The sequence below is a fragment of the Barbus barbus genome (genome assembly GCF_936440315.1).
Source record: "Barbus barbus genome assembly, chromosome: 33".
Taxonomy (NCBI): domain Eukaryota; kingdom Metazoa; phylum Chordata; class Actinopteri; order Cypriniformes; family Cyprinidae; genus Barbus; species Barbus barbus.
Genome location: NC_136761.1, coordinates 26518836 through 26590924, shown reverse-complemented (window position 1 = coordinate 26590924; position 72089 = coordinate 26518836). Strand labels below are relative to the sequence as shown.

Genomic DNA, 72089 nt, shown 5'->3' with positions numbered 1-72089 from the left:
AAAATTGCTTCTTTTTCTGTTTTGAAATGTAATTTATTTCTGTGATGCAGCGTTGAATTTTCAGCATAATTACTCCAGTCTTCAGTGTCACATGATCCTTCAGAAATCATTCTAATATGCTGATTTACTGCTCAAGAAACACGCTGCAAACAGTTGTGCTGCGTAATATTTTTGAGGAAACTGTTACTTTCAAGGTTCTTTGACAAATAGGAAAAAACAGCATTAATTTAAAACATAAATCTTTTGTAACACTGTAGTGTCACTACTGATCAGTTTAATCTATCCTTCCTGAATAAAAGTATTCATTTCTTTCAAATAAAAAAATAAATCTTACCAACCCCAATCTTTTGAATGTGTAACAGTTTAAGACCTCATTTGTAGTTTCATTGTTATTGAGGAAGTCTGACTTAACTAGAGCTTGAATCTTTGAAATAAGGCAATACCTTTTGTTGTGCAACCTGAATGATGAATTTCTGCAAATGATGAATACTAAACTCAAAATACAGGTCAAGGAGAGACCTGATGTAGGAGTTTACATCAAGGATCTTTCTGGATACGTGGTAAACAATGCTGACGATATGGACCGGATTATGACCCTTGGACACAAAAACCGTGAGTATATTTGAATTATTTTATTAAGTGAAATCGATTAGGGCATGCAAAGTTAGATCATTAAAGTCTTTAAAATGCATCTTGTTTTGTCATGCACATGGATGACTGCTTTATTTCTAATCTAATATTTTAATAAATCTAATAATAATATAGAAAATGTGTTGATCAGAGCAAGAATATTACTTAAGCATTGGTTTTGGTGCTCTCTAGAGAAGACGCTCTAAAGATTTTTAAAAAGCCTCTAAAGCCAACATTTGTGCTTGTGTTTATTTGCCCTTGCCCAGGTTCTGTGGGTGCGACTAACATGAACGAGCACAGCTCTCGTTCTCATGCTATCTTCACCATAACTATTGAGTGCAGTGAGAAAGGTGTAGATGGAAATCAGCATGTGCGCATGGGAAAGCTACACTTGGTGGATCTTGCGGTAAGCAGCCCATGTCACGTGGATAAACTTTACAGTCTTGGTTTTCTTTCCAATACTGACAGGGATGTTTTGTTGCTCAGGGCTCTGAAAGACAGGGAAAAACGGGAGCCACAGGTCAACGTCTTAAAGAGGCTACAAAAATCAACCTGTCTCTGTCCACCCTGGGAAATGTTATCTCTGCACTAGTGGATGGGAAAAGCACCCACGTACCCTACAGGAACTCAAAACTCACCCGACTCTTACAGGACTCTCTAGGAGGAAACTCCAAAACCATGATGGTATGATAGTCAGTGTGTAAACTCATACAAGCCCTGGCTTATATAGTATACCAATTGTTGATTAAATTGCTAGTAATTATTAAAATTCTGCAGAAATCAATCAGATTTCAGTGAAAGTAGTGCACTGTATAATTCTGTTTTATCGCTCTCTTATTTTGCAGTGTGCAAACATCGGCCCAGCAGATTACAACTACGATGAAACCATAAGTACGCTCCGTTACGCCAACCGTGCCAAAAACATCAAGAATAAGGCCAGGATTAATGAGGACCCCAAGGATGCACTGCTGCGTCAGTTTCAGAAGGAAATTGAAGATCTCAAGAAAAAACTGGAAGAAGGTATCAGTTTCAGCTGTGTCATGTCTCTGTCAGGGTTGCTCTTCAGGATGTGACTCATTGGCTTTGGTCTAAACCCTAGAAATGCTGCATTGACTACATAGGGATCTTCCCACTCAACGCTCTCAGTGGATTCTAATAGAGTTTTGTTACCGTGTTGCTAAGTTAAAATGATGTCTTAAAGGGGTCATATGATGCTGCTAAAAATAACATTATTTTGTGTCTTTGATGTAATGCAATGTATGTACGTGGTTTAAGGTAAAAAAAAAAACGCATTATTTTCCACATACTGTACATTATTGTTGCTACTCTCTACCTGCCATTCTGAAACGTGTCGACTTTCACAAAGCTCATCGTTTTGAAAAATTAGGTGTGCTCTGATTGGCCAGCTATCCAGTGCATTATGATTGGCTGAATACCTCAAGTGTATGACGGAAATGTTATGCCCCTAACCATATTTGGAAAAACAGCGTCGACATGGCGGCAATGGCTACAAAACTACATTGAGAATAAAAGTTACGCCCTTTTTTCTTTGCCTAAACGTTTGGGTGGTGTTATGCAAATCTTCCCACACAGTGATGTAGATATGTGGGGGCGTGTTTAAATGAGGTGTTTTAGGAAGGCGTGGATGAGTCTTAAGTTTTTGCAACTTTACAGACCTTATATGTGACCATGGACCACAAAACCAGTCATAAGTGATGATTTATACATCTGAATAAATAATGTTTCCATTGATGTATGGTTTGTTAGGATCGGACAATATTTCCAGATTTGAAAATCTGGAATCTGAGGGTGCAAAAAAATCTAAATATTGAGAAAATCGCCTTTAAAGTTGTCCAAATGAAGTTCTTGGCAATGCATATTACTAATCAAAAATTAAGTTTTGATATATTTACAGTAGGAAATTTACAAAACATCTTCATGGAACATGATCTTTACTTAATATCCTAATGATTTTTGGCATAAAAGAAAAATTGATAATTTTGACCCATACAATGTATTGTTGGCTATTGCTACAAATATACCCCAGCGACTCAAGACTGCTTTTGTGCTCCAGGGTCACATATATGCATGAATTGCTTGTAACACTCCAAAGACAAAGGAAAACTTGAAGTCTCATCATATGAGCCCTTTAATATTTAAATTGAAGTGAGTGAAGTGACATACGGCCAAGTATGGTGACCCATACTCGGAATTCATGCTCTGCATTTAACCCATCCAACGTGCACACACGCACAGCAGTGAACACACACACACAGCAGTGAACACACACAAAATGTATATCTCTGTGTTTGCTCCGAGGAACCATAATTTCAATCTAACAGAAATGTAAGTAATGATTAAATGTGAGAAGCAAAGTAGCAGCAATAATGTAGTTGCAAATAATCATGTTTTCTGGAAAAAACAAAAAAAAGGTGCTACTGTTCAAAAGTTTGGGCATGGCAATATTTTTGATAATGATTTTGAAAGTAGTGTCTTAAGCTCACCAAGGCTGCATTTATTTGATGAAAAATACACTAAAAAAGCAATATTTGGAAATATTATTTAAATTTGACATTTTATAATTTTGAATAGATTTTAAAATGTAATTTATTAAGTAAAGCTGAATTTTCAGCATCATTACTCCAGTGTCACATGATCCTTCAGAAATCACTCTAACATGCTGATTTGCTGCTCAAGAAACTGGTTATTATATTTCTAATTATTATAATATATTAAGTTCTATTCTAATTATTACAGTTTAAAAAAAAAAACAGCTGTGCTGCTTTAAAATATTTTGTAACATAATAAATGTACAATAAAAGAAATAAAAGAAAAGAAAAGAAAAAGTCTTACTGACCCTGAACTTTGAACAGTAGTATATGTTTTCTGCGCTGTTTTTAATAAATCAATATTACAATGACTGACATTTATTAATTGTCATTCCACATGATTTTGCTTAAGAGTTTGACCTAAGACTGTATCTTGAAAGACAACATCATTTTTATTTATTTATTGCATCTGTTGTGCGTCTATAGTTGCCCTCTAGATTTTAGGTACAGAGCCAGAGTATTTATACATGTTTAGTACTGAGACACAATCCCATACTATGCTTTATTTGACTGCTCAGGTGAGGAGATCTCCGGCTCTGACGGCAGTGGATCAGATGACATGGATGAGGGTGAAGATGAGGTCGGAGATGGAGGCGAGAGACGGAGGAAACGAAGAGGTATGCAGTGTTAAATTTGACAGCAAATTTTAGTCATAGTCTTTTGACTAATGTCATTTAGTTTTAGTCATCTGAATTGTTTTTAGTTTTAGTCGACTAAATGTACAGTAAATTTAGTCTGCTAAAATCTAATGGGTTTAGTTACAGTGCATTTATTATGCATATCTCTAAAGTTTTCAAACTCATTATAGGTTTGAAATTAAGGTTTTATCATGATAGACTGCGATTTAACTGCAGTGACGCACAACATGCCTTTTGTTAAAATTAAATAAAACCACTTCTCATAAAGAACAAGAACATGGTCTTCTTTTTAATTAAATACCAATGGTTATATAGGCTAATTATGCATTCTTTATAACTTTTTTTTTTTTACCATATTCTTCATTCTTTCAAGCAAGGCAAGGCAAGGCAAGTTTATTTATATAGCACATTTCATACACAGTGGTAATTCAAAGTGCTTTACATAAAAGAAAGTGAAGTAGACATTAAAATCAATAAAAACATGGAAATAAAAATAATAAAAACAAAGAATTTTAAAATGATATAGAAAATGATTTAAATAAATTTAAAGAAAATGATTATACATAAAATTATTGCAGTCAGTTCGGACATATAGCACAGTGCTCATAGCACAGCAGACATATTTATTTCTATAAATAAATTTAGATTAATCTTTAGGGCTACTAAAGTTTTTCAGTCAAGAGCAGTGAGTGATTGTATGTCTTTCTTTTGTTGCTTGATTAACATCAATGACTCAGCCTAATTTAGTTGCTATTGTCTGCTATCCCTTTAAAATAGAATACACGAATTTACGTTCACTTAAGACGTAATCAAATGTGTTTACGTGAATACTCGTCAAAACTGACATTTCGACATCATTTTGTATGTATTTCTCCGTTCATGCGACGTGAAAGAGTACTCGCGAGCTGTGAGACGCGCTTTCTGTGTGTGTGTGTGTGTATGCTTCAGTGTCTGCGCTCAGAAAACCGGACCAATTTGGGTTCTCTCTTGCGTCGTCAGATTTATCCATATGCCTGCTCTTCTCTTACTCCCACATATTGACATTTTTTAATGTTTTACGCGCTTTGCAGCAAGTGTATTTTATCTTCTGTCCCGCCAGTTCATATGTTCGCATCTAACCTTCTATGCAGCAGATTCGTTCTCAATTAATCTCTTCCCAAATCGTCCCTCCCTAACATTTCGTCTCGTTTTTATTCTTACAGATTTCTTATAGATTTACGTCATAATTTTTGTCATTCAAAAAGAGTTTTCGTTCGTTATCGTCTCGTTGTCGTGAAAATTATGACACATTATTCGTCAACGAAATTAACATTGGAGGTATGAATCTCCCCTTATCGTTCCCGTTTCATGACTAGGCAGCATTAGTCAGAAAGGTCTCTTAGAAAGATGATGCAGACTGTGGTTTTGGCTTTTAGCCACAAGGTCTGCTTCAAATAATCATTTTCATTATCTGGAGCGTTTTGTGGTGTTTTGTCTTTGAGCTTATTTATGTTGTTTTATAGTAAAACATCAAGACGTTAAGTTTTCGTCCAGGATTATTTATAAAAACGTTTGGAATTTATATAGCAAGCTATATAGCATTTGATGTGCTGCGGGTACCCTGACATCATCTAGGTTTCGGTTGCCGGATATCAAAGTATCAGTGGAGGAAGAAACGATGTGGCTTTGGTTTGCTTGTCTAGACCATCAGATCAAACAAATGTAGTTTCATTGTGCATCACGAACACAAACTGTTAATGCCTGGCAATGACAATGCAAGTTAATGCAATTTTTGTCATGAGAATTATATCAGCCTCAATTTGAGCTAAGCGCTGAAGTGGAAAATGGTCACCAATTTCAGGATGGTCATGAGTATTTGATTTTCCCCCTTTTGCTTTTAATGACAGCAGTTTGAGCTTCATAAGTTCCACAAGTGTGTGTGAATCATCAAAAATTGTAGCCTTTCACTTTTCAAGATTTCAGAATCAGAAAGGGCTTTACTGGCAAGTATGTTTACACACACAAGGGATTTGTCTTAAAGGGGTCATTGGATGCAAAATTCACTTTCCAAGTTGTTTGAACATAAATGTGTGTTGGAAGTGTGTGTACACATCCATCCTATGATAAAAATCCACCCAGTGGTTTTTATTAAATCCCTATTTTAAAATCCTCTTTCTCAAATCAGGCTGTTCTGAGGTTCCTGTCAGAATGACGTAGTTGTGCACAGGCCCCTCCCACGATAGTTGATTGACAAGGCCATCTTACCTTAGACCCGCCCTGAGTGAGCTGAGAGCTGTCCGCCTTTGTCAACTCTGGTGCTGGGGAAGACCAGATGTCTCAGATTAAGTGATTGAGGCGTTTTGTTGTTGGATGTAATGATGAATATAGCGGTCATTCAAGATTCAAGATTTATATTCGTCACATACACAATTATACAGAGTATAACCAGCAGTGAAATGTAAGTCAGGTCCGCTCCAAGGACAGTGCAATTAAATGCGGCATCTAGTTGATCAAAACACTAAAACAGTAATATTATGAATATATGTTAATGTAATTTATTTCTGTGATCAAGGTTGTCAAAAAGTGTCACATGATCCTTCAGAAATCATTCTAATATGCTGATGCGCTGCTCAAGAAACATTTCTTACTATTATCAATGTTAAAACAGTATTTTATGTTGAAAATATTTTTTTAGTAGTTTTCAGGATTCTTTGATAAATAAATGGTTCAGAAAAACAGCATTTATATAATATAATATAATATATTTAATATTAATAAATGTCTTTACTGTCACTTTTGATCAATTGAAAGCATCCTTGATGAACAGAATATTCTTTCATTAAAAAAACATGGACCTCAAACTTTTGAATAGTCGTCTCAGCCCACACTTGTCTGATGCATATTAGATAAATTAAATAAAAAAAAAACTCAAATTGATCTTGAATGCTCAAGCTCCAATGTAGCATCCGATGCTAATCATAAAATCTACCCATCTTCTAATAACTTTTAATAAATGACACAAATTTAATTATTCAGCAGTCAAGCCTTTATTTTAATTAGCATAAAACAGATGTGTAATAACATGAATCAGTGGGTAGCAGCAGACTCGGTGACACAGTAGAAGCTGAATATAGGACACCTTCGCTTCTTCCGACAGGAACTCTATAAATGGTTCAGACATCACCTCTTTCAGTAAAACTGGCATCTGATTACTTCATGTTTATCATCATCTTCCTTTCTGGTGCCTCACAGTTTCTCTCTGTGTCAGCCTTAATGATCAGTGACTGCGGTCTTATTTCACACAGACCCAAACTGCAAACCTGAGTCCTCGTTAAAAGATATTTAGATATGATATGTGTTTCTGTTTTCTCTCTTCTTGTGCAATGTGCTGGCCATGTGACTTCTCTGCTCTAAATTCAAGACACAAGAGGTTGGTGTTACAGTCTCCTCAACATCAGCCCAACCTCATGTCACCTCCAGGCTATAGAAATGTACTTGGTTTTACCCTGAGATTTACTGTCCTACAAATGAGATGGTCAAACAGAACAAAAATGTAGTCTTAAAATTAGGTGTGAAAATTTAAAGGTGCAGTATACAATTTTTTTTGTCAATTTATTTCTAGAGCACATTTTAAAACAACTTGGAGTTGACCAAAGTGCTTTACATATAGACAAATATAGAGCAATATTCAAAACCAAACAGATGAGTTTTTAACTTCGCCTTAGAGAGATCAGAGAGATCTCGATGGGTTGTGTAGGAGCAACCGATTTGACCGATACGTTGGTGTCAGTCCGTGTAAAGATCTAAAAACAATTAAAAAGTCAGTTCTATAGTGGACAGGAAGCCAATGAAAAGACACTAGAATTGGGGTAATATGTTCACGTTTTCGTACACCCAACAGAAGTCTCGCCGCACAGTTTTGCACCATTCGAAGTCAAGAAATAGATTTATTCGTACATCGAGAGAGCTGCAGTAGTCAAGACAGGTACAGAAAAAAGGCATGAATTACCATTTCAAAGTCTTTGCGAGAGAACCAAGGCTTCGCTTTGGCTGAAAGCCTTAGAAGCTAGATTTTACAACCAAGTTTATCTGTTTATCAAAGTTAAGGGAACTCCCAAATAGCACACCCAGGTTTTTGACTGTACAAGGCATAACATTACTAATATGTTTGCAGATATGTAGGAGTCAAAGTGTAAGAAAGTTGCGCACATCCCACAAACCCAAATAGGGCTCAGGTGCAGGACATAAAAAATCGAATTCTAGCAAAAGAACAAACGTAATATCCGCACACTGAATTGACTGCTCCATAAAAATAAAAAAAATCTTTATTGCAACATTTCGACCATCAGGTCTTCGTTAGGCAGATATTTAGGAAACATGCCAAGTTCACATGCTTGTTTCTCTGAAGCAATGCTACAGCCAGTTATTCTACTTTGAAATGTGCGCTCCTTGTCAGAATGTCTGTTTAAACTGCCAGCTTAACCAATAGTATATCGACACGCCAGGTTGCCAGTTGGCAGAAAACTCAGCATATTGCAGCCATGGAAGCCAGTAAACGAACTGAGTCAGAGATCGCATATTCTACCTGACCTAAAAAGCCTCGGCATCCATCTAAAAAGCTCTGTGACCGGAGGAATATTAAAACACCGATACATCAGAGAAATGTAAAGCTGCTTTGACACAATCTGCTTTGTAAAAAGCGCTATATAAATATTGGTTACCTGACTTGACATCAGCTCATTAACTTGTGCTCTTTCCTGTTGCGTGTCCTCAATCTGGCAACCCATGTGAGCATCGAGTCTGAGGAGGGCGGTATGGGAGAAATAACGCTTTCCTACATTTTGAATTTGGACTTTAGTAGCTGTCAGCCGCTAGCTATTACATACTGTACAACACCTTTAATTCAATCACTGACAGTGGATATTATCAGATCTCTAATGTTTTATTTAATTGCCATTTACGTCAGATGTCTCTTTAAAACCTGAACATATACAAATTATGCAATCATCTTGTGGAAAATGATCTCCAAGCTCATTAGAGCTCAGTTTGGCATCTTATTTTCCTGGTCCTCCCTCAGTCACAGATGCTCTGAGATCATTAAAGCTTCTTGCTGATCATCAAAAATGCCAAGTTATGTGTTTTGATTTTAAAATGGCTTTTAATTAAAAAAATTAATAAATAATCAGAAGAGTTTGAGAAACAAGGGGAAGGTGAGATTCAAGTTGAGTGAGGCAGAAAATACAGGACTCTATTTTCATAGGGTTTTCTAAACTAAAATTTGTGGGGGAAAAGCAGAGGGTTTGTGAGTTGATGGAAAGCTAAGAATGAATTAAATCATTAAAATGTCAAATTTAAACACATAAGTAATTGTAACATCAGAACAAATCCAAATAAACACTCATGTCACCGGTAACCTACATCAGAGAATCGTGAACATGCAAATATGTTGTTAAATTGTTGAAATAATAACTTCAAGTGAATGATTTGGGTTGAAGGGATTGAAAAACGTTTTGGAGTCCCTGTAGTTAGTGCTTTAATGATTAAATAACATTGAGTAAAATCTCTTGACATTTATTGTAGCGATCAGCGGATGTCACATTTGTGTTACTTATATAATCTCCATTTTCTTAATGCAAAATATCATTGATTTTTGGGTGGAAGCACTGCATATCAAATAGTGTGGAAATATGTATTGTGCCTTGTGGTGTCAGTCACCAGCTTCTAGAGAAACTGTGGTGTATTTCAGTGGGGTAAGAGATCACTTCTAGCTCTGTTAGCTTGCATCTGATAGAACGTTATTTCTTCTGCTACCATGCATCTGCAGAACGCACAAGTGTTGCTATACATTTCTTCAAAGGCTTTTATCTGTTTTTATATCTGTCATGCTAAGGGAGGAAGAAGGTGTCTCCTGACAAGATGGTGGAGATGCAAGCTAAGATCGAAGAGGAGCGTAAAGCACTGGAGGCCAAACTGGACATGGAGGAGGAAGAGAGGAACAAAGCGCGTGCAGAGCTTGAGAAGAGAGAGAAGGACCTTCTCAAAGCCCAGTAAGTCACCGAATCTGTCCAGCAGATCTGTTGTCTATGTATTATCCATCTATATTGGCAATATACAATAACTGTTTGAATATAATAATGTCATGCTTTGTGTTGTTTCCTGTATCTCAGACAGGAGCATCACTTATTACTCGAGAAGCTGGCTGCTCTGGAGAAGAGGGTTATTGTTGGAGGAGTTGATTTACTGGCTAAAGCTGAGGAGCAGGAGAAGCTTCTGGAAGAATCCAACAATGAACTGGAGGAGAGGAGGATGAGAGCCGAGCAGCTCCGGATAGAACTGGAAGAAAAGGAGGTAGAGATGAGTGGATTCATGCTTGACCAATATTGTTGTATAGTTTTATTACATAGTGATTCATGTTTGCAAATGTCTCTAAACAGCAAGAGCGCTTGGACATCGAGGAGAAATACACCAGTTTACAGGAAGAAGCTCAAGGCAAGACCAAGAAACTGAAGAAAGTCTGGACCATGTTGATGGCAGCAAAATCTGAGGTGCAGTAAATTTAATGTAGCTTTCAAATAGCACAGTTCACAATTGTGTTGTCAAAAGTACAAGTATAATTTTAAAAATGTAATAACAGCTTTTTTGCAGTACCTTCAACTAGTCAACATAAAAATTTAACTTCTACATGATTCAAGTAGCATTTTCTTTATTAAACTTCTATTTGAAGAAAGTGCATGAAGTTCCATTTGGTGTGAATGTGACCTTGGAGCACAAAAGCAGTCTTAAGTCGCTGGGGGATATTTGTAGCAATAGCCAAAAATACATTGTAGAGGTCAAAATGATTGATTTTTCTTTTATGCCAAAAATCATTAGGATATTAAATAAAGATCATGTTCCATGAAGATATTTTGTCAATTTATTACCATAAATATATCAAAACTTAATTTCTGATTAGTAATATGCATTGCTGAGAACTTCATTTGGACAACTTTAAAGATGATTTTCTCAATATTTAGATTTTTTTGCACCCTCAGATTCCAGATTTTCAAATAGTTATATCTCAGCCAAATATTGTCCTATCATAACAAACCAAACATCAATGGAAAGCTTATTTATTTAGATTCAGATTATGTATAAATCTCAATTTCGAAAAAATTGACACTTAAGACTGGTTTTGTGGTCCAGGGTCACAAATGTAAAACAAATCACTTGTTAAATATCTTTGCAGAAAAGATGCATGAAATATGAAGCCACATAAACTTGCCTTAAAACATATGTTCAGAAATGATATAAGGAAAATGCAAAAAAAAAAGTCTCAAGTCAAGGTAATTTAAATTCAGAATGACTAAAAGCATAACACAAGGAGATTATAATTAACTATAAATGTTTATAAAAACAAAGAAAATAACAGCAGCCAGTCAGCAGCATCATGAAATATCAGACATACAGAAGTAGTTATTTACAGGGTTTTGTATTCCACTGCTGCTAGTGTATATACAGGTATATGCATAATTTGCAATGAACTTGATAGTTTGTTTTTAATTGGATTAATGCCATTCATGTGTTTCTTTGTTGTCGTTTCATTACTTTCGTTTGATCTTTTAATGCAAAGTTTACATAATTGAAAAACATTTGAAGGCTACATGCTAATGTTTATTTACGTATTACAAAAAAAAAAGTTAAAATAAAATGGTTACAAACATTTTTCCAATTGTACCAAAATAGTACAGAGTGCTGTTAAGTTTAACTGGTACTGGTACCGATTACTGAACTATTAGTATCGAGACTACTAGTTTATATTGGTATTCTGGTAAACAAAAATGTCTGCTGTGTTTCAGATGGCTGATCTGCAGCAAGAGCATCACAGAGAGATTGAAGGTCTGCTGGAAAACATCCGGCAGCTGAGCAGAGAGCTGCGGCTACAGATGCTCATCATTGATAACTTCATTCCTCAGGAATATCAGGTCTGGATTTATGCTCATGCACGTACACTGTCAGTCAAAACTTTAGACAAACCCTCTTACTCTTCATTGTTGGCATGTTTTAGAATAACAGTGAAGTGATCAAATGATAGCTACCGAAATACAGGAATTGCTTAGTGATCAAAACATGTTGATAAAGATCTCATAGATCAGCTTCATTAAACCGCCCTTTTTCAAGATCACAGGAAAACACTCCCATATTTGCATGTCAAATGTCTTTATCTGACATTTACATATGTGGCCCTGGACCACAAAACCTCGAGAGCTGATAAAATGTAAAGCTGTAACGTGAATGCAATGCAAGTCATTTTGGATAAAAGCGTCTGCTAAATGCATAAATGTAAATGTGAGTCGCTGGGGTATATTTGTAGCAATAGCCAAAAATACACAGTATGGGTCAAAATGATTGATTTTTCTTTTATGCCAAAAATCATTAGGATATTAAGCAAAGAGCATGTTCCATGAAGATATTTTGTAAATTTCCTACCGCAAATATATCATAACTTCCCTTTGATTAGTAATATGCATTGCTAAGGACTTAATTTGAACAACTTTAAAGGTGATTTTTCTCAATATTTTTATTATTTTTTGCACCCTCAGATTCCAGATTTTCAAATAGTTGTATCTCAGCCAAATATTGTCCTATCATAACAAACCATACATCATCTGAAAGCTGAATATTTTTTTTTTTTTTTGTGTCGTTTCACTCCAAGTATACATGTGTATTGGTGTATTTAATTCATTCCTTAAATTTTCTTTATTTGGACTTAAAAAGGACTTTAAACAAATCTTAAATTACGTTCGTTTAACCTGCAGATTTAATAACTGAAGTATTGTGTTTCTTGTTTCTCCTGCTCTAACGCAGCGCTTCAGGATGCAGCACTTGCATAAATAAGCATGGAAATCATTTTTTTGCTTTTTCCCCCTTGTCAGGATTTTATAAATCAGATATTTTTTGCTGATAATTTAAAGAGTGAAATGCTGCACCTGCACAATAAAGGAGAAAATGTCAAAACTGAGCTAGCAAATTAACTACAGAAAGTCTTAAAGAGATAATAAATTATCCATAAATTATCCTTTTGTCATCATTTACTCTCTTGATGTTATTTTCAAACTTAATTTTGTGAAAAATGGAAGATATCAAGTGTTTGTTTTTTGTCCAGTACAGTGGAAATCAGTGGTAGTGAAAGCGGTTTAAAATATTTTCTTTTTTTCTGCAGAATAAAGAAACTCGTATAGCTTTGGAGCCAGAATTAAAATTTTTGAGTGAACTTTCCCTTTAAGAATCGAATATTTCAAATGCAGTTCAGTGAAATGATGAGCTGTATTAACTAGCTCTGCTTATTTACTCTCAGAGTTTAACATGAACTTCAAAAGTCTCCAAAAGAATATTCACAATATCTGAACTTCGCTTAATATTTATCTCAGCGTTTCAGTTGCACTACTATTAAAACATGCAAACAACATCTTTTTTTGTTGTCGTGTACAGGAGATGATTGAGAACTATGTGCACTGGAATGAGGACATTGGAGAATGGCAGCTGGTGAGTCTTTAACACAGATCTCTCAGATCCGGGATGTTTGGGTGCAATGAAAATATATAATGCAGCTGATGTATTTGCTGTGTTTTTAGAAATGTGTGGCCTACACAGGCAACAACATGAGAAAACAGACACCGGTGTCGGACAAGAAAGAAAACGATGTAAGCATCCGTTCAGATCTACTGAAGCACACATGATGCATGCTGCTCATGTTTCATTTTTGTCCTCTGTCTCTCTTTTGTGATTCAGCCATTTGAAGTGGACCTGTCCCATGTTTATCTGGCCTACACTGAGGAGAGCATGAGACAGTCTCTAATGAAACTAGAAAGGCCTCGAACATCAAAGAGTGGAAAGTCCAGGCCTAAAACTGGTCGTAGGTGAGGTGTGATGCTTGGCTTTATTTTTGGACTTTCTGCTTCACACCTTTGCACACACAAATGCATCTGACTGTTACAACTAGTTAAAGAATCCTTCAGTTTAGTTTAATGATGATTTTAGATGATGTATACAGGTATATGTAACTGCTGAAATATATATGTATATATATGTGTATGTGACGTGGCATGGCATTTTCACTGTCCCACAAGATAAAAATGAATGTAATTAATATTGTCGTTATTTAAAATGCAGTAAATGGTTAAACATTTCTCTGTTCTACATATACTTGTTATTATAAAAGCTGCAGTGCTATTAGATTTTTAAAAAAAATTGAGCTAAATCTCAAAATTGTCGTATGGTGCGACTGTCCCAAGCATGGTCCAATAAATTTCAACTTTTATAAATGAAAAAGAAAAGCATAAAAATGTGAATAAATACCTCTGGCATAATTGTTCAAGTGTCTATTTTAGTAAATGGCAATCATTTTTTTCATCCATATATTTCTGAAAGTGTAGTAACTTGTCTCTGAAAACCATGTCCTCTGGTGTGACACCATATCCTGATTTTAAATTGGCCAGTTCCATAATTACCATAATTAGTTGAAGGACCCCATTCATGGCCGTGTTACTGAAGGCCCCTGTGAAGCCATGACATGTGCAGATGGTCAATTTTGTCTCAGAATTGTTTAAATATTTTAACTTTTTTGGAACCAATACAAAAGTGTTACATTTTGTTGTCCTTTGGTGTGTAAAGAATGATATTTTTTAATTAAAAACTGCATGTTAAACTACATAATCATGGCAGGTTAGCTCAGAATAGCAAGGTCATTCATTAATTGACAGAAAAAGGCTGAAACGTCCTATAGTGTGACAGAAAGATCTCTAAAGCATTTTAAATAATTAAGACTACTTTTTATTCTTTTTGATCATTTTCAGTGTTCTTAAATGCAATAATTACATTAAATTATTTTCTGATGTTTTTACAGAAAACTTGTACGGTTATAAAGTGTCATGTAAATAAGTATAAAATGTGATCATTTGTTTCGAAACAGAAAATTGAGGGAGAGAAATTAGTGGAAGAGGACATGGAGATATATATAGAATATTAACACAGAACCACGCAGAAGGGAGGAGATCCTAAGAGAGCAATGCAGACAGTAAATAGAATCAAAATCATGCCTTAAAAACAGTTGCCATATAGTTTTTAAATGAATTCACATCTTAATGAATATAGTTTGAATATCAATAATTTCTAGCTGTGCCGCACATGCAGCTTGAAGAGCTTTACTAACGTACTGATTTAATATGTTTTGTTTAAAAAACATGTTGATATTGTTTGTATCGAAGTTAAAGTTTCTTTCTCCTTTGACATGTTCAAAATTAATTTGAAATAATTTAATAGCTACCATTTCTGTCCTTTGGTGTGACACTTAAAATAACACCGATCTCAAAATATCTTAAAAAAACAGTTGAGTATTGCACTAGGGGAGATACAAATATTACTCGACTTAAAATGGTATAATTTTCCGCAGTTTTGAACAGATGACTGCAAAGTTTGTCTTGAAATTGTCCAACAAGTCAATGATTTTAATTCTAATATTAAATAAATAGCATTATATGAAAATAAGTGTCTAACAATGAAGATACATCTCTCTCATGCTGTTAATGTATTATTCAGAGGGTTTTTTCTTCATTTTTACTGTCACACCACAGTTTAAATGTAAAGAAAAGCAGTGAAAGAATTGACGAAGTTAGTGACCCTTTATATTTTCTCAAAAATCAGAATTCATGCTACATATATGCATTTTAAAAAAAAAAGGTATTTTACTGCCTATTTGTCAATTGCATATTAAAACATCTGTTTTCTATTTAAATATTGTTGTAAAATGTCATTTATTCCTGTGATGCAGCGCTGTATTTTCAGCATCATTACTCCAGTCTTCAGTGTCACATGGTCCTTCAGAAATCATGCTAATATACTGATTACATTTGCTGCTCAAGAAATATTAAATATTATTAACAAATTATAAATATAGATATATCTGTTTTCTAGTTAAATATATTGTAAAATGTAATTTTACAATATATTTAAATAGAAATATATTTGCTACTCAATAAATATTTACTGTTATTATCAATGTTGAAAATAGTTGTGCCACTTAATATTAACACGTGCATATATTTGTCTAAATGTCTATTTTCCTCCAATCTCATTGTTTTTAGGAAACGTTCCTCCAAACCAGAGGCTGCGATTGAATCCCTGCTGCAGTGAGCTTTGTGTCTGATGAAGACCACCATATTTTGTGCATTTTCAAGGCCAGTCCAGTATGTCTTAGGAAATACTGATTCTTGTGACATTAAGGCACTTTGACACAAGTGTTTGTGAAAATAAATCATGCAGGAACTCCAGAGCTGCTCCAAAGCTTTGACATACAGCACCTTTAACATAAACACTGTTACTGTATATTCTGCTTTACACTGATGGCTGTGCTGGCTGGGACGAGCAGGAGATGAGCTTGCCATCAGGGAATATGCTATTGACAAACAAATCTAATCTTAAATGTTTTATACAATTGGCAGCGTGCAATTGCTTTAGCTCAATGTACACAAACTATGCTACTTCATTTTTTTATAGTGAGAATGTGCATGTCATGTTCCCCTGGCTGTGGTGCCATTAGCTCAGTTTATCCTAATTGTAATGTATTTCCATTGTGCGCTGTAGTAAAACCATTAGTCTTATGTAATATTTTAAAAATGTTTACATTTTACTGCCCCCCCCCCCCACTCCACTTTAAATTATTAAATTATTTTACAAAGTAAAAAGTAGTTTTTTTATTAATAATGATTTCAAAAACGACAAACAAACAAAAAATCAGTTTACAATACTTTTATTCATAAATACAATAAATATATAAATATGAGCAAATACCTAAATATATTTCATAAAAAAAATTCCTAAGAGGTATGTCTAGTCATTTCACGTGTCTTTTATTCTTTGAGAGTTTAAAGTATTGTTCTCGGCTGCATTCTTTGATTTTTCTCAGAAAAACGTGCATTTTGTGTTCCTCTGAAGCTGGAACGCTGCAGCGATGATGCTGTGGAGGAAAAACACACATTACACACTATATTAGACTACATCAAACCTCTTTCATTAAGCAGTCTAAAATCAGTCGAGTAAATCTACAGTTGTAGGCATAGATGATTCGCTAAAGTTGTAAAACTGATGTTATTTAAGCTGATTTTTAAAAACTACACTGAAAAAAAACAACAAATTTTAAGGCAAGTGGTTGCAAACAATTTATTTTAGCTACATTTAAGAAATAAAAATGTTGAAAGTTATTCAACTAAATTTGTTATTTTAAATTTAGCTAAAATAAATTAATTGCAACCACTTACCTTAAAAAAAATTTAGTCAATTCAATGAATCGTTTTTTTTTTCAGCGCATATTGTGTTATTTCCTCTGTATGTGCCACTGTTCAGTCCGGAATCCTGGGAAAATCTTAATTGAATCAGTAGTCCGTTAAGTCAAGCTTAGTTAAGTCTGTCATTAGTTATGTTAAGCTTGGTTAAGTCAAGCTTAGTTAAGTCTGTCATTAGTTATGTTAAGCTTGGTTAAGTCAAGCTTAGTTAAGTCTGTCATTAGTTATGTTAAGCTTGGTTAAGTCAAGCTTAGTTAAACTTGACTTAGTTAAGTCAAGCTTAGTTAAGTCTGTCATTACTTATGTTAAGCTTGATTTAAGTAAAGCTTAGTTGAGCTGGACTTAGTTAAGTCAAGCTTAGTTAAGTCAGTCGTTTGATAGGTTCATCTTACTTAAGTCAGTCGTTTAAATTAAGCTTAAACCAGTTGTTCAGACAAGTATTGCTGTTCAATTTAGTGATACTAGTGGAGCAGAAATAACCGATAGTAGTGGAAAAATGGAAATGGCATATGATTATTTCTAAGAATCATGCTAATAATATCAGCACATTGCATTGGTTTTTTGCACAGAATGATACTCTAATAAATATAGACACAGTATAGTAATCATGTTGTTTATCATTTAATTCAACAAATGAATATTGTGAGATGACTTACCCCTGAATAATTAGCGTAGGCGAGCAGTTGTCTGTGTAGCATGGAGAACTTTAGATTTGTGTTCATCATAACCATTGCTGCTTGGCAAAGGTGTTTCTCCTGTGTAACCATATGTAATTAATGATAATGAAATCAAGTATGTTCTCTAATACTGTGATATAAAATTCAACTTACCAAGCAGCCCGCTTGTGGAAATACGTCTTTTACAAATTGGTTGGGATTCTGTGAAAGAAAGTTTGAAGTTTGTTAGAGAAAGAAAAAAAAATCACTTTTTTGGCTCTTCAGAATCAGATGAAATAAAATTGCAGTTCTTACCATCTTTGAACTTTGTTTTAGCATCCCGTCCACACTCTCAATGATATCCTCCAGGAGAATTTCTACCTTTTCACGTCGTCTTAATCCAGTAACAGCTACAATCAGCATCAAGAGCATTAAAGTCCTCATGTCGGTGGTATTGATTCCTACCGAGGTCTTCAGTTGCTGAGATGGTCTTCATAGCTTCAGCACTGATCAGTCTTCTTATAGCGCTGGCAGAGGAAGTGACATTCTACCTCGATTCTGTAGATTACACGTCAAAGAAAAAAATCCCGAAATGCTTGCACACCCCCATAATCATCACAAATAGAGATTTCAGAGAATCGCAATAATGTTGAGAATCCCCTTATAATGGAGGAAAAAAGACACGTTAGCTCACTGTGCTTGAACTCAAAGACCATTAGGCATAACTAATAAAATAATAATAATACTTAAGTGTATTGCCTATGCAGGGAATCACCCTGACTGCCGCAGACACTATTAGTCACTTGTCTTAAATTAGTAAAATACTTCAAATGTTGTAGCAACAAATTCCATTAATGCAACATGAGCATGCATTGTCTCAGATTATTGTTGTCATGCGGTTTCATCATCAGTTGATTTCTGAAGTAACTGTTTGCCACATCCCTTTGACCTTCTTTCATTTTAAGAGGATGGACAGACAGACAATATACACGTACAGTGATGAACCAGTGAAGCTTTTCTTCTCACGTCCTCTGAAGACACCACACAACCACCACAGATGCTTTATGAAGCTGTGCCACACAGCACCTTTATCTAGCTCACATTTAGCATTTTGGGAAAATAAAGTCACCTTTATTTATATAGCGCTTTTAATAATACAGATTGTGCCAAACAGTGAACAGTGGCAATGTATTATTTCTGTTGTTGTTGTTGTTGTTTATTATTACTAGACTGTTACCATATCATAAAAAAGGAAACTTTGAAAAACTCCTCCAAGCCAACCAGCAACAAAATGATCAGAATTTTTCCATCATGTGCCATATATAGACCATAGCGGTTACTGTCTGATCTTCATGTTGTTGTTTTAATTGTAATTTAAGCATTATCTGTCAATGTTGGAAATTTTTGTTGAGGACTTTTGTTCCCCCTATTTTTAGATTTAAAGGGTTGTAGTCATTTGATACAAATTAAAAGAGAGAACTAGTTCATGGCAATACTGTTATTGTTTACCGAGCGGTTGGGTTACTGCCCAGAAGGTTGGGTTCAACATTTAACCACAACCCAGCATGTGTTCTGTCCAGTATTTACCCAGCATTTTTTAGAGTGTATAAACTAATACAAATGACAAACGCTCATAATAAAAATGAAACCTGAAAATTAAAAAAACTATATTAAGAAATACTATAATAGTATAATAACACAATTTGACCCTGTAAGCAACTTGGCTGTAATAATTTTTGCATTAGTTGCACTTGCTCTGGACGTCTATGGGGTGGAGGGATGGAGGTGTGGGTAGGGTTGGATATTCTAGCTCCACCCATTAGACACAAATTACATTCCCTCCTCCTTGCTGGATGCATAGTGAGGCGGAGCTACATGTAAGCTTCACCCATTTGCTCTGCAGTGAGTATCGGCTCCACCGGCTATTGATCAGTTATTTTCTATATAATGAAAATAATTATCGGCTTGTTAGTTTTGGCCAGAATTTCAACACGAGTGCATCCGGTGACACTGAGAAACATCTGCTTGTATAAGCATATGATCCTTTTAAAGGTTTCTGTGGCAAACCCAGTGCTGTAGATGATGGTGTATCTGCAGAGGGTGCTGTCGCTCCACATGTTCAGTTTGACACCTGCTGTCTGTCACACATCCTCAGCTTCATGACACATGCCATTACTTGTGAAAATGAAAAATGAGAGTTGTCACATATCATTTTTACTTTCATTCAAGAACACTAAAGATAAGTGTAACTGAATTAACAAAGGCTTGCATTTACTAATTCAAACTTTTTTGTTTGATGAAATACATTTTCATGCTTTTATTTTAACAATTAAACTTGAGGAAAAGTACAAGTTGAGTACTTGTAGTCCACTTTAGACATTCCGCTACAAGTAACTTTGCAACTGCCATTATAGTATTAGTAGACTGTTAGGTTTGGGTTAGTAGAAAAGGTCCCACGTACATCATAACTATGTACTTACATCATAAAATAAGTACTATGTACGTATTGTGTTCATATTGTATTGCAAAACACTTTTGCTGCTTTTGAGGTGGGATACAGGTACGTTTAGGGACAGGTTTGGTGGTCTGGGTAGTTTTAAGGGTGGGTTAAAGTGTAAGGGATGGGTCAACAGTATAATTATAAATGTAATTACAGATGTAACTACATGCAGGTATTTTTTTAAATATAAGTACAATCTAAAAACATGTATGTACACAATAAGTGCACTGTACCAAATGATTAATTTATATGCAAATACATAGTTAAGGTCACTTAATATAAAGTGGGTCCGTAGTAGAATAAAGTTGACGTGCACTCGCAAAGTTACTTATAGTTAGTAGAATATCTGTTGATGGACCATTAAAAACAAAAGTTAGCTGTCTACTAACAGTTTAATGACTGGTAGCTGACAGGTTGCAAAATTACTTATAGTTAGTCATTTCACAGTTCGTCACAAACGTACAAGACACCTTTATAAGAAGTTAAAAATCTTAGAGATGTGCCTCTGTAGAGCTGGTTGGGCTTATTGTGCCTTCACGTATTTTGTAAAGAAATATAACCTAATTGCATGCATTTATTATGTTGACATGAAATGATGCTAGTGCACACAATTAAAAAAAAATAAATGTATGTGTGTGTGTGTGTGTGTGTTTATAACACACAGGTTTATAACAATGAGCTGTTTGTGATCAGTTTCAAACTATTTTTGGGATAGTTTTGCTCTAAACTGACTAGTCATATATATATACAAATGACCTGAATGAGTCTGTTTGAAAGTCAAACTGTGGTAAAGTAAGTAAAGCACCATTTGATGAAATCTGTATCTCACAACTTCAGTAGAAAATGTAGATCTTATCTGTTAAAACGAGCACAGAAAAAACTGCACACAGCATTTTTAATACAGACGATGGAGTAATAAGAAAATAAATACTTGTATTTTCTTAAAAAATAATTTATAACATTTGTTGAGTGGAAAAAATAACTCAGTGTATTTAATAAGAGTCAATGCAATCATGCTTCAGCATTTTTAGTCAGCGGTGTAGTACAGCTCTTGCTCAGATGTGGCTTTGCATTGTGATTCCTATCTCTGTTTCTAGAAATGCTCGGTGCAGTTTCCTGTGTGATCAATGTGCTCTGCTGACTTTGCTCTTGGCCTAATAACTCTTAAACATAACGCTTCATGTTTATTTATTTTGTATGAAACACCTCGTCATTTATCCCAAGCCATTATAATGACATTTAAAGGTGATTAGAATAAATGGAACTGTTTTCCAGAAATAAATCTTCCTTTCCCAAACAATAAAAATCTATAATGTATAAACAATTCAAGACCGTGCCGCCTTAAAGGGATAGTTCACCCAAAAATGTGTATTCTGTCATCATTTACTCACTCTCATGTAGTTCCAAACCTGTATGAAAGTCTTTGTTCTGGTGAACACAAAGGAAGATATTCTGAAGAATGTGGGAAACAGAGCAGTTTTGGGCCACCATTGACTTCCATTGTATTTTTTCTTCCTACTATGGAAGTCAATGGTGCCCCAAAACAGCCTGGTTACAAACTTTCATCAAAATATCTTCCTTTGTGTTCGACAGAACAAAGACATTCATACAGGTTTGGAATTACTTGAGGGTGAGTAAATGATGACACAATATTAATTTTTGGGTGCACTATCCCTTTAAGGCAGCGCTGTCTTGAAATGTTTATACATTATAGATTTTTATTGTATTCTTATTGTATTTTTACTGGCCTGTATTTCTAAAATGTCCAAATTTTGTCACTGTTTTCCTCATTAACGCTCTTTCTACACTCATACATTAAATTTAGGACAAATATTTGCAATGCATTGACCATTATCTATAGACCCCGCCTTCTCGTACGCCACAATGGGATTGGTCGATTTTGTGCAGTGCCTGCACGCTATTGGTCAAACTACTTTTCAAAAATGTTTTCGGCAAAAACATTTTAGGCAATTTAAATTATAATTATACATTATATATGCTTCAGTACTAATTTAGATCCACAAAAAAATAATAATAATAAAAATGATTGTGTGCGAAAATGGTGTTAAATGCGTCAGTCTTGCGCTGAGTTGGCAGCCATCGTTGTTTTAGACACGTGGTATCGAACCAAGTGGAATTTATTTTATATAAATATAGCTCAAACACATTTTAGAACAGCGTTTAGAGACCTTACACGATTGTCAGACGTTAGGGGGTCTTATAGTTCATGTGGAAACTAGACACGTGGTTACTTGACTACTAACTACGACACCCGTGGGCTCTTGAAGACAAACAACTTCCTTCATGATCTTCGGACCACTTGGTTAATAAGGTAAGGGCAAAGGCAAAAATGAATGATTGTTCAGAGAAAAGCTCCAGCTAATTTATCTACAGATGCCACTTGGTTTGATGTTTCTATGTTGTGACAATCAGGCATTTTTAAGTACAGTTTCAGCATCATCCAAGCATTGAGATGTTGTAGTAGTGTGTGTATAAACTGGGCATTAGTTTTCATGGCTATACAGTGCTCTCTAGTGGCACTCATGCAGAGGTGCACTGCTCAATGAAGGACAAAACAGAAAAGAAAAACTCTTAGTCTGTGCTGAAATTCTGATCATCTAAAACCTGACCGGTTCATCTTAGTAGCTTAATCAAGCCTGTTACCATGTTTATGCACATCTCTGTCATCTGTTGTAGCTTATTAATAGGGTGTGAACCACAATGTTTTCCTGAGTGCGTTTCATTTTACCTGCAATTATAGTGTAGCCTCACTGGCTCCAAATGCATTATGAGTATGATTACTGCCCACATTAATAGTTTAAGCTGATGCATAAAATCCAGAACATCATTTCAGTGAAACTCACTCACTGACGCAAGTCAATGTTCCTTCATGACCGGTCTGGGACTGACTAACACTACGCGGTACCATTACAGTCAGGCCTAAAATCACTCTCCAGCCTTTGACTTTCACTGTCCCTCAGTGCAGGAAGGATCTTCTAGACGTTTCATCTGAATCACACGTTACATAAGACTGTAGTCGTCTCTTCACAACTCTTCATCAAGCATCTGAATCAAAACCATCTGCACTAAGACACACATTCATTCCGGAAGCTCAGAATTGCTCCTGTCAGTGTTTTTATTTGATTCTCTCTTCTAGCTTGAAACCGCGTGGCCTTCGAAATGTTTTTTTCTTCAGAACTTGAAGCTTTCTCGTCATTTTATCAAATCGCTTGCGTTGCAGAATTCTTCACTTATTAGTCGCTCAGAATGAATCCTTATGCATTTACAAAGCCAGAGTCTATATATGAGTGTCATCTTCAGACATTTAATCTTAAACAGTTTTTAACAATTGTAAACATTCAGTATCCATTATATAACATTTAACTGCTGAGTTAGCTACTGCATTATCATAAATCATTTTTAAACATTAAAAACTAAAATTCACTCAGAAATTGCTAGTAAATGATTCAAGATTAAATAATTATGTTGTGTTGTGTGGGGGCTGTTTCATAAAACAATTTGACCAAATAAGCCAGGCTTATTTCAGTTAGTCTGACTTAGTCACTTGTGCTACGCAGTTTCTTGTTCTTAGATGACAGGAGTGGCACTCGCTGTTGTCTTCCGCTCCTGTAGCCCTTCTGCTCTTCTGCATATCTCGGATGTAACAAGTGGTTATTTAAGTTACTGTTGCCTTTCACCTTGAATCAGTCTGGCAGTTCTCCTCTGATCTCTGGCACTGCCACTTTTGAACTTCAGCAGATCGTTTTGACCAAGTTGCTGCCATGTGATTGGCTGGCATTTGGACACACATATATATACACACACAACGGGTAAAATAAGTATTGAACACATCACCATTTTTCCTAGTAAATATTAGTCTCGGCCCACGGACTGTTGGCTAAACGTCTGATGCATATGGCACACACAAGTGGAAACACTTCAGGAGTTTCGAAGTCGTCGAAACAAAGATGCTGTGATGCCAAACCCCCTCATGAAAGAAGAAAGCCGTCGCGTTTACAACTGTGACGACGAGCGCTTATCAGGATCAACTAAACTGGATTTTCAAAAGTATGTGAAATATTCAAAGTTTGCGGCATAGAATCTTTAAAATATGAGAGTTTTACACACCGGTCTGTTATTGTGGTGGCATTTCCACGCCCCAAAACGTGACGATGAGCAAAATGAACTGTGATTGGTTGTTTGACATGTCAGTCAAGCGGCCTCATGGGCGGGCCTTGGCCAATAAAAGCTGCCATGGATTCCAGACCTTCAGCCATCAGGAACGTCTGGCTATATGAGACTAAGCAAATATTAGTGCTGTCAAACGATTAATCGCATCCAAAATAAAAGTTTTTTTTTTTTTACATAATATATGTGGTAACACTTTATTTTAGGGTCTCTTAACTAGTTGCTTATTAGCATGCCATTTATTAGTAGTAATTAAGCACATATTAATGCCTTATTCTACATCCCTAATCCTATCCAATACCTAAATTTAACAACTACCTTACTAACTATTAATAAGCAGCAAATTAGGAATTTATTGAGAGAAAAGTCGTAGTTAATAGTGAATAAGTGTTCCCTATTCTAAAGTGTTACCATATGTGTGTATATTTATTATGTATATATAAATGCAAACACATGCATTTGGAAAAATATGTTATGTTTATATTAAATATATTTATATATATATGTCATATAACATATGAGAATATAAAGGGGAAAGGGAAGTGGTGTGTGGCCAAGTATGGTGACCCATACTCGTGACCTTTGGGTTACGAGTCCAACTCTCTAACCATTAGGCCACGAATTCCCCTATAAATATATACATGTAAATAAATTTGCAAACCATGCTTCTGAATTTGAGTGAAAAAGCACCTCTTTTTCAATTATTAGACAATGTATGAAACAAATAATTTCTTTACTATGATTTACTTTCAGTAACTGTTGATTCTTGAAGTTTGACAAAAATAGTTGAAATCTGGAAGACTTATTTTCATGTTTATTAATGTTTGTTCATGTAATGTAGGGATTCACGAACGTTTTTGTCACCAAACCCCTTTGAAATTAAATATTTACTTAAAATAATTTGGAAATAATGGAAATGAATATTTCAATAATTTAACAACACGCATGTTTACGGTTCGGTGTTGATTAATGGTCAGGGAAACAAATTAAATATTTATATTCTAATGGCTTAAGTGTTTAATTACTTTTTAAATTTATTTTAAATAAATTTGCCTTTTTTATTATTTAATTAATTATTGTGTGTGTGTGTGTGTTAAAATTGAAGAAAAAAACTTTTAAAAGTTAAAATGGAATAAGTACTTTTATGGAATAAAATTACGTTGGAATGTCCGCAATGTCCTTGAACTTCTGAAATGTGAGTCATATTTTATCATTCATGTTAAGGGTTTATTCTCTGGTAAGCTGTTTTTCTCCCTTGCGGAGAAGAAGCGCAATGGTACAAGCTGGGGTTGAAACGAACGCTTCTCGTATCACTCACCATCTCTCTTAAATGCAGAAATGCATGTCCTCCCTCAAAATTCACAAAGACGGTGTCAACCGCTGCCTCAGTGACACTCACGCTCATGCTTGTCATTGCCCGCAAAGTCTCCTGGGACTGGAGCAAATGAAGCTGGGGAAGTTCAGCTGGTACGGATGAGTCGGATTCTTCCTTTTTTAACTGAATGATCTATGGGCTTCAGACCGTTCTCACAGTGACCACAACATCATGAGTCACGAAGCCCACTGAAAACTGATGAAATGGTGGTGGCAAATCACAAGACGATTATTCTGAACAATGCAAAAAACATAAAAATCAGTATAACGTCTATTTACAGATATTTCTATAAAATATCAATTTGTTAGTAACCATAAGCAGTTATAAGTCACATTTACGAGGGCAGAGCCACACAAGGTGAATTCCACAAAATAGAGACTGTGGGCAGACATTTTAAAGTTTTTTTATCAACTGATGGTGTTAAGAGACAAGAGAAGTAGTGAAATGTAGACTCATCATGCTGATCACCTGAAATGAGTCACTCTTTTTTCTCCGATTCATGTGAAGCCCATAAACATGCAACTTTGCAAAATAACAGAAATGTGCTGACACTTGGCTATTTTTTATTTTAAAAACTTCATGTACTATATTTTAGTTCGATGGGGTTTTTTTTGTATTTTTTGGGAGATTTTGGTACAAAATTACATTTATGAAATAGTTATGACCTGTTTATTACCTGTTAACCACTTTTTGAGCATAGACCTGAAACTGAAATTTCCAACTTAAACTGTCGTACATCTTGAACGCTTTGTAGCACAGACTTTGGTTTGTTTGGTCTATTTTTTAAGAAGACTCTGGCAGATTATTTCTGAAGTAAAAAAGTAATAGAAGTTTAAGTTTATTATCATGAAAAATGCATAAAAATATCAAAATGCGGAGGGGTCAATAAGAGGGTCACAACGCAAACACATTTAACACTGATTGTGTTCTCACATGCACAACATTGTCAAGTCCTGAAAGACTATATTATAAGCTCATTTGACTATACATGATCCTGAATATTAAATAGCTACTTAGTACATAAAAGTAGAATAATATGACATGAAACTACACTCTCAGACTAAAAGGAAGAAAGCTGTCACTGGGCAGTATCCTAGGGTACAAAAGCTAAAAGGTCCATCTACAGCAATATAGTTTTGGTGCTTTTAATGAGGTGTGCACATAAATGTAAATAAACTCAGGTTACTTTTGGTATGACAAAGTCTCAGCTTTCAAATTTTGTAATTTTTAAGAAATTCAATCACTAAATGCCATTTGCGGCTCGTTAATGTGCCATGACAGATCACTGTAGTGCTTTAGTCCAAGCAGCACGTGAACCGATCGTGTTTTCCTCTTTACTAGCATGAAATAAACATGAATGAACATCAGAAGGTATCACACATCATTTTTCAAGTTTAAGTCCACTGATGTTAATCTACTCTCATGTCTGGTTTGTTTGTCGGACTAAAATGGCAGATTCAGCGTTATGATTGGTCAGATCGCCTGTCAATCAAACTCCCTACGAAGAGTCAATTACGTTGATCTTTTAATAAAATGCAATCAAAATCTGTCCTGAATAATGAAGGAACCCTAAACACAATGAAATTTTGTATTTAATTTATTATTTCTATTTAGTAATTGAATATTTTGTACATGAGTGTTCAATAAGAGTGATGACACTGTGATGAGTCATTCATTTGCACTTCAGTGTAAGCTGCTATTATTTACAGCTTGTGAAGGCGGGGCCTATATTAATTATTATATCGTCATCAATGGATTTCCCTCAGCGCAGCTACTGAAACTCACAGGCCCACCTCTTCCTGATTAGCTTTGAAATTAAGTGTGAAAGCACCCAGCTGAGCTAGTTCCTCATATGAGACAATGTATAAATATCTCTAATATGACCTTTTAGATACTAATGTAAACGGTGTCAGTACCACAAAAATGTCTACAGAAACCTCTGACACCCACACCCAGTCTGTTTGAGATAAGATTCAAGAGATATTGTACATACCCAAGTCATTATTTACTTGCACTCATTTTGTACCAAATCCTTTTTTTCTGTCAAATACAAAATGTGAAAATCTTGGCCGCTTTTTATGTTTATCTGGATCCTCTGCGGTGAATGGGTGCCGTCAGAATGAGAGTCCAAACAGCTGATAAAAGCATCACAATAATCCACACCACTCCAGTCCATCAGTTAACATCTTGTGAAGCCAAAAGCTGCATGTTTATAAGAAACAAATCCATCAAGATGGTCCACAATACTGATTTCTCCAGTGGAAGAAGTCATCTCGTCTGAATCAGAAGAGAAATCTGCACAGATCAAGCACTGTTTACAAGTGAAAACAGTCCAAAATGGCTCTAATCTATTTTGATGTGGGAGGACAACAGGAGATTTTCACTGGAGGAAGGGTTATTATAGATTATGGACTTTTTTTGGCCAGAAGTGACGGTTTAAAGTTAAAAATGTCTTAATGATGGATTTGTTTCTTACAAACATGCGGCTTTTCGCTTCACAAGATATTAACTGATGGACTGGAGTGGTGTGGATTATTGTGATGTTTTTATCAGCTGTTTGGACTCTCATTCTGACGGCACCCATTCACCGCAGAGCATCCATTAAGTGATGCAATGCTACATTTCTCCAAATCTGATGAAGAAACAAACTCATCTGCATCTTGGATGGCCTGAGGGTGAGCACATTTTCAGGTGAACTATTTCTTTCTAAGAGACTCTTGCATGTGCCAGCTTCATATTTAAACAACTTTCCATTCCTTGTATCCCTATCAGGACTGTTCCTTTGCTTTCAAGACCATGCTGTATGCATTATATAAATTAAGAATTATTTAAACAAAAAATACCAATTGAATTTCATCTTTATGTGCACAGTATTGTTATATAACAACAAAAATGAACTTTTACTATAATAAAATTAACCTTTTCATAGTTCATATACATTCCCACCCAGTTTTCCTCTGTGGGCATGCTTAATGAAACCCCAGTATTTTCCACTTTAACCAATTTAGAAACTTGGTTTACATCATGGCTATATTTTAGGTGTAAGCGTATGTGGTATTAGTTTCCTGCTTTATGGCGTATATAAGGGTTAGAGTGCAGAATGAGATCATTATCTCTAGAAAGCATCCCTGCGAACAAGAACATGAAACTGCTATGTCTTCTCGTCACACTGCTAGCTCTTAGCTATGCAAACTCAGATATGACTGTTCAAATCTTCTCTGAACTTCTTCACAGGCTTGAAAGACTTGAGGATCTTCAGTTCAATGTAAGTGAATGTAAGATTTGTGTTTTGACAGGTGATTTGGTAGCTGCTTGCCATACTGAGCGTGCTCGATTTAGTTCTTAAACAGTTTAACACCATGTCTAAAAAGAGAAATAGTTGTCGTTGCCTACTAATATGGACTAATAAGGGTTTATATGTGGCACATGTTCTCTGATATCAACTGACTTGTGTTTCAATTTCTAGGCATTCAGTAAATCAGTAGATGTCCAAACACCTACAGATATTAACAATGCAGTGAGTATTTTATGTCAATTTCTCTGTATTACAGAACATTGAAACAATTGCTTTAAATATAATAATAAATTGCATGAATGTATTCTTATGGGGATTGTTTTTTTTAACCACAGTGTGAGTGCAAGGACTTATTTGCAAAACATCTGTACGATTTTCTGAAGTCACTTAAAAGTGTACTACCCAGAAGAACATGGAAAAAATTTCTCACCGTTTTGGACAACCTGGAGTATTTCGATCTTGAAGTCAAGGTAAGACGTTTGTTTTGAATTATTTGCACTGTCCATTGGTCTGTTTAACCCCTGACCTCACCATGAATTCTTGTTAAACATTTTCATCATTTTAACATCTGTTCAATTATAGAAAGAATCCTGTGTCTTAAAGACAATGCATTTGTGCAGCATAGAATAATGCAATGCTTATGTTTTGTTTTTGATTTTTCCAGTCGAATGGCAACTGTAACTTCACAACGCATAACCTGGAAAGACTGACATCAGACCGTTTTAAGATGGTCATTCAGGATAACATTAAATTCATCCAAAACTGGAATTCACACTGCAAAACAAATGATGCACGTCACAAAAGTAACTAAACGGACGCCCTGCTATGGAGATGTGAACTATATATTTATTCAACATGTCTCTTTTTTTACTCAGTATGCATTTATTTATTTATTTTATTTATGTATTTATTTTGACCAGTCTGTGTTGGTTGTTCTCTATCCTCAAACTTGTTTGTAAAGTAAATTAATGTTATTATCTTCATCACAGGAAGAAAAATGATCACCACTAGGCTATACTTTATTTTTTAAAGTTTTGACTTGTATTGTAACAATACGAACATCATGTTACATTATGAAAATAAAGGGAATATTTTCAGAACAACTTTTTCTGTTGCCTCATTCATGTTTGATTTCATGCTGACTGTCAGAGAAAAAATCCTTTGAAAACGGAAAAGGTAATTTTTTACTTTCCGTTACGTTTCCGGACATTTCTTTAAACCTACAGCACAATGCATAAGTCAAAAATATAGGGAAAACCTTTTTCAACCACCTGTGACAAATCAATATGGGAAATTCCTTCTCATAAAAAGTACATTTGACCCTATTTTTACAGACTTTTTGCATTTCAGTCTCTTCAGTGGATACAATTATATATACTAGACATAGACATAAAACTTCATAAAGACATAAAACTTCACATTAAGTTGCAAATATAACATGCACACTCAAGTCTGTATTGTTGCGGTAGTGATGTAGTCAGTTAAACTGACACAGCTGTGTATTGTTTCTCTTCTCTTGGCTGTACTGATGGGATGTGGTGCATCTTGAAGAAGGCCGTGTATACAATATTAAGCCTGATGGATAGAAACAGACAGTCCCGCAGCTGCTGGCAGCGTCCTGACGAGATGGAGCATCCCTAACAACACAGGAGTGGAATATTCAGGAGACCAATGACGAAGAACATCCAGCTTCCAGAGTGCTTTCTTAGACCGTTATGCCAGAAATTGGACTATCTGTATATGAAGACTTCAAGATCAATCAATTCATGGGTCTTCCTGTGAATAAGGTGCACTTTTGTGTCCTATTGGTTGTCTTTATTAAAAATTAGAGGCACAAAGCCTTTCTTGAGACGAGAACTATCAGATATGTTAAACTCGTATCAAAACATAAAATTAATGTAGCATAAAAATTAGCTAGTTTTAAACAACAAATGCCTGAATCCCCCTTAAATAATGGTTTTGTCCCATTTTGTACCCTGACCTTCAAATTGACCTTCCTGACTGTCCAACATAAAAAAGAAAATCACAATGTGTGTTCACATTGTGACCAGAATAGACATAATTTGTACCATTTCTGAAGGCAAAATATATATATATTGTGACGGGGTGGAAGAATCACGCGACAAGGAGAGCTCAAATAAATACCCCGGAGGGTGGATTTATTAACAATGAAATGGTGCACAGGTCATGCAGTGCTCTCCGTGAGTGATTCCCTTTCGGTGTGAGTCGGTGCTGTGCTCGTGGCAGGGCTGGGTCGGTCACACGCTGGAATCTGAAAGAATCAGTGAGAGATATCACGTTAGTCCTCAGCTTCATGGAGACCATTTCACCATGTAGTAGTCAAATGGGCCGCAGGTGTGGCCGATCCAGCCGTGATGAGCGAGTGCAGGTGTTTCGCTTCATTCTCCAGGGCAATGCTGATGAGTCACAATATATATATTAACTAAATAAATAAATATATGCATGAAAGTATGTTCAATTTATTAAACAAATTACTTATTACTATAATTGGCATAATTTGTGCACTTTCTGAAGTCAAATAAAAAAATCTAAAATTAAATAAATGACTGAATGTATAACTTTGTAGTTTCCGTAAATATTTTGTCCTTCTGAGGCTGATTATTAATATTTTCTGCAGGCTATGCACCTCCTTACACTGACCTTCTTCACATTTGCTAAAAAATAAGCCATATTTTGTACCCTATCTGTGGAAGGCGCCTTCACAGCTTTATCTGAACTCTAATATTATGTAGACTTAAACATACAGGCACCTTATCTGGACTCTGTCCACTACCACAAAGGGAGCCATCAGCTGCACTGCAATTACTTTATTTATAAACCCCATCTGGTTAGAACTGGACCAGTCAGAGACACGGACAAGACCCAATGAAGTCACACAATTCACTACATACTCTCGTGTTGCAACACTGAGACACATTCTACAAAATTCATCACTTCCGTCACTTCCCTGTACTGTGTTTTTGTGTCATCCACACTGTAAAGAATTTGACCGTAAATTCACAGTAAATTACAGGCTACTAGTTACTGTAGTTTTTACAGTAAATAATTGTGAAATGACAGCTGTATACTGTGACTTCACAGTAGTTATTCCATACTGTGATTTAGCAGTATGCTCCTGTAGAATTACTGTATTTAGCTGTGAAGTCACAGTTAATGCCATCAGATTACTGCAATTTTGCTGTAGAATTACAGTGTAAACTGTAATAGTAATGCAACTCAGTAGCCAGTATTGTGTTTTTAATTTACTATAAAAATTTATTGTTAATTAAAATTTTTAATTTAACATTTACTTTTAATTTATTATACTGTAATTTTTTACATTTTATCTGTTAACCCATTCAATTACCTATGACAGTGGAAAGATATGTTCAATTCAAATAAACACAAAAACAATCAATTGTACATATTTATTTAGCAGTTTAATAAATTCTGTCTAAACTTTCCAGCAAAGAGGTTCAGACGGCCATGCTTCTCTCCATTGAACCAGGACACACTATAGAACATATTCAGTGATCATCTTCACTGCATGACTATCTTAACACAAAGCCAGAGTTGAGTTTGTCCATTCTTGGCGTTGGAACATTGCTTACACACTCGATTGAAATCCATTCAAAGTCAATGAGTTTCCTGATCAGTCTACAGACTTGCTGGTTGATATGAGGAAAGCTGTTAGTTTCAGGTTGGATGAAAAAGGTGTCAGTTCCCAGTCACCACATTCAGTGGGTCACTGCTGTTGCAGTACAGACCAAAAAGTTACAGAACAAGGCTGTATGGCTTTTGGCTATATGGGGGTGCTCAAATGTCTTGATTTCACATAGAACTACCGGTTTTCTCCCAATATGTTAATATACAGCCTATTAAGATAATGCTGTGAATAAGAATCTGAAAAGAAGGAAGCTTTAAATAAATATGTTAATGTGCATGAATAAATCCAACCACCCCTATAGATTTCAAGTCAAGTCAAGTTGAGCTTTATTGTCATTCCGCTACATGTGGGGACATGCAGTGGAACGAAATGTCGTGTCTCGCAGGACTACGGTGCTACATAAATACAGACATACAACAATGAAGTAAAAAAACACTATAAACCTATACACTACTAACAGATTTAACTATAAGTATACTATATATAAGTATTTACCCTATACAAACTAAAAGAATAAAGGATAAAAAATACAACTATACGAATGCTTCACATAAATATTACCCTATACAAACTAAAAAATAGAAGGCAAAAAATACAAACTGTACATGTGCAAAGAGAGACATTTGAGTCAGCAGCTGGTTGGGGAACAGTGCAGGATGATTTGTAGTGCATGAGCATGTAAACATACATATATTGCTGAGTTTTTTGTGAGATTGTGCACACGCAGCAGTGTGTGTAAGTGTCCATAGTGCACATAGTGTAAAGTGTGAGGGTCCATAGTGTAAAGTGTCCATAGTGCACATAGAGGAGAGTGTCCATAGTGTAAAGAAAAATAAGAATAAAATAAATAAAAAAATAAAGTTCCATACAGTTTTTCTTTGGTGTGGTAAGGTTTGTGGTGGGGGGTGGTCCATGTTCAGGAGGTAGGGGTTTGCATGGGGTTTCAGAGGGGGGCGGGGTGGTTTGAGTTCAGGGCTCTCACAGCCTGGGGGAAAAAGCTGTTGAGCAGTCTGGCGGAGCGGGCTCTGATGCTCCGGTACCGTCTTCCTGATGGTAGGAGCTGGAAGAGACTGTGGGAGGGATGGGTGGAGTCCTTCACGATGCTGTTGGTTTTGCTGGAGCATCGTGTAAGGAAGATGTCCAGGATGGAGGGGAGAGGGGCACCGATGATCTTTGCAGCTGTGTTCACTGTCCGCTGGAGGGTCTTGCGGTCAGCAGCACTGCAGTTCCCGTACCAGACAGTGATGCAGCTGGTCAGCAGACTCTCAATGGTGCCCCTGTAGAATGTGGTGAGGATGGGTGGAGGGAGACTTGCTCTTTTCAGCCGGCGGAGAAAGTGTAGGCGCTGTTGTGCCTTTTTGGAGAGTGACATGGTGTTGGTGGTCCAGGTGAGATCCTCTGTGATGTGCACCCCCAGGAATTTAGTGCTGCTGACTCTCTCCACAGTCGAGCTGTCGATGGTCAGTGGGGGGTGGTCAACGGAGTTTCTCCTGAAGTCCATCACAACCTCCTTTGTCTTCTCCACATTGAGGGACAGATTGTTTGTGCCACACCATTCAGCCAGCTGTGCCACTTCCTCTCTGTAGTGCGTTTCATCGTTGTTGCTGATGAGACCTACCACTGTTGTGTCATCAGCAAACTTGATGATGTGGTTGGAGCTGAACTTGGCAGTGCAGTCGTGGGTCAGCAGTGTGAAGAGCAGCGGGCTGAGCACACAGCCTTGTGGGGCACCTGTGCTCAGTGTTGTAGTGCTCGAGGTGTTGTTGCCGACACGGACTGACTGAGGTCTTCCAGTTAGAAAGTCCAGGATCCAGTTACAGAGGGAATTGTTAAGGCCCAGCAGGTTTAGCTTATTTATGAGCTGTTGTGGGATTATTGTGTTGAATGCCGAGCTGAAGTCAATGAACAGCATTCTAACATAGGAGTCTTCATTTTCTAGGTGGGTAAGAGCCAGGTGGAGGGTGGAGGAAATTGCATCGTCCGTAGAGCGGTTTGGACGGTATGCAAACTGGAGCGGGTCGAGTGTGTTGGGGAGGCTGGTTTTGATGTTATGCATGACTAGCCTCTCAAAGCACTTCATCATGATTGGAGTCAGTGCTATGGGACGGTAGTCATTGAGACAGGACATAGGTGATTTCTTTGGTACCGGTATGATTGTTGTGGATTTGAAACACGTGGGGACGACTGCCTGACTCAGCGAGGTGTTGAAGATATCTGTTAGGACATCTGTCAGCTGTGCAGCACAGTCTCTCAGAACACGGCCAGGTATGTTGTCAGGACCCGCAGCCTTGCGTGGGTTAATCCTAGATAGGGTCTTCCTTACGTCAGCTGGGGACAGACAGAGCGCCCGGTCGTTGGGAGGTGTGGGCAGTTTTTGTGCAGGTGTGTCATTCTGCATTTCAAACCGTGAATAAAAGTGGTTGAGTGCATCGGGGAGGGATGTGTCCTCATCACAGGCCTGTGGCGGGGGCTTGTAGTCAGTGATGGTCTGAATGGCTTGCCACAGGCTCCGTGTGTCTCTGCTGTCTGTGAAGTGGTTGTTGTTTTTTTGGGCATATGACCGTTTTGCTTTTTTGATGCCACAGGACAGATTGGCTCTTGCTGTTTTGAGGGCTGCTTTATCTCCTGATCTGAATGCTTCATCTCTGGTCTTTAGCAGCCCACGAACCTCTGCTGTCATCCATGGCTTCTGGTTTGCACGTGTGGTGATGGTCTTGGTGACTGTCACATCATCAGTGCACTTTTTGATGTAAGCAGTCACAGTTTCAGTGTACTCATTTAGGTCTGTGTGGTTGTTGTAGGTGGCTGCCTCTTTAAACATGTTCCAGTCTGTGTCCTGGAAGCAGTCCTGCAGTGCTGAGGTGGCGTTGTCTGGCCATACTGTGATCTGCTTTTCAACTGGTTTGGTGAGTTTGAGAAGTGGTCTATATGCTGGGATTAGCATAACAGTGATGTGGTCGGAGTACCCGAGGTGGGGGCGGGGTACAGCCTTGTAAGAGTCCTTAACTGTTGTGTAAACAAAGTCCAGTGTGTTGTTTCCCCTTGTTGCAAAGTTCACATGTTGGTAGAACTTTGGCAAAACTGTCTTTAAGTTTGCGTGGTTGAAGTCACCGGCTATGATGAAAAAGCCGTCGGGGTTATTTGTTTGTTGTTCGCTGATGGCGCTATACAGTTCACGAAGCGCGTCCTTAGCGTTTGCACACGGGGGGATGTAAACCGCAACGATAACAATGGCCGTGAACTCCCGCGGCAGATAGAACGGTCGACACTTCACAACCATAAACTCCACCAGCGATGAACAGTGTTTTGATAATACCGTAGCATTGTTACACCAGTCTTTGTTGATATAAACACACAAGCCACCTCCGCGTGTCTTACCAGACAGTGATGAATCTCTGTCCGCTCGGAAGTTGGATAGCCCGTGCAGTTGAATGGCGGAGTCCGGGATGTTGTCGTTTAGCCATGTTTCGGTGAAAACAAACACGCAACAGTCCCTTGCCTCATGCTGTGTAGATCGACTGAGTTGAATTAAGTCCAGTTTGTTTTCCAGAGAGCGGACGTTTGAGAGCATGAGTGTTGGAAGAGCCGGTCTTGAGGGGTTAGCTCTTAGCCTAGCTCGTATACCTCCGCGCTTACCGCGTTTCCGTCCTCTCTCACACCGCTTGCGACGCTGCCTTGTGCGGGTAGCGTCAGTAGGCGAGGTCGCGGTCTCGAGGTCCGGCTCCAGCAGTAAACAAAGGCCTCGTAGCTTCTCAGTAGCCGCCGGCGAGAGTTGGTGTACGTAAGCGTTGCTGATATCCAAAAGACTTTGGCGATCATAGATGAATTCTGGGGTGATTTCCTTAAGAGTTAGCGGTAAACTGACACTATTTGGAGACGAACAGACGACATTAAACGACATAAAAGCACCGTCTTTGGGACCCGGAGCAGCCGCAGCGATCGATCGCGCCGCCATCTTCCTTCCTCTTCAGTTTCACTTTCAAACAATTTAAGTTTTCAGAAACAATTTAAGTTTCACTTTCCATAATCCGTGTCCGGCAGAGGAGCATCTTGGCAGCAGGGATTTCAATCTTTAACAAGACTCAAACTAACACAGGCAGAGTAAAAGACTGGATTTGTCCGATCAGGTAGGGTACGAGTGATTTCAGCCGGTTTATGTATATATATATATATATATATATATATATCGTGTATATATTATTTATCTCATATAAGATGCATATCTCGTATGCAAGATGCTGGTCCTTAGCTGGTCATGTGCTGGTCTTAAGCTGGTCAGACCATTTTAGGACCAGCTTAAACCAGCATCCCATGCTTCAAAACATACCTATACCAGCATATGCTGGTTTTTTCAACAGGGTTTTGCTGCTTTTTTTGGAACCTCTGACATTTTGTTCACAATTCTTTTATGAATAGAAAGCTGAAAAAACAGCATTGACAATAAATCAAGATATTGGAATGATTTCTGAAGGATTATGTCACACTGAAGACTGACTTAAAGGCTGATAAAAATTCATTTGCATCACTGAAATAAATTACATTAAAAAACATATTTTGAACGGCAGTGTGTGTGTGTGTGTGTGTGTGTGTGTATATACATTTTATCTAAATATCTATACATCTAAATAGACTATATTCAGTATATGATCCAAAGTAGCGAGTAACTAACTACTTGAGTAGTTCTTTTATCCGATACTTTTTTACTCTTACTCAAGTAACTATTCAGACTTTTACTTTTACTTTTACTTGAGTAAATATTTCTACAAGTACTTTTACTTTTACTTGAGTACAGTTTTTGGGTACTCTACCCACCTCTGGTCGTAATATAAAGTTATTTTGTATAAATAATGAAGCGTATTCTATTGTAATGAACTTGTCAGACACAGCAGGTTAGTGAAAGAACAAAGGTGTTTAATAGTGAATCTGGAATCGGAAGAACTGAGGGGTTGGTATTCTTGAGATGAGTAGAAGTCAATGGAGTTACAGGAGACCCGTGAGCCGGGATAAACTCAGTCACTGTGTCTTTGACAGGGATGATGACAGCGGGAACCTCCAGCGTGCAGGGGAGTGCTCTGTGTGCCGTGATACGTGTCCAGTGAGTGGTAACCACAACAGTGTCCGTCGTCGAGCGTCTGGATCTGCGGATGGGGAAGATGAAGAGGAGCAGAACAAGAGGTAAGTTTCAACAGGTAAGTATCGTCAGGTAGTATACTCAGCTATGAGTCTTGAGAGCGTCGGTCCTTGTATGTTACAACAAGATCGGACACTGTTGTGATTGAGGAGAGTGCTTTTAAGTGTGTGGTGATTGTTCGCTGATGAGGTGCAGGTGCGGGTGATTAGAACTCTGGTGACGTGGATCGTGGCAATTGGTTGAGAGGAAAGCCTGGTCGTTCTCTGACAGTACCCCCCTCTCCACGGCCCGCTCCTGAGGGCCGACCCCGGCGTCGTGGTGGTCTACCTCGTCCTCGAGGAGCAGGGCGATCAGGATGGTTGGAATGAAATTCACTTAATAGATCCGGGTCAAGTATATCATCCCTGGGAACCCAAGCGCGTTCCTCTGGGCCGTACCCCTCCCAGTCGACTAGATATTCGAGTTGACCACCCCGACGCCGGGAATCCAAAATCTCCTGGACTTTATAGATAGCACCGTCGTCAATGATGAGAGGGAGAGGGGGTTCCTCGACCGGACCAGGCTCTGGGGAGACAGAAGGAAAATACGGCTTGAGGAGTGAGACGTGGAATGTGGGGTGGATCTTGTATTGTGCAGGTAGTTGTAGTTTGAAGGTTACCGGATTGACCTGTTCCAGAATGGTAAAGGGGCCAACGAATCTGGGACTAAGCTTGCGGCAAGGCAGGCGCAGCCTGACGTCCCGTGTGGAGAGCCAAACCTTTTGTCCTGGATGATAATCAGGTGGGGTCGAGCGACGAGCATCGGCGGAGATCTTTTGCCTGCGCACTGCCTGCTGAAGATGGTGATGAGCCGAGTCCCAGACTCCCTCGCTCTCCCGGAACCAGTGATCTACCGAGGGTACGTCAGATGGTTCTCCTGACCATGGGAATAGGGGAGGCTGGTAACCGAGTACGCACTGGAAGGGAGTGAGACCAGTGGCGCCTTGCCGAAGGGAGTTTTGAGCGTACTCGGCCCAGCCTAGGAACTGGCTCCAGGAGTTCTGGCGGCCGTGACAGAAGGTTCTCAGGAATCTCCCTATTTCCTGGATTTTGCGTTCAGTCTGCCCGTTGGATTGAGGATGGTATCCAGAGGTCAAACTGACGGTCACACCTAGGAGAGAGAAGAATGCTTTCCATACCCGTGATATGAACTGTGGTCCTCTGTCGGAGACGATGTCCTCCGGGATTCCAAAGTAGCGGAAGACGTGGTTGAAGAGTAACTCGGCAGTTTGTATAGCGGTGGGTAGTCCAGGGAGAGGAAGGAGTCTACAGAATTTGGAGAAGCGATCAATGATGACGAAAATGCAGGTATTCTTATCTGAGAGTGGTAAATCAGTAATGAAGTCTACTCCTAGGTGTGACCATGGACGATTGGGAATGGGTAGTGGTACCAGTTTGCCAGCAGGGAGATGACGTGAGCTCTTGGATATCGCGCAGTCGGGACAGCCCTGAACGAACCTCCTCACATCCCTTGCCATGTTTGGCCACCAGAAGCGATCGCTTAGCAGCGAGAGAGTAGCGTTGGCCCCTGGGTGGCCTGTACCAATGGATGTATGCGAGGAGTGGATGAGAGGCGTGCGTTGAGTCTGGGGTACATACTGGCGATTCGGGGGACAGCCCGGCGGATTGGCCGGAGGAGGATCGGAGACAACTGGAGGAGAGGTCCATACAATGGGGCTGGCAATAATGTTGGTAGGGAGGATCCCCTCGGGCTCATCGGAGACCTCTTCTTGAGAGTGAACCCGGGACAGGGCATCAGCCTTGATGTTACGAGGACCTGGACGGTATGAAATTTTGAAATCAAATCTAGTGAAGAACAGCGCCCACCGCGCTTGACGAGGATTGAGCCTCTTGGCGTCTCGTAAGTACTCTAGATTTTTGTGATCTGTTAAGACTAGGAAGGGGTGGTTGGCTCCCTCCAACCAGTGTCTCCATTCTTCTAACGCTAGCTTGATAGCTAGCAACTCACGGTTTCCGATGTCGTAGTTCCTCTCCGCCGGGCTGAGTTTTTTAGAAAAGAAGGCACATGGATGGAGTTTCGGAGGGGTCCCCTGCTGCTGTGAGAGAACCGCACCCACTCCGGTAGTAGAGGCATCCACCTCTACGGTGAAGGGTAAATTGGGTTCGGGATGGACTAGGAGTGGTGCGGTCGTAAAGGCTTCCTTAAGGCGGTTGAAGGCGTCGGTCGCATCTTGGCCCCAATGGAGAGATTTCTTGCCTCCCTTCAGGAGGTCAGTGAGGGGACTGGTTATGGTGCTGTAGTTACTAATAAAGCGACGATAAAAGTTAGAAAATCCTAAAAATCTCTGTAGTTCCTTGATGGTAGTGGGTTGGGGCCAAGAGGTGATGGCTTCCACCTTCCCCTTGTCCATGCGAATGCCACCATGACTGATGATGTACCCCAGGAAATGAACGGTTGTTTGATGGAATTGACATTTTTCGGCTTTCAGATATAACTGGAACTTTCGTAATTGCTGGAGGACCTCCGCAACGTGTTGGCGATGTTCGGCCAGGCTCCGGGAGTAGATTAAGATGTCATCAATGTAGACCAACACAAACCGGGGAAGGAACTCCCGGAGCACCTCATGCATGAACCCCTGGAAAACGGAAGGGGCGTTGACGAGGCCATAGGGCATGACCCGATATTCGTAGTGGCCAGTAGGGGTCACAAAAGCGGTTTTCCATTCATCCCCTTCCCTGATGCGAATGAGGTTATACGCGCTGCGGAGGTCCAGTTTGGTGAAGATGGTGGCACCGCGGAGTTGTTCCAAGGCTGCTGGGACAAGAGGAAGGGGATAGCGAAATTTGACAGTTATCTGGTTGAGCTTACGGTAATCGATACACGGACGTAGACCTCCATCCTTCTTTGCCACAAAGAAAAAGCTGGAAGCAGCAGGGGACGTGGACGGTACAATATAGCCTTGATGGAGGGCTTCCTCGATGTACTCCTCCATGGCCTTCTGTTCAGGTAGTGAGAGGGGATAGATCTTTCCTCGTGGTACAGGCTCACCCGGAACCAGGTCAATTGCACAGTCCCATGGCCGATGCGGTGGAAGTCTGGCAGCTCGCTGGGGGCAGAAAACGTCACTGTAAGAAGAATACTCAGAAGGGATATCCACGGATCTTTGATCCACCGGACTCTCGATAGTGGTGGCATGTAGGGGAAGTGAAACGGTTGCCCAATGAGTAGGTCGAGGTAAGTACGGGAAACATTGAGGGAAACAGGACGAACCCCACTTTAGCACCTCGCCAGACTTCCAGGATAATATTGGATTGTGTTTCACCAGCCAGGGCAGACCCAAGATGACATCAACAGTTGCCTCTTCCAGTACCAACAGGTGAATGAATTCTTGATGGAGTTGCCCTACGCGAAGCTGCAACGGTCCAACACAATTCTCAACAAGATTGGGAGTGAGTGGCATACCGGTTATGGACTGGATCTGGTAAGTGGTCTTTGTCGCGGCGATCGGGAGGTCGAGCCTTCGACAGAGATCGCCGGAGATGAAGTTCCCGGCCGAGCCGGAGTCGAGGAGGATGGTAACTGGGAGTGGAGTAGAGTCTATTATCAGATGTGCATTGGAAGTTAAAGGGTTCATCTTGGGAAAGGTAGGTTGGATGCCACTCACCGCAAGTCGAGTAGGACGTTGTGGGCATGATGAGATTCGGTGGTTTGGGTCACCACAGTACAGACACAGGTTGTTAGCGATTCTTCTTTGTCGTTCTGAGGGGGACAAGCGAAACATGTCTGTCTGCATGGGTTCCGGTGAGGGTCTGGCCTCTGGCTGGGAAGTTGGAGGAGTAGCAATGGCAGATGGTGAGGGAGTATCAGAAAGACATGCCTTCATACGGTTCGAGCAGCGGATGGCGAGCTGTATAAACTTCTCGAGCCCATAAGTATCATCATAAGCAGCGAGATGTAACTTCAACCGGGGGTTTAAGCCTTGTCGGAAGGCAGTAAGTAGTGCAGGCTCATTCCAACCGCTCGTGGCTGCCAGGGTGCGGAACTTCAGAGCGTGTTGATGGATAGTCGATGAGCCTTGACGTAACTTAAATAATTGTTCGCCTACCGATGAGTCCCCCGGTGAGCTGCTAAATACTTCTCTGAAGTGGGCGAGAAATTGGACATAGGAATGTGTTGCGGGACCGGCTTGGCTCAGGATCGACTCGGCCCAACTGAGGGCTGGTCCCCGGAGCGAGGTGACCACAAAGGCAATTTTTGCTTGATCGGAGGTGAACATCTGAGGATGCAGATCAATATTTAGTGAGCATTGTAACAAAAAGCCATTGCACTCCTCGGGATCACCTGAGAACGGCGCTGGTCGGGCCATGGGACTGGCGAACATGATCGGCGAAGAAGAGCTGAATGCGGAAGTGGCTGGAGAAGGTACTGGAGCTGGTGCGGGAGGAGAGGTGGAATGAGTGAGGATCCTCTTGAGTGTGTCGACAAGTTCCTGGAAGGGATCAGCTGTACTCATGATGTTGCTGTCCAGGTCCGATCTTCTGTAATGAACTTGTCAGACACAGCAGGTTAGTGAAAGAACAAAGGTGTTTAATAGTGAATCTGGAATCGGAAGAACTGAGGGGTTGGTATTCTTGAGATGAGTAGAAGTCAATGGAGTTACAGGAGACCCGTGAGCCGGGATAAACTCAGTCACTGTGTCTTTGACAGGGATGATGACAGCGGGAACCTCCAGCGTGCAGGGGAGTGCTCTGTGTGCCGTGATACGTGTCCAGTGAGTGGTAACCACAACAGTGTCCGTCGTCGAGCGTCTGGATCTGCGGATGGGGAAGATGAAGAGGAGCAGAACAAGAGGTAAGTTTCAACAGGTAAGTATCGTCAGGTAGTATACTCAGCTATGAGTCTTGAGAGCGTCGGTCCTTGTATGTTACAACAAGATCGGACACTGTTGTGATTGAGGAGAGTGCTTTTAAGTGTGTGGTGATTGTTCGCTGATGAGGTGCAGGTGCGGGTGATTAGAACTCTGGTGACGTGGATCGTGGCAATTGGTTGAGAGGAAAGCCTGGTCGTTCTCTGACATCTATATTAGATAAATGATGAGTTAAATACCATTGATTATAAACTTGCTATCAAATGCTTCATTCTACTGGTCATCTTCAGCACGCGCAGCTAAAAACAGAAATGCAGAACATTAATCAGTCATATACATAACGTTATAATGACAGCACTATTGTAAAAAAAAAGTGAATTCTTAGGGTTTCGCTGACGTTTAATGCTATCTTTTAATCAAAACATAAAACATTATTTTTGTATCTGTGAGGTGTCCGTAACACATTTTCCCTGTGTGTTAACTCAATTATGACTGTCGAATGTCTGAGTTGACTCTTTAATGTATCCCCCGTCCCGCCCCCAAACATATGATTCGAAGAGAAATCAAGGTTTATTTATTTAAGAAATTAGAGTGAAAAGAGTAGGGAGGCGGCGTACTATAACTACTGAGTTTTAGATCACTCATTTTAAAAGAAAATAGTTTTAAATTCACCTTATTTTTCAACGCAGACGTAAGCCGTTTTCTGTGAATGTGTGAGACTTCCGGTTCATTAGCCGCTGTAGGGAAATAACACGTAAATGGTAAAACTGTTTGCACTACAAACCAGTGTGTTCATTATTAAAATAATACATAACTAATACTTAACATAACTAATCACTTAACATTTACATTTATGCATTTAGCAGACGCTCGTACATTGCATTCAAGTTACAGTTTATCAGCTCTTGCCTTCCCTGGGAATCGAACCCATGACCTTGGCGTTGCTATCTGTAGAAAGAAGATAGTTCCTACATGAAACTGCTCACAACACATTTGTGGATTACCACAAATGACCACATTAAAGAACAACATTACCTCGAACAATCAAGCAAGCTAGGGGTTCTTGGTAGCATCACAGTCCCTTAACCATCAGTGGCTGTAGCACAAGGCTGCAAAATAATATATCAATAGAATAAGAGTTTAATAAGACTCGACTGTTAATAATCTGTAGGTATGGTAGCACAGTCAAAATTTGCGCACAAATAATCCCTTACCTTTATCGATTTATCATTTTTCAGTTGACGACGCAGACAACGGCTGCTCGGTATCACACACCAGGGAAGAAAAATATGATGAGGCCCAGTTAACGTTACTCATTTTAGATGAATTTCCTCTACCTTTGCCATAATCCACGACACTATAATTTCTCTGGCTGATAATAACGATCATAAGGCCATTTTACCTTACATACAACTTTATTCCCGAGTGGTCACCTCTGTGGAGAGAACCTACACAGGGAAAGAGATCGCTGTTAGCGCTAAGAAAAGCTAAAGTTAAGAGATAATGACATTTTTTCCCTGAAACGAGGCTCCAAATTAGCTAATGTCTTAGTTAGTTACTCACATAAAACGGTAAAATTACTACAACCAACGTCTGTTTATGGTTTAAAAAAATGGCGTGCTCAAACCTATATGTGCAAGCTAACCGCTAACAACGCGACAACAGAACCTACAACTATTTGGTTAATACTTTTAAATTACATGCACATGAGGGGTGTGGGGATGATATAGGTTTTACTGGTTTCCAGCCCCCAAAAAATGTGTTATCTACCAATACTTTCAGATTTGTTGCTTGAGATAAACTAAGTCAGACAGCGGCAAACAGTGATGACTGAAAGAATTCATACATGTCAGGCGTTGTTTTGAAACGGCAGGAGCAAAAGCAGCTGGAGCTTGTGTAAAAGCTCTCAAGACTCCAGACAGATTGTCTGCTTTGAAGCTGTGATTTATGGGCTGCTGGTGGCCAAATCTAAACTCACAGATCAGCGTGTCTTTGATGATTTTTCAAGTGTCCACCTTCATCAATCCAACCTGAGAAACCAGTAGCCATGTCTGCATTGATCTGGATCTGATCTTGAAACAGACTGACCTTAATCAGGAAAGAGCCGCAGAGGGAAATGATATGTGTCAGCATGCCTTGTCATCTTATATACTGAGGCTTTAAATATCAGTATTTCTATTTAGAAACCTATTTTTCTCTAAAACATATTTGTTTTCTTATCAAGTCTAATAATCAGCATTCAGGGAGCAGAAACTCTACAACCAAGTACATTTGGTTCTTAGGAAATGGATCCTTTCTAAGTTTCAGTGACTGATGTGATTATAGTAATAATCAATTTAAGCATTCAGTGATGGTGCACATCATGAGACTACCAATGAATTTGATATGCACAAGGATCAATATTTAAAATTGTGCATGTATGCTTTTAAAACAGTAAAAGTTTTTCAAATTTATTGTAGAACGTTGCATCAAAAATGCATTGTCAGAATAAAAGGAAAAAGTCACTTTTAAGAAAAACAATATTTATTGGTAAAGACAATGTGTGTTTTTTTCTGACAACCAATGCTCGTTTTGAGTCTTTCAAAGCACTGCAAGATGAACCAAGTTGTTGCATAAAAAAAGACACAGGAAAAAGACAATTGTATAGCCCATTATAGATCTAATGCATGTCTCCTCTTTTAAAAGTAACCTGTTCTTAGGTTGAATAAACCAGTTAAACAGCATTCATCTTGCTTTGAGGTCAGTTTAATATCTACTCATGATCTAGCTTTGTTGCATCAAACCCACCAAAAGGAGTCTTCGTCATCACAAAGGTTTCTGTCTCACAGTTGCACTAAATTGCAGATTTGATCAAATTTCAAGAGCATACCCTCTTTCAGTGAAAAAAAAAATCTTTGCATAGGACTTTTTATACTATCTTCCATACCCTCATCATGCCCGTTTATACTCAACTTTTTGAAAATATAGATTTTTTTTTTTTCAGAAGACATTGTACATTAATCATTACATAAAAAGTGCATCTTGCTATTTATTTTTTCCAACAATTTTGTGTGGAAAACTGATGACCGGCATACAACATCATTTCACACTATACTTGCCTCCAAACTGCATTACATATTTAAACAATAATAATAATACAAACAATACAATCATAAATACATTAGGAACAATAACAGTGCAAACTACTCTAGGAAATAATCCACACTAAATAGGCTACATTCAGGTCTTCAGTATGACTCACTACTTAATCATACAGAGGCATTTCACTGTAACAAATGACTAATTAGGAGATTAAGCCGGACTATTATCAGTATTTTATCAGATAAGATCATTAGTTGAATATTTTGCATGCATCAGAATATAGCTAGGAAATATGCTGTGCTGGCTTTATATCTTGCTAAAATAATTTTGCAAACATTTAGTAACCTAATATGCAGAAAATAGCATTTTAATAACGAGTCTTTGAGGAGGACCTCTAACAAGTGACACTGGATATTAATAAGAGCGTAATGTAAAAGCATGAAGAAACGCATTTGGTTAGTAGGCTATGGGACTCCCCATTAGGTGGCCTCGTTGACTTGATTTAACTTGTAACACCTGACAATCCAAATATGAGAGTTTTACGACACATTTCCTTATTTCAGGTTAACATCAACAGTAAATCACTCCAGTGAGTGAGTGAATTAATGAATGCATGAATTATCAATTCATTCATGCAGTAGCCTACTGAAGAAAAAAGTACAACAATGATAATCAAACGCAGTCATGCAATTCATAGCCTGAGCATAAAATAAAGATTTAATTAAAAACATGGATCATGAATCGTTCAAGTTCAATCGTAACATGAGAGCGCATCGCGCACGTGCGCTGAGCTTCACTGTGACTCAATGCTGTTCTCTCTTTTTTTTCAGCACAGTCTCTAAAACCGGACCTACTGTTAGAGTAATTTCTGAAGCCCCTCGGGCTCTGGCACGACGCATCTCGGTGTGAAGTGTGTTTGTCATGTCACTCGGCGTCGGGTCTCACCGATCTAGACGCGCATTCGTCACGTTGAACGCATCCCGAAGGAATAACGGTGCGCGAGAGTCATTCACCGAGGACGCTCACGAAACAACTTTTCCTTCCTGTTTATTCAAATGAATCGCTTTTTGTTTACGGAGAAGACAGGTCAAATAACAAACAGTGCAACATTATTCGGATAAATGCAGAAATAAACGCTTCAGTATCATATAACAGGTGAGTTTAAATGTATTTGTTCGTTATTATAAATAATATATTATGCATTTACTCTCTTAATATTAGTTTGGTGTTTTTGTTGACACACAGAAATGCAAGAACAGGTTATTCCTCTTTGCAATCTGAAACGTGCCTCTTATAGCACAAGGACTACATGATCTCTACAAGATATATAAGGGAACTCTGGATGGGTGAGTAAAAACTGTGCAGACTTTGTTTCGATGGATGCAGGATGCTACAACTATATTGTTATGTTTCTCTGAATGGCATGCCAGTATAACTGAACTGAACCTGAAGGACTTTATTGGCACCGGAATGCAGGACAGTGTTTTGTGCAATGGAAATATGAACTTTGGTGTGAAAAAAGCCCTTACGTGAGGTGTGACACGTCTTGCTCAAACACTTCATGTCTAGTTCTCATGATGCAGTGAGAGATATTAGCTGGCAGTGATGGATTTGAACTTGACGGTCATTGACAGCGGCTTCGTGGAAAGCGACCGCTCCACGCGGGTTCTGACCGGTTGCTTTCTGTCCGTTCTAATCCTCTCCACTTTGCTCGGGAACACACTGGTTTGTGCAGCTGTCACAAAGTTTCGCCACCTGCGCTCTAAAGTCACCAACTTTTTTGTCATCTCGCTGGCCGTGTCAGATCTGCTGGTGGCCATTCTGGTCATGCCCTGGAAGGCTGTGACAGAGGTCACAGGCTTCTGGCCCTTCGGTGCGTTTTGTGACATTTGGGTGGCTTTCGATATCATGTGCTCCACGGCGTCTATCCTGAACCTATGCGTTATTAGTGTGGACCGATACTGGGCCATTTCCAGCCCGTTTCGCTACGAGAGGAAGATGACTCCCAGAGTGGCCTTTGTGATGATCAGCATTGCTTGGACCCTGTCCGTTCTCATCTCCTTCATCCCGGTGCAGCTCAAATGGCACAAGGCTCAGCCGATAAGCTTTCCAGAGGTCAATGCGTCTCGCAGGGCTCTGCTTACGGACAACTGCGACTCCAGCCTCAACCGAACGTACGCCATTTCATCCTCGCTCATCAGCTTCTACATTCCCGTCGCCATCATGATTGTAACATACACTCAGATTTACAGAATCGCCCATAAGCAAATCCGACGGATCTCGGCTCTGGAAAGAGCTGCGGAAAGTGCCAAGATCCGCCATGACAGCATGGGCGGCAGCTCCAACGTGGATTCGGAGAGCTCCTTCAAACTGTCCTTCAAAAGAGAGACGAAAGTCTTAAAAACGCTGTCGGTTATAATGGGGGTTTTCGTGTGCTGCTGGTTGCCCTTTTTCGTCCTGAACTGCATGGTGCCGTTTTGTAAGCAAACATCGGCCAGTCTCCCTTGCATCAGTCCAACAACGTTTGATGTTTTTGTCTGGTTCGGATGGGCCAATTCGTCTCTCAACCCCATCATATACGCCTTCAACGCAGACTTTCGCCGAGCCTTTGCCATCCTTTTGGGATGCCAGAGACTCTGTCCGGGAAGTAATAGCATGGAGACACCTAGCCTGAATAAGAACTGAAAAGCAATGTCACGCCAATCCTTTGTCAAGGAAGGCAGGGGGGAAAAGGATTGGGGATTAAGACTTTGGGAAGAGAGCACTCCTGCTGTGCTGGAGAGCAGGGGAAGTGGCTGCGAAGTCCCTTAAGCGAGGCTAAAGCTATACTTCCCCAAAGAATGACACAAGGGTGGTCTGTGCGTTCCCAATGTCTTTTACAGACAATGAACCGATTATTGAATCCACAAGTGACTTGCAATGTTTGATCAGAGGAAATGTAGATGTTTCTTTGAATGGGGTCTTGTTTATTTTAAAGAAGCTGTACAGTAATAATGTTAAAGTGCTGGGCAAAACTGCAATACAGTGGAACAAACATTGTGTATTTAATGCAAATGTGTGGAGAATATGTCCATTATTCCATAGGAAATATCACTGAATAAATGACCATCTCAGTCATTTTAAATAAAATTCAGTGTAATCTGAATCTAATACATCGCTGCTTGATAAATATCTATCTCATCCTCTCCACTCTCATTACATTTCCTTTACGTCTTGCCTTATTCATGAGACTTCACATTTTTTTTCCAAAACAAGAGGGCAGATGGTCAATCATGAGATTGCCGTCCCATTATTGCCATAATGAACATGTATATTGTTCTGTGGTACTTGTTCTCTTCAAAGCCTCTGATTCATTATTAAACTGTGAAAGCTAAACACCACGGCTAGCAGAACAGATGGCTGTGAAATAAAAATGCAGATGTGGCAGAGCGCTCATTTACGGTCATCAAGTAATAGATACGTTATTGTTGAGATTGTAAATATGTTCTGAAAGCGTATGGGATCCTCGGTCCCGGTACAAAATAACACTAGATGTGATGCAATGTGTCACGTGATAACGTGGAAAATGAAACGTGGAGAACCTCAGAACGTCTGCAGCGAACTGAATGTAATTAATTGTGATGAGTCTAATTATGTGGTCGGTTTTATGGTATTTCACAAAACACATCATTTGGTGCTGTTACTTGTATTTCAAAGTACTGCATTTATTGTGGTGTTTAGAGAGAGACACTGATTCAGTGATGTAGCATTACAATGTTGAAGTAGAATTAAGTGATGTTTAACTTATTTGGCAACTGATGAGAAAGTACACATGTAAAGCAAACATCATGGTGTTAAAGTTCTTAAATTAAAAAGTGTTTGTTTGTGAGCATTGTGTTTGTTGAGCTATGCAAAACCTGCTCTAGAAAAGACATCTCTGGATTAATAATTCCTCTTATTCTTCACTTGATGAAACTTGAGTAGGAAATAATAACAGACGGCAAGAACCGTGGCTCTCAACCTCTGAAACTTTCATTTGTTCCCATCAAGCTGTCTTGACACTGTGCAAAGCTGGCATAAATAGAGATAATAAGCTCAGGCTCGGCTCAGAGGAACTGGGGAGTCAACTTGTTTTTGTTTGCCAGCCTCCGTGAATGTGTAAGAGTCAAGCTCTCACAGCAGGGCCCTCAAAACTGACATTCCCACTCTGCCTCAAATACAGCACTCTCATATCAGACACAATAGGAAGCATATTGGATGAGTTATTTAACAGTAGACGCTGTGCTTAAGATCCAGTAACAGCAGTGCATGAGTCATCACTGTCATTTGTTGCTGTACGCTATGTTTTGTTTGGTCTATGTCAGCCGAGAGGAATCAGTGGGGCCACTGTGTAATTAGTGTAACGAGGAGCATTTGTATTGCATAGTGTACTTATGCATACTTAAAGGACGGATACCATAGGTGTGTACATATATTCAATTTACCAGCCTCAGAAATAAAACCATTTGTAGTTGTTTAGTCTTCAAATATGCAGATTATTCATAAAAATAGCACTTTTTTTTTTTTTTTTAAATGCTTCGATGCTTTAGGAGATGTGAGGTGCTTTTAGGCTAACTAAATGTTAGCTTAACATTGTTTGTAATGTTAAGAAGTGCAGCCATCTGTACATTTAGGCCACATTGAAAAATGTATGAATGTCACTACATTAGAAATGCATCATGAAAGATACAGTGTCTGGAAATAATACAAAAATGATTCTAGAGACTGACTCATTTTGACTGAAATCAGCAGGTGTCAAGGTTGTTTTTCGAAGACGTGCGAAGTCATTTCTCCTCAAGTTCACACAGGTGTCCTAACAGAGTAAACCACAGGTGTAGAGAATCAAATAACTATATAAACGCAATCCACTAATGCTTCACAGCCAAGAAGTGTCAGAATATGTTACTGAATTCATTTTGAACAGTACATCCATTGTTTCAAATGTAACTATTTGTATTTAAAATGTTATGCTTATGTAAACTGTGCTTGTGCTTTATTTCTTTCTTTAAGAAGAATTCCACTTGCTTTTGTCATCTAATGCCACAGCATTCATACATTTTTTAAGTGTAACCCAAGTGTCCAAATACTTCTGTGGTCACTGTAGTAGCCTTCAGAATAATTGGTTACCGATGACCTCAGAGACAGGAAGAGGCCCCTTAGAGAGAGACTTGCATAAGCAGTCTATTACCACAACTTTCCAAAAATGTCAGTTTTGGGTGAAAAAAGGGGAGAATCATAACTGTGTTTCTCCATGTCATTGAGGAATGTCCCTTAACGGACATGTAAAGACAGGTGGATGAAATTGGAGAAATTTGCCACACGCTCCACATTCTCATCTGAATGATGGAAGTGCAATCAGTCCTTTAGATTAATTCTATCCCCTCTCATTTAAAATGTATAGGCTGAATCACAACTGCTACTGTATGTATTACCAGAACTAATGCATTCCTAATAGCTCGCATACAATTTCTGGGACAGATTAATAAGTAAAGGGTCACAAGCATGCAATGTGTCAACAGATCCTCACACCCAATGACAGATCTGCACGTTTAATGTCAGAGGCTACAGTGACTGCTGTACATGATGATGTTTTAATGCTATAGCACACGGGTGAGTGATGTTTTTGTTTTCGTACAGCCGTTTAACCTGTCACTCAACCTCCACCTTGTTAAATGAGGAGCGTTGGATACGTTAGTTGGAAGCAGCGGCCAGAATTATCCAACCTTATTACAAAATAAAGATGTGTGTGTGCGGCCTGTTGGGAGCAGTAACACATTGTACCGCTAAAATAAATCTCAGCAGCCATCAGGCAAACTCTGCATTAATCCATCCACCTAATCCTTGCAGTCCATTCACATGTCAGGCCCAAACGGTGCACCCACTTTACCAAAGAAGCCCCTGACTGGGATTTAAGAGTGAGTGAGTAAATTCCTCTCCAAAAATGAAAACATGCTCAAATTGTGTTAGAGAGATTATGCAAAATCAATTGACAGAAGCTGTATAAACTGTGTTGACAATGGTTGAAAATTGAAAAAGTGCCAGAGAATATGGATGAAAGTCCACTACATATTACAGTGCGTGGAAGTAGTACTTAGTTTTTTGGGAGTTTTTTCTTTTTCATAAAGTAAACAATGGTTTTAAAGATTATATATACATGGGGATTATCTCTTAAAGTGAAGACTTAATTTAATAATCCTCAAGAAACGGCTAAAGATAGATCTCCTTCATCTACACTTGCCCTCTCTATTCTATTTAACTACTTGTTAAAACTACTTTCTTTTTATTTATTATAAATAAAAAACTTGACCCACTGAAACGAATGTTTTCTATTTCTATTCTATCTACTTGTTTTCTGTTTATTTATTTAAAAAAATAATAACTTGACCCTCTAACACTCTCATGTTTGAAAATGCATCTTTGCATAAATCTATAATCTTTAAAAACATTAAAAATCAACCTAAATAGTTCAAAAGGACTTGCTTTAAGGTTTTTTGCTTCATTTTTTTAGCCGAATAGTACAAATCCAACATAAAGTGCTGCAGTGAGTTTTTGTGCCATCTAGTGGTTTAGAGAGAAACAAAAAGAATAAATAAATAAATGCACCTTTTATTATAAAGCAACAGTTCACTCAAAGCATAGAAGAAAATTGCTGAAAATGTACTTAACCTCAGGCCATCCAAGATATAGAGTTTGTTTCTTCAATGCAATATTATGAATAGAGATCCTCATATTTTAACCGTAACCAGTGGTTTAAGTTAAAACCATCTTACTGATGAATTTGTTACAAACACAGATTTTTACTTCTCCAGATGTTAGCTGATGGACTGGAGTGGTGTGGATTATTGTGATGTTTTTATCAGCTGTTTAGACTCTCATTCTGACGGCACCCATTCACTGCAGAGGATCCGTTGCTGAGCAAGTGATGCAATGCTACATTTTTCCAAATCTGATGAACAAACAAACTCATCTTGTATGGCCTGGGGGTGAGTGCATTTTCAGCGAATTTCATTTTTAGGTGAACTTTTCCTTTAACCTTGTTGTCTGCTGTGATTTTGTGAGTTAAACCAAAACGCTTAAGTTGTATTTTTATTATCCCTTGCTGAACTGTGACCTACTTGATACGGTTTGTGCCCAGCAACATGTTAAGTGTGAGAAATGCAGAATGAAGCCAGGCATAATGATCGTAATTTGGATTAGAGGTTGATGGTTTGGCCTTTCCAAAATAGGATTGCCTATTGAAGGACGGAGTCGGGGGAAGCTGTGTCATGTTTGAATGGATGCAATGCTTATGCACTGCCCTTTAGGCCTGTTTTTGAAGTGTGGCCTGTCCAATCTGACTAATCTCATCACATCACTGACATTCGCGGACAGATGCCCTCTATCAACAAAACAAGACTCCCGCCTCGCGCTGAGCAGATGAAAGACTGAAGAACTTAGGTAGATAAAAGTGAGCGAGCAAATTAGTTTTCTTTGCATTCCCCTCAGAAAAAAACACAAACTGGCAACATACAGGCGGAACTGAAGTGCAGCACCTCAGCGGTGAACGGTGCTAATTCCCAGATCGTGAAAGACGACGTTTCCTCTGGAGCGGTTTGGATGCCGTTCAAAAGCGCAGGGCACAATTAAACATGACTGAAATTTCCACTCGCTGCCAACAATTAGACCTCCAACAAGGGCATCCAGCTCTCAAATGATGCTGCGGCGCATCCGACTCACCTTAGGGAGCACCTGAAATCCACAGCTGCATGAGTCAGGCACAACATAACGCTGATGCAAGTAACAAAGCGACACAACAGAGCTGAAAAATATGCCAGTTCAAGAAAGATATCACATGCTTACAGAGTTAAACAATCCCCCCTGCTTATGGCATTATAAGTGCATTGAGCCTTTCCTCTTCCATCCAGAAGAATAAAGCTAAGATTTGAGTCTGGCCTCGCCGAAGAAGCACTAAACAGCTTTAAATAATATCGCACTGGTGCCCACGGTGAAGTAGAAATTCTAGATTCACAAAGGAAACAACAAATAGCAGGCTAAATATGGCCCTGTTCCTGGGAGCCGGCCGACCCCCTCTGAAAAGGAAGAGTCAAACAAACTCAGCCGCAGCTGTGTAGGGTTTTACATCCTGAATATTTCATATAGTGTAATCCAGAAAATGACTTCATGAACAACAAGGGCTTTTAGTCTTCCTCAGTTTTCCCCTTTTAGATACACAAGTCTAAAAATCTGAAGGTTGCACTTAATTTTAGGGTGTCCTTGATACAGTGTAATTATACAGTTAATTACTGAGAATTAACAGCAAGTACTTACTTTAGCGTTAGGACTAGGGTTTGGTTAATGTTATTCACAATCATCAATAGTTTACTGTTATTAGTAAAGCAAGTACCTGTAACAAGGACACTGTAAAATTAAATGTTATCACGTTTAATTATGAATGTCTTTTAGTATTATTTGTATTATATTTTGTATTAATATTTTGATTTAGTCTTCACTTTGATATTTTCTGTTTTCATTTAAAAATTTGATTACTTTTTTGTACTTTTGTTATGTGCTTTTGTCATTATTTATATATATTACTATTAAGATTTAATATAATTTTATTTCAGTTTTCAGTTTTCGATTTTAATTTAGTGCTTCAAATTAAACTTATTTCGGTTAGTGTCCATGGCAACATTTCTCATTTTCATTTAGCTTTTCATCTAATATTTATGTTTTATATCAGTTAACATAAATGTTTTCAGTAGTTTTAGTTAATGATAATAACCCTGATTAATGCACTGGAAATTGCCATTGCTTATTGGCATACTGAAAATTAGAGATGCAACTCTAAAATATGAAACGGTAATACTAATCGCCAGGACTTTTATCGTGGTTTTATCGTTTATTTCATCCCTAAAATCCTGATAAAATGTTGATTGATTTGAATTTTTTTGTAAAATGTAAACTTAAACTGCAAAAGTCTTACAAAAGCAACTTTATTCCAAAATGATCACTAACCTAAATCATATAATGTGCTGTTTTCTGCTATTATGTAACCTTGTGTTAAAAGCCATTGGGTCTCTGACCTTGTAACACAGATTAAGTGATCTGCTTTAAAATCTAGTCTTCATCTTCAACTTTTTAGTTTTTGTTCAACAAGCTTAGAAGCCTTTCCTTTTTGATAAAAGCAAGAAAATAGGACGTATCTTCTACAGTCCGGCTGAGAAATTGATGACTCACTCAAAACAAGAGCAACAGCTTCCAGAAGAGGACAAAAATAAATATGAAACTGAAAACAGCTGCATGAACCTCCCTCGGTTCAGACAAGAGCAAAGCACACATCTATGCGATTTGTTCTTGCAGTATGTAAATGATCGAGATGCAGAGGCAGAAACGGTCACACCATTCTCTCTGTATTCATTAGTTTGATGAATCCAGTTTATCCCATCAGTCAAAGAGAATCAGTATGCATTGACCGTCACTTCTCCAATCCTAATACACACTGAAGCAGATGCTGCGGCGTACAAAATCTCCTCCAGCATTCCCACCGTCATCATATTCAAACACTCCCTCACAGAGAGGTCAAAACTCACTGTACTTGTTATTCTGACCTTAAAACACACAGCCTTTGGGAACACAGCATGTATACATTGAATCGCACCCTAAAAATAGTGTTTAGTTGAACCACGGCAACAATCTGTGTCATTTATACAGATCACATGTTCTCAGTGCTGAGGTGTACACTAAACTAAATTCACCGGTCGCGGTTGAAGTTATTTAAAGCTGCTGTATTTATAGCTCGCTGGCGTTTTTTTTTCTTTTAGCACTTTTGCATTGCCAGTGAAATATTTATAATGGGCCCAACCTCTAAGCTAAGACCTCTCAACCTTGCACATGGGGGAAAAAAAGCTCCACTTCCAGCCAGGGATCAAAGTCACTGAAGTGCAAGCTCTCGTTCAGCCAAACAATGTTCACACCATTGGCATCAGAGGACCGTAACTGGGTTGTTCTACATCCTGTGATGGAGAGTCATAGGGACGGCGATATAACATTCTCAGACAGTAATAGCCACGGGGGAGAGCTGTGATCCACAAAGAGTTGGATGGGAGGATGTTCCTCTCTCTGTGTGATTGTCTTCAAATCTGACACACTTCAGCCTAAGGCGGCGGTTCTTAACTGGTTTTGCTTCAGGACCCCGGTTTTATATTGGACATTGAGTGATGATGACCCAACACGGTAACGTTTGACAAAAAAATGAAGTGTACAAAAACATTTGACATTTAATAGTTGGCTGGTAACACTTTATAATGGCTGGTTCCATTATAATGAATAACTACATAAGCAGTGTTGGGGGTAACGCATTACAAGTAACGCGAGTAATGTAATCAGATTACTTTTTCAAGTAACGTAAAATAACACACTACTTTTTAATTTACAAGAAAATTAAAAGAGTTACTTTTTTCCCCATTTATCGACTGACAGTTCTCTTGTCCCCATGTTGGAACATGATGTTATTGTTGTTCTAGACTAAAAAAAAAACAGATTTAGTATTCATCAAAATGAATTCATCATAAAACTCAGAATATGACGCAAACCTGCAATAATTAAATATGTTAAATAACACAAATGCATGTAATCCCATTTTATTAACCAATGTCTTTGCTGCTGACCGTCAACCATACTGAGCAAAAATGACTTTAGGTAAACTAACAATTGTGCTTCAATATTGTTTTTATTGCTGAAGAGTGTTGAATCTTCTTCTCCTGTACAGACGTGAATTTACTTTTCCTTCAGAGGTTTATTCATTACACTTTTTGGTGTGAAAGGGCTTTTACATTTGCTATAAAAGTAACGCAAATGTAACGTAATGCATTATTTTCCATAAAAAGTAACTAAGTAATGTAATTAGTTACTTTTTTTAGGGAGTAATGCAATATTGTAATGCATTAATTTCAAAAGTAACTTTCCCCAACACTGTACACAAGAACACACAATTAACACAATATTAGCACTTTAGTAACTACTAGTATCTAACAAGAGAGTAAGCAAGTAATAGTGCTTAGTTGAATGTGGTAGTTCACTATTAGCTAATCATGACCTACTATTGTTTCATACCTCCCCAAGAACTACTGTATATAGGTTCATAATAATATTAATAATGCATAATGTATAATTATTTTTAAAGTGAAGGTCATGGTAACCCACTAGTAATGACTCGGGTATGACCAATATCTTCAGAAGAAATTACTAATAATTTGGATCAGTTTTAGTGAATAGCATGATAATACTCTAGTCATTTAGTGTTAATGCTCCTAATCTATGGAATTCGCTACCCCTTACACTTCATCATTTTTCTTCTTTGTCTACCTTCAAGACTCAGCTAAAAACATATCTCTTTAATTTGCATTTTTAATAATGTGGCTATATTTGGCCTTATGTGTTTGTATTGTCTATTTGGGTGTGCAAATGTTTTGTATAGCACTATGTAAAGTGACCTTGAGCAATGGAAAGGCACTCTATAAATAAAACTTAATGACTTAAATCATTGTAAGCTTTTGAGGGTTTTTTAAAGTACTGGATAGTAATTATTCAGGTGTTACCACATCCTTTTAGATCAGTATTCTAAAGTGATAACTCCCTAGTAATTACTGAAGTCATTGTAAACTTTTTAGTTTTTTGTAAGGTTCTGGTTAGTAATTAATTTTGCTAGATTTGGTAAAATCATTAAATCATTACCAGTGGTTTACCGTAATCTTCACTTTAGTATACTGATCCAAAATTAGTAGTTCCTTTAGAAGGATTTGGTAATACTTACTTGTGGGTTACATGATATTCACTTTTTAATTGACATGAATTATGAACCTGTATACAGTAGTTCTCGGGAGTAGTAATTTATACATGTAATCTGGATTATGTAATCAGATTCCAAAATTTTAGTACTTGTAATTAGTCTAGATTATGTTTTAAAATACTCATAATCAGATTAAAGTTACTTTTTATGGATTACATGATTACATGTTTTGAAGGGGTTAACAAACTTTTGACCTCAAATATTTCCTTGAAGTCCCCCTGAGATTTAAAATTAATATTTCAGTAATTTAACAACTCATTTGCATGTTCTGTGATGTCTGTTAATGGTCGTACATTTTATTTTCCTTTGTTTTTGTAACAATAATCCTATTTACATCTAAAAGTTATGTCATAATCCAAAAGTAGTCAGAATACAATACCTAAAATGAGTAATCAAGATTACATTACAGGCTTTCCTGTAGCTCAAATAGTAGAGCATGGCGCTAGCAACGCCAAGGTCATGGGTTCAATTCCCAGGGAAAGCAAGAGCTGATAAAATGTAAAAACTGTAACTTGAATGCAATGTAAGTCGCGTCTGCTAAATGCATAAATGTATAAATGACTACAGTTTTCAGCATGTAATTTGTAATCAGTAACTACATTTCGTTAGTAATCTACCCAGCACTGTTCATTTCTAAATGTGGCTCTTTCCTGACGGTTTCATTACACACATTATGGCCAGGTGAGCCTGTATTTAATGGCTTTTCTTTTCTTTGTATAATTTTATAGTTTATGGTATTTGAGGATGTCACAAAAATCACGCTTGTTGGCTTCTGCCTAATTTGGCTATTACTGATGAATTTGTGTCAAAATACAGAAGAGTTGAACTGGCCACATTGCCTTTGATATGTTCTATTTTAAAGGTGCAGTAAGTGAATCTGAGAACAACTGATGAAAGTGGAGCGGTCCAAGCAAAACACACTTCTAGCCAATCACCAGTAAGGGGCGTGTCCACTCGTGATGGGGGAGGTGCCTGTGTTGCATTGCAGGTTTGTGAATCTGGGACAGAGTTAAGCAAAAGACATAAAATGTTCAGTAATATTAATGATTTAACAGCATTGACAATATTTTATGAGAACAACAAACTAAACTGAGCTGAATAATGATACGTTTGTCGTCCGTGGAGCTATTTTACAGCTGAATCAGCTGTTTCATAATTGATGAATTTTTCAACTTCAATCTGATTTGAATTAACATTAAATTGGCTCGAGCTAAATGATGATTCTGTAGCCTTCTGTAGAGCTGCTTATTGCTGAATTTCATAATTGATGAACTTTAGTTATTGAACTGAAATTAACCGACACTGAACTGCCTTGAGCTAAATTATGACACCATAACCTATACAGCAGGATATCGGTATTGTATAAAGCACTATAAATAAAGTGACTTAGCTATTAAAAAGCGCCACTACTGTTTAAAACATTTCTGAAAGAAGTCTCTTATGCTCACCAGGAGATTTATTTGATCTAAAATAATGTGAAATATTATTACAATTTAAAATAGCTGCTTTCCATTTGAATATATTGCAAAAATTGTGAAATGTAATTTATTCCTGTGATGCAAAGCTGAGTTTTGATCATGATCCTTCAGAAATCCTTTGAATATGCTGATTTGCTGCTCAAGAAGCATTTATGATTATCATTATCAGTGTTGAAACAGTTGTGCTCCTGCATATTTTTGTCAAAACCAAAAGAACAGCATTTATGTGCAATAGAAATCTTTTGATAAATGTAATGCATCCTTGCTGAATAAAAGTTTTAATTTCATTTTTAAAAAGATGTTTGAAAAGCAGTTTTAAATTTTCTGCTGTTTAAATATTAGTACGTACGCTTGCACCAATAGCATTTTGCTTAGTGCATATAGAAACAGTTGCTTCACACAAATCATAAACAGAAGTAATATGCAATGCTGGGCAGAGTTAGTGAAAACAGTCTTCGCCTGTGTAGTGTAAACAGACACTGCCCTTACTATTTACAATAGTATTATTTTCCCCTGCGGCCTGCGATCCTATCAGAACACACCTACGACCCATTTTTGATTCCCAACCCACCGACGAAGAATAACTGGCCTAAAGGATATTCAAATGAATATCTTTAGCCACCTGACTTTGTGCTAGTAGTGTTTAATGATTGTCATAATGAGCTCAAAATGCAAATAAAGCCAAGCATCGGCGGCACCATAACTAGAGAGAGAGATCCTCCTGGAGGATTGCTTTCAGACAGCCTCATTCCCCAGCCGTTAAGAGGCCGAATAAAGTGATTGTTTCATAAAACACACCTGCTCAAGGGCTTTGAAGCGAGATAAAGGGATTTCCCATAATGACACCATCTGAAATAAAAAGAGTGTTTCATTTCAGCCTCTGGAGTACTGGAGTCACCGTGTGCTCAGATATGACTCTTTTTGTGCTCTTCTGTAGCTGAAAGATGGATTTCCATTGTCTTCCTCCATCTAAATGTGACATTTAATCTCATTGGGACGAACTGAACTGGGGTTTTTACCACATTGATGTAAACAAAGAGTAGAAAAAAAATCACATGCACATGCATTTAGGCAGACTTTTAATCATTGAATCATTCTATGAGCCAGCCTCTTGTTTTGAGTAAGCATGTTCCTCTGAAGCCTAGTGAAGAGGAAAACACAAAGTCTGAAGTTTGTTTCTCTCAGACTGGTTTTGCTGCATGCTCCTGTGAGCAGAGAGATGACTGAGCCGCTGGTTATGTTGGCAGGTGTGTGGATCTCAGCACAGCAGCATCGACTGGCGTCTTTTCCTCCCCATCAGAGCCATTGTGCTCTTTGTCAATCACTTGTGCGCTGCTTTGAGCAATTACCACAGTTTATTCCACCCTGGACCCACTTCACATATTTTGTGTAAACACTGTGCACAAATAATTTGTTCAGAAGACGGAAGTTGGAATTGTGTGTCTATATAAAAAATGACACATGGGAGATTTATTCACAAATGCAACCTTGAGCAGGTAAAAACATTGCACGAGATTATACTTGTGTCACATAAAATATACCCGGGGTCAGATGTCTCTCCATTCATATTGCTTTTTATCTCATCTATTTATTACTCTTGTAAAACAAAAACAAAATCACTCAAATGTACTGTATACTGTATATAATTTATTTCTAAGTATCTCATGGGAAATGTAAACAGACTGCCTTGTCTTTATTTTCTCAAATAAATTGCTACACCTAGTGGGCAAATATAGTTAAAACACCAACATTTTACACTGCTGGCATATCACAACAATTTGGACTGTATAAATGAAATAATTCTGTATAGCAGCATATAGGAAGCCAATATTTTATTTTATTTTATTTTTTTTACATGTGGGACTTTTATGGGAAATGACTTTTCTGCAGATGTGAATATATTGTTAAACACAATATCTGTAGATGTGCCATGTAGTTACTTTGTGTTATTTATTATAATAAATGAAAGCATTTTAATTATATTTTAGCTTCAAGATAACAGATCCAACCTTGAGAAAGTAAAAACATTGCACAACTATGTCTGTGTGTGACATAAAATATACCCGGGGTCACGATCAGATGTTAGTGGTAATATATCTTTCCAGTCATATTTCTTGTTTTCTAGCATTATTTCTGTTGTGAAACATAAAAATCGCTTTGTTTCACTAAAATGCATTTAAGTGCTACAAACAATATACACAATGAAAAATGAGTATAAAAAGTGTAGCACTTTACAATACGGTTTTATTTGTTAGAATTAGTTAGTTAACATGAACTAACGAGGAAAAATACTTCTAAAGCATTTATTAATCTTAGTTTTTTATTATGTTAACATTAACCAATACATTATTACAATCAAAAGTTGCATCTGTTGATATTATTTAATAGACCTGAGCTAACATGAACTAACAGTATGAAGTAGTTTTATTAATTAAATGTATTGCACACTTTAAGTTAATGCATTTACCAACTTAAACTAACAAAGCCATATTATAAAATGTTTACTAGTAATGTTATTACTACTAAAAGTAATGCTCAGTTATAGGGTCAGTTGGAGGCTATTATGTAGGAAATGGTTTTATTTTCTCACTGGCGCAATATTTAATAGTCTACATTTGCATGAATAATAATAAAAATAAAAAAACACCTATGTCGACCTCCCTGGTCGTAGTCACTCAGGATCAAAGCTTTCCACTCAGTGGCCTGAACAGTCAGAGAAACTTGGCATGAAGATCTTATAAACTTCAACCAAGAAGGAGTGAAACTGGCCTCTCGGGCCAAAAGCCAAGAGAGATCTGTTATCAAAAAAAGTCAGAAAGATCTGTTATCAAACAAAGAACCAGAAATGGACTGTGAAATGACTGCTAATTGTAACATGGTCATTCAGTAACGAGAAACACTTAGTAAGTGCCAGACAACGCCACAGTTAAGTGAGCAAAAGAAGGAGAAGCCAGTCATATTATGCTTTTTGCTCTTTATCACTGAGCTCTTACGCATACACCATTTCACACTGGTGGAGTTAAACTTGGAGGGTAAGGGCAATTAGTAAAGGGTCTGGTTGATGTAGAGCTCGGCATTCACGATCAGTTAAGGCTCAAAGTCAAATTACAATACAAAGGTTTCAAAAGTGTAGACCAGACGGAGAAGACCTATCAAGGGACATGCTAAGACACGGTTGGTGTCTATGGAAAATAAGCAGTTGTGTTCAATTCACTCCAGCTCAGGGACTGTGACTGAAGGGGTCTATTATATCAGGCTATTTTTACTGTCTAGATACCCCACGTACATGTAATTAAACCAGCAGAAAATTACAGATTATTTCATGGAAAGTCAGCTGTACAACAAAGCCAATTAATCTGTCATAATGCAACGCTGAATTCCTTAGGATCATTTTAGAAAAGCATCAGGTCGACACATTCCTCCGTTGCAGATTTACGAACTGAAATACTTACGTGGCTGACCCGGTGTTTTAGTGCGTCATGTAATGACACCGTTTAATTAACTTTCCTGGGACCACCAGCATGAAAAGAGCTGCACAGGTCAGCTGACATTTCCACTGATTATGAGCATGAACGCTTAAAAGCCTCTTTTCAGCAGCTCAATTTAAAAAGCATTAGGATTTAAGGCTGATCTGATCTCCGTCTCCAAAGTTTCCCTAAAACACTCACACCTCACAAATCTGAGCAAAAAGGGTTTATTCTTAATAGATTTGACTCTAAAATGTCCAATTAAGAACAAATCAACCGACCTGTATTATAGGTCGTAACTCTAAATCAGCAAATTCTGTAAATAAGATTGAATTTAATTTCTTAAATGTAAATACAAAGAGTATATATATATATATATTTTGGGTAACACTTTATTTTAAGGACCAGTTCTCACTATTAACTATGCATATTACCATCATAGATGCTGTTTACTAGTAATTATTAGCACATATATTCTGCATGACCATATTTTAGATCCCTCACCCATATCTAAACTTACTAATAAGCAGCAAATTATACATTTATTGAGGCAAAGGTCATAGTTAATAGTGAGAATTGGTACTTCTATTAGGTTACTTTTGCTTGACATGAACACACTTTCGAATTAGGATTTTGTCATGTGTTTATGTGGTAAGATAATTCAAAATATTGGGTAATATAATATCCTAAAATGCCTTGGAAGTTAAAGAAGACTTCCAAGATCGACATAACATTTCGTGACACAAGGATTTCATTTATTCTTTGTGGCTTCCAAAGTAGATTACACTCTTAAAACATGAAGATTCTTTATTGGAATCTTTGGTTCTATGAAGAACCTTTAACATCTGTGGAACTTTTATAAAAAGGTTCTTTTAATGTTATTTACACTAAGAATATGGTTCTTTTAAAAACTGTTCACTTGAAGGTTCTTTGGTGAACCCAAAATGCTTCTACGGCATCAGAAAACCTCTTTTTGGATCCTTCATTTTTAAGAGTGTAATGTAAAAAAGTAATCCTAAGCATACATAAAATTTTATAACGTCCTATCAAACATAAAAATGTCAGTATGTCCAGCAGATAAACCAAAAGTGTTTCCATGAATAGTTCAATTTGATGCAATAGATCCTCTAGACTGGCTCCACAGAGAAGCCGTCTTTGGAGAGAGGACACACGCTGTAACCCAGCGGTGTGGAGTATATTCCTACAGGTGCAAAGGGCAGCATATGTCTGCTGAAGGGGAAAGACTGTCCGCACAAGAGAGCTGCTGTCTGGTTCTGCGTACAGAGTGGAAACGGCAGAGTGAGGCCGGGATGTAAGATGGGTTTGCTGGTCATTTTGAGCCTCTCCAGCTCTGCCTCCTGCAGCCGCTTGGCCTTCGCTCTTCGGTTCTGGAACCAGATCTTCACCTGGGTCTCGGTCAGGCTGAGAGATCTGGAGAATTCGGCACGCTCTGCGATAGACAAGTATTGCTTCTGACGAAACTTCCGCTCCAGGGCCAAGAGCTGGGTCGTGGTGAAAGGGGTTCGTGGTTTACGGTTCGTCTTATGCTTTCGGAGGGTGCATGTCGCTGGACTCTGCGGCCCTGTAAAATGAGTTCATAAATTAGCTTGTAAACTAGTTACTCAGTAATAAACAGCTCGGGTAGACGACTAATTAGTTTTAACACTGGACAAACTCATAAAGGTCATATCTGGCTGCTGTGTCTGAATACTTCATTTGGAAATCAGACTTTGTCGTTATGCCTGTAAATAATGATTTTTGGTTTAATTGGTTAATTTGGTTTTGGTTTATCACTTGGTTTAAAATTTTGTTGTCAAATGACCAATCGTTTTTAAAATTCATATCCTACTTTTAGAGGGTAATGTGCATGCATTATGTATCTCCTATTATATCACTGTTTTACATTTAAATGATAAATATGAAGATATTTTTTTCTTTTAAATGAGCATTTTTAATCAGGCTCATATATGTTTAGGTTCAATAATTTCACTTTAATGGCAAAAAAAGTTAGCCAGTTAAGAATGCCTTATTTTCAAAAATTATTATTATTATTTTTTTTTTAATAGGAGCCTGATAAAATGCTCATTTAAAAGAAAAATGTCTTTTTTTTTTTTTGCACCTGAAGTCTTTATATATATACAATTTATAATAAAGACCTGTGGTTATTTACTAGAATCACTCGCTAAAAATCAAACTGACACCAGTTGATTGCACCAATGTCTCAGAAAAGTTCGTTTTGAGGAAGTCAGGCTGTTGTTTACAAATGCCACGTAATTTAATATCTAATACTGTATAATGGCATTCAAACATTGAATCGTTATTATTTAAGCGTCCAAATAGCAGGCTATATGGTAACTTACGTGGTGATAATGTGGGTTTATTGCTCCAGGAAGAGTCCTCTTTGACAGATTCACAGCGTCTGGGGAAATCCACTGACTCTGAATAAATCACTGATCGATCTTCCGGATTTCTTATGCAGGGCATCTGAATCGGTTCGTGGGAAGCTTTCTTCGACATGAGGGCTTCGACGCTGAACGACAGACTTTGCGTCTGGACTGAACTCTCCGGCGGAGATGACCGTGAACCCTGATCATCATCTTCTTCATCGGAAGATGTTTTACCTTTATAATGAGCTGAAATCATTCCGGGGAATAAATAACTACGGCTATATTCCACATGGAAACTTGAGAAAGAACCTGCAGTCGTTGCTCTCCGTTGCTTAACTTTTACATGACTAACTAACAATAACTTGACAGAAGTTACAAGACTATCCAAAGTTTGAACCAATCATCGTTCGCTCAGAGGCTGCGTCTCAAATCCTAGAGAGCCGCCTACTTAGGCAGCTTTTTGGCCACAGAATGAGTGTTTGTGGGGTTTGCATCATCAGTCCTTTAAATGATGCTCTTCACGGATAAAGAGGCTATATTTAGAGCATAATGTGGTGTTTAGTGGGGAAATGTATGAGCTAAAATTAGGCTTGAAGTTTTTCTTCAAATTGCTCTCACATCAGTAATTTGTTCATTTTAAGATGCGCAGTCAAGCTAAAATATAGTAACTTCATCTACTCACTCTTCATTCAGAAACTTAGCTACAATAACTATTTTAAAACAATTTTGAACAAACTGACTCAATCCAAAGTTGCCTAGTAGTGTTTTTTTACATTTAGAAAAATAGCAACTTATCAAAACCTAAACACAGCAACAGCAAAACATGAAATATGATAACATTTATATACATTTGGAGGGGAATAAAGGTGTCAGGCTAGTGTGTAAATTACAGTAATTATATTGTTGTTGCTATTAACACCTTGTAATTAGGCTCCTGGAATCCGGTTCTTTTTTACCAAGATTTAACTGTAATACCAGAAAATTGCTACCTTCTGAAGGTGTATGGCGCCCACTCATATAGCCCGAGTCTGTCAATTTAAAGACTGAACTCTACTCGTCAAGAGTTCACGAGTAATATGCCATGAAATGCACTGAAATTAAAACTGATGGAAAAGGTTTGTTAGAAAACGAGTTTAATGTAATGCTGTTTGCACAATTCAGGCTGAGAAAAAACAAAACAAATGCAATGCAATACAAACTTAGCATGCAACTCCCTTTTTCCCACTGCAAGATTTGCATTGCACGGAAATTATTTGATTCCCAGAGAATGCAGAAGTACAAGTCAGTCCTGTCAAACTAACACTTAAGTGTCTCCACCAAGTCTGGGCTCCTGCACCATTATTAAAGCTCTCCAGAGGAGTCGTACTCTGTAATCGTGACAGGTTTAATTCTGTGGCAAAGGCCTCGGCTTATGGCTTCATTAAGCTTTATGAATCACTGTGTTCGCATCACTTGTGTTATATACTTAAATGCTTTGGGAATCATTTTAGCATTCACCTTTACATATTCCCCTCTGTAATAGCAGTGATTAGGGTGCACTCCTGAGGTTAAAAATCAAGGTAATTTGTGTTTAGATTGTTAAACTAGAGAATTAAGTTGAAGAACAATATGTCAGTGAGAGCAGCGTATTGTGCTCATTAGTGGAAAAAGAGAAAATGTCAGGAAGTTCACTTCTGCCAATACTGTCACATAATATGCAGTACAGACTCTATGTACAGAGGAAGTTTTAACAGATAATCCTTGACGATTTGGCTGCTGTGGCCTGTGGCGCTCTAGACAAGGCAGATTGTTACAAGGAATGATTGCTACAGAGAGCATGGGAAGGCAAGCTGTTCAGATATTGGATGACTATAATTTAATTAAAGTGGAAGATCTAATTATGCAAATTATTTTTTTCTGTAAAAAAATAAATCAATGCAGTCAATAAGACTTGACATACACTGGCATTGCTGTGTGTGTTTAATTTAAAAGCAATGCTCACACAGTTTGCTTGAATTATTTTTGTGTACAAACATGATATGAGCTAAAAAGCATGACACAAACTATTTAGTTAGCATGTCAAATAAATGTTAAACATCAAGTTTAAATGTCTAGTACACTGATCGGTTCTTATTTACAGTGGATTTGCTTTTTTAATTGTTTGGCCAGACTGTTTTTAAGGGCAGACGGAGACCAAGCGAAACCATAAACAAACTCAAACTGCTATTTCAGTCTGAGGATGGGAAAATGAGCAGAAATGAAGACTAACAAAGCTCTGTATTATTTTAGAGAATTCATAGGATAATGTAGCATACTATAACCACTTTAGCCATCATTTCTGTTGCTTGCTTTGGCTTGTAATTCAACATGGATATGACACTGGGCCAGTATCACAGAGAACAACATGAGCTGATCTGCAATCATTTTGAGCACCACACAGTTCAGATGGATTTAAAAACGTTGTACCTATAAGGTATACAGGTATATTTATTTTTAAAAATATTTCAAAATACCAAAATTGAAAAATATTTTTATATGTGAGGGTTTACAGAAATATTTCATTGAGCTTTACTGTTTACAAAAAAATAATATATATATATATATATATATATATATATATATATATATATTGTTTGTTTGTTTTTTGCCCTAGTTTGAAGAGTGCATGACTTTACAAACAATATATTTTATAATTGAGCATAAACACAAAAGTAATCCTGTTAGATGTACTAACCATTTAAGGCTAATTTTATACTAGACTGCTGAATTCAAATTGCTTGGGAACATCATTTGCACTTCAGCAAATTTGTGTTTATTTAACCACCACAAGCCATTTCTTAAAAAATCCTAAAAAAAAAAGCAACAAGCCAAGATTAACAATTACATTATTCAGTTTGAAATTCTGTAAATATACAAAATTAAAGATTTTAATTTGGACCTCGTAACAATTTCACCATTCATTGCCTTTAAACAGTTCATTTCTCTTCATTAAGCTACACTGAAATGTAAGCAGACCATTATGCACAATTCGTGTCTCTAGAGGCAAAGTATTTGATGCAGCAGACAACCCCACTTTTAGGGTTGAACTGCACTACGGGAACATTCAGTTCATAAATGCAGCACAATATCAAACTTGACCTCATTTTTCAGATTATGTAAAAATACACCAGATGAGGCTCTTCACATGGCTGGCAAGAATGACGTTCAGCACAATTGCACCCGGATAGTGTTTGTTTGATAGCTTTTTCCAATAGATGAAATATGCAGTGCCAGTCAAGAAGGAAGCCACTGTACTGTGACTGAACTTGGAAGTGCTGTTGAGTGTGAGTAGTTCTCATAGTAAATGAAACATGCACAGTGAGCCTAATGTTTCTGACACAGCTGGACTGCCTGTCTGTGTCCCTCTTGGCTATATGGATCCAGCTTCTTTATTACACCCTCATCAGCGCTTGCACAATGTAAAGTGCTTGAAGGCTTCTTCCTGACACTCTTCTGTTTCCTCATGGCAATATGCAATTATACCTGTGCGCTGGCAGTTAAGATGACAAAACCATTTCTGGGAAAAGTAACATAATTTCCTTGAGAATCATTTCGGTTTGGCTTCTAAGCATCAGATTTTGAGGAATTCTTTATGGGTTTGTGGTATTTTCTTCACACGAGCAGCTGAACCCTGTGGTTGCTTCTATCAAGGACTTTTTACAACATGTTTTATAATTCAGGAGGTACAGGGCATTTTATTGCTCTCTGTCACATTGTGAATTAAAAGCCGTAAAGCACTGGTTTATGAGATCGCCGCCAGCCAGGGTCACTGGTTCACATCTATTAAATGAAGCCTTATTGTCTGTGATCAGTCTTAAATTGTAGCTGTATATCATTCACAATCGGGAATTTGGTCGTGTTGGGCTTTTTCACACCAAACGATGGATAAGACCATCCGTTCTGGGTAGATTACTTACAAATTGTAGTCCAGATTACAAATTACATGATGAAAATATTAGTTAGTAACATAATCTGGATTACACACATTAGGTAAAGTTACTAATGACCTAAAAATGACTTTTGACCTAACTAGTTTATCACTTGAATGTGATTATTGTGTCCCATATTGATGAAAAACAACAAAAAACAAAGGGAAAGAAAATATATTTCATTACTTTTTTTTTTTAATCTAAATCATAAAATGCATTAAACTTTACATTACAGCAGGGTTCATGAAAAAGCTGTAGGGTGCTCATGAAACACTAATAATAATAAAAAATCATAAAAAATGTCAAAAGCTTGGGAATCCCTACATTACATGAACAAACATGAAAACATGAGATTACATGGACAAAGTTTTTCAGGTTTTGAGCACACTTTGAATATTAATAATTAGGTCAGTGGATATGATGAAGACATAGGATTTCCCAGTTGTGCATCGACAGTGTTTAGTAACTTGCATAATTATTAGTCTCATTTATATACAGTAAGTGGTAGATTCCTTCAGAAGGGAAAATTTAAAAGAAAAAGAAAAAACTGCCATTGTGTGACTATATAATCATGTAATTCATAAAGCTGTAATCTGATTATGAGAATTTTAAAATGTAATCTAATTACAAGTAGCTAATTTGTGTAATCTGATTATGTAATCTAATATGTTTTTCAGGTGGTGCTGAATTTGTGCAATATATTTACAGGTCTGTACAGTTTCAGCAGTCAGTTGTTATCGGTGATATTAACGGTGTTCGAGAAGCAACTACAAAGCACCTATGCGTTCACAATATCTCCTCCCATGTGCCTCAAACAGAGAGCTTTTTAGCCTCAGAACTAATTCCAGCTGTTCAAGGGGTGATATTTCATTAATTATGGGTGCTGTCGTGAGGGAAAAGATGTGCAAATGTAACCAGGAGCATAAGGTGTGTGTGGAAGCATAAAGCTGAGTCACTGTCATTGTCTTTGTGCTGTTTTGTGTGCATCCAACCACATCAAGCCAGTGGAAAGTTGAGAGCGGAAAACAGACAATTGAAGAGATTACATCGGTTTACTGGAGCTAATTATGACATAATGTGTCGTTTCACACAATATTTTAAATCTGAATGCCAAAGATGAAGTGGAAAGAATGATACATAGCTTATGGTGATATAGACATGAGAAAAGAAAATGCAACCAACCAAAATGAAAAACTGTATTGTATTGAATGAGCTCTTTGATGATAAATTCAAAGGAAACATAAAGCAGAAGATATACTGCCCAAGCAATACATTAATTGATTTATTACAGAGTAGTAGTAAAAATAAACCGAAAAAAGTGGAACAAAAAACAGAAAAGGTGCTGGTAATGTTCTGCCATGATATTATCCATTAAGTTTACAGATATTTAATTTAACCCTAAAACACAACACATGATTCAAAGCACGACAAAATTCAATACATGATTCAGAATCACCTGTGAAAAATCCTTCACATTAACACAGTACTCTTAAAAATAAAGGCACTTAAAGCAAAGGTTCTTTAAAGCTTTCTTATGATCTGAAGAACCTTCTTTCAACACAAAGAACCTTTTGTGAAACAGGAAGGTTCTTTGGATGTTAAAAGAACCATTTGGACAAAAAAGGTTCTTCTGGCATCGTGAAGCACCTTTATTTTTAAGAGTGATATGCTGTTTTTACAGACTTTTCTTAGAGGGGATTTATCCACTATGTGTGTGTGAGAAAGAGTTGTAATTGTCATACTGTGTCTGGAAATTGCGTACATTGATGCAGTGTGGTCCAACATTGCTATCTTATCCTGTGAGAGATAATTTGTGTTTTCCCTGTTTATCCGCACATCATTATAAAAATTACATTAAGCAACCCCTGCTTGTGGCTAAGGACTCATAACAGTGTAAAAGAGAAGGTGTGGCTCCACTTGTTTAGCATGTTTCAACACATGAACCTAAATGAGCCTGGTCTGGTGGTGAAAATAATTACAGCTTAATTCATTGCTGGAATCCGTATCAAATGTGCAAAGCCTGAATGTCACGCAGTCGTGCACAACTGCAGCTCACTGTTCTGGACTTTCCACTTCCTTAGAAGTTTGTTTAACAGTTCAAGTCAGTTTTTGCATGCTCCTATCAATTTAATGCTGATTCATTGTGAGATACTTAATTACAAGAACCAAACACGTTGTAAGGTCTATATAATCTATTGCGAAATACATGTTTAGCTGGTTACTGTCAGATCTAAACATCCCCAAGCAACTATTCCTTTTCTTACTCGAGTTCTATAATTTACCCTAATCTACAACAAACATTTACAGTAGTTGCATTTAATCTTAGAGATCTACCCACTGCCATTTATCTGATGCTCGAGGAAAACACATAATCATCACAGGCGCCCAGGAGAGGGGCCTAAACTATAAGCACTGTCTGTAATCAAGCCTTGGGTTTATTGCTTCATTATACAGACTTGACTTGACAACATGATTAATCTATCTCAATTTAAATGTCTGAGGTCATGTTCTCAACAACAGCTTTTCTATTTGATGATTTCTGCCACAAAACCACAATCTGCATAAGCAAGATGTTGTGCTCTTTCGACACTGGGAATGTAATGCAATTTTTTGTGGGCAAAACATTTACTGACAAGTAAGTCTCATTTTGTTGCTTTTTGAAGCATCTAGTATCAGTTAAAATAGAATAGAATAGAAATAAGATTAATGTAATCAGTGATGGCCATTCAATGTTTCTTTTTTTTTTGTTACTAACAACCTGACATGCGATAACAAAATACAATCTGTCACTAGAAAGCTTAAATAGTAACACTACAGCTGACAATGGAACAAAAGTGGGAAGAGAAACAGTTTAAGTGATGAAAGAAGTCCTATAAAGTTAATGAATGAACACATTAGAAGGTCATTCTCCTTATAAATATCAAAAAAGTAACAGCTACATACTACATACAGTATCACATACAGTGTGGAAGTAAGAGCCCTGCTACACTCTTAATTTTGGAAATATCACCATCTAGTGGTCATCTGTAAGTC

General features: G+C 37.8%; 4 protein-coding genes across 5 annotated transcripts in view; 3 read left to right on the top strand and 1 right to left on the bottom strand.

Annotated features, from left to right (window-relative positions):
• Positions 1 to 18143, top strand: part of LOC306853148 (kinesin-like protein KIF3A) — a 20605-nt gene extending 2462 nt beyond the window's left edge. The window contains exons 5-17 of the mRNA XM_079390348.1: positions 507 to 612; positions 897 to 1036; positions 1117 to 1314; positions 1476 to 1650; positions 3758 to 3856; positions 9747 to 9903; positions 10024 to 10204; positions 10291 to 10401; positions 11692 to 11817; positions 13325 to 13378; positions 13468 to 13536; positions 13625 to 13752; positions 15976 to 18143. Of these exons, the coding sequence (XP_079246474.1) occupies positions 507 to 612; positions 897 to 1036; positions 1117 to 1314; positions 1476 to 1650; positions 3758 to 3856; positions 9747 to 9903; positions 10024 to 10204; positions 10291 to 10401; positions 11692 to 11817; positions 13325 to 13378; positions 13468 to 13536; positions 13625 to 13752; positions 15976 to 16024 (1593 nt within the window). The 3' untranslated portion in view covers positions 16025 to 18143. The remainder of the gene's footprint in view (positions 1 to 506; positions 613 to 896; positions 1037 to 1116; positions 1315 to 1475; positions 1651 to 3757; positions 3857 to 9746; positions 9904 to 10023; positions 10205 to 10290; positions 10402 to 11691; positions 11818 to 13324; positions 13379 to 13467; positions 13537 to 13624; positions 13753 to 15975) is intronic.
• A 10865-nt stretch (positions 18144 to 29008) lies between these two features.
• Positions 29009 to 30284, top strand: LOC306853296 (uncharacterized protein). The gene is made up of 4 exons (XM_079390599.1): positions 29009 to 29156; positions 29358 to 29408; positions 29522 to 29656; positions 29851 to 30284. Exons 1-4 carry the CDS (start codon positions 29034 to 29036, stop codon positions 29995 to 29997), a joined length of 456 nt encoding a protein of 151 aa, XP_079246725.1. The 5' UTR covers positions 29009 to 29033; the 3' UTR covers positions 29998 to 30284.
• A 17253-nt stretch (positions 30285 to 47537) lies between these two features.
• LOC306852937 (D(1) dopamine receptor-like) lies at positions 47538 to 48617 on the top strand (the record flags this gene model as incomplete). Its single annotated transcript, XM_079390050.1, has 1 exon — positions 47538 to 48617. One exon carries the CDS (start codon positions 47538 to 47540, stop codon positions 48615 to 48617), a length of 1080 nt encoding a protein of 359 aa, XP_079246176.1.
• Positions 48618 to 62225: 13608 nt separating this feature from the next.
• On the bottom strand, positions 62226 to 65452 carry LOC306853412 (homeobox protein MSH-A-like). Of its 2 annotated transcripts, XR_013782734.1 has the most exons (3): positions 65083 to 65452; positions 63306 to 64304; positions 62935 to 63136 (listed from the first exon to the last, which is right to left on the bottom strand). XR_013782734.1 is itself a non-coding variant. In XM_079390786.1 (2 exons), exons 1-2 carry the CDS (start codon positions 65363 to 65365, stop codon positions 63850 to 63852), a joined length of 738 nt encoding a protein of 245 aa, XP_079246912.1. In that variant the 5' UTR covers positions 65366 to 65452; the 3' UTR covers positions 62226 to 63849. The 2 variants fall into 2 exon arrangements, 1 of the variants encoding a protein (XP_079246912.1); XM_079390786.1 differs by having other exon boundaries at positions 62226 to 64304.
• Positions 65453 to 72089: the final 6637 nt, after the last annotated feature.

Excerpts from the sequence above, each read along its gene's own strand:
- LOC306853296 (XM_079390599.1), top strand. The coding sequence starts at position 29,034 with ATGAAACTGCTATGTCTTCTCGTCACACTGCTAGCTCTTAGCTATGCA. Across the intron at positions 29,409-29,521 it reads CTACAGATATTAACAATGCA|TGTGAGTGCAAGGACTTATT; the intron begins GTGAGTATTTTA and ends TTTTAACCACAG. Across the intron at positions 29,657-29,850 it reads ATTTCGATCTTGAAGTCAAG|TCGAATGGCAACTGTAACTT; the intron begins GTAAGACGTTTG and ends TGATTTTTCCAG.
- LOC306853412 (XM_079390786.1), bottom strand. The coding sequence starts at position 65,365 with ATGATTTCAGCTCATTATAAAGGTAAAACATCTTCCGATGAAGAAGAT. Across the intron at positions 64,305-65,082 it reads TAAACCCACATTATCACCAC|GGCCGCAGAGTCCAGCGACA; the intron begins GTAAGTTACCAT and ends CTCATTTTACAG.